Source organism: Coturnix japonica, chromosome 1 (genome assembly GCF_001577835.2).
Source record: "Coturnix japonica isolate 7356 chromosome 1, Coturnix japonica 2.1, whole genome shotgun sequence".
NCBI classification, from domain to species: domain Eukaryota; kingdom Metazoa; phylum Chordata; class Aves; order Galliformes; family Phasianidae; genus Coturnix; species Coturnix japonica.
The window spans coordinates 70010608-70076836 of NC_029516.1; the positions used below are offsets into that span (position 1 = coordinate 70010608).

The following is a 66229-nucleotide window of genomic DNA, read 5'->3' on the forward strand; positions in this document are numbered from 1 at the left end:
TCCCCTCTGCAGCAGCGGATAGGATTTCCCACAGTCTCACCACAAATGACACGGGATCCTCTGAAAACTTCGAGGAGCAAGCACCGATCGCACCGCAGCGCCCGGGATCCCTCTGCAGGGGCGGCATCCCCAGTCTCACCCCGCCATGCACGGGATCCCTCTCTGAAAACTGCGAGTGGCAAAAGCGATCGCACCGCACGCACAGGGGTCCCTCTCTGAGGCGAGGGGCATCCACAGTCTCACCCACATGCACGGCGATCCCTCTGAAACTTCGGGCAAAGCCGATCTCACGCACGCCGCCTGTCCCCTTGGCAGGCCGGAGGGCATCCCAGTCTCACCCACATGCACGGGATCCCTCTTGAAACTTCCGAGGGGCAAGCCCGATCGAACCGCAGCGCACGGGGTCCCCTCTGCAAGCAGTGAGGGGCATCCCCGTCTCACCCACATGCACGGGATCCCTCTTGAAAACTGCAGAGGGCAAAGCCCGGATCGCACCGCAGCGACGGGCGTTCCCCTCTGCAGCGTCGAGGGGCATCTCCGTCTCCCCACATGCACGGGATCCTCTGAAAACTTCGAGAGGCAAAGCCCGAATCGCACGCACGCGGGGTCCCCTCTGCAGCCGCGGAGGGGCATCCCCCAGTCTCACCCCAATTTGCACGGGGGATCCCTCTGAAAACTTCGGGCAAAAGGCCGATGCGCACCGCACGACGGGGTCCCCTCTGGGCAGCCGGAGGGCATCCCCCAGTCTCACCACATGCACGATCCCTCTGAAAATTCGAGCGGCAAAGCCCCGATTCGCACGCACGCACGGGTTCCCGCTTGCAGCCGGAGGGCTCCCCAGCTCTCACCCCACATGCACGGGATTCCTCTGAAAACTTCGAGGCAAGCCGATGCCACGCACGGCACGGGGTCCTTCTGCAGGCGGGGAGGGCATCCAGTCTCACCCACATGCACGGGAATCCTCTGAAAATTCGAGGGCAAAGCCGAATCGCACGCACGCACGGGGTCCCCTCTTGCAGGCGGGAGGGCTCCCCAGTCTTCACCCACCATGCCGGGCATCCCTCTGAAAAACGTTCGAGAGGGCACAGCACCGATCGCACGCACGCACGGGGTCCCTCTGCAGACGGAGGGCATCCCCAGTCTCACCACAATGCAAAGGGATTCCCTCTGAAACTTGAGGCGCAAAGGCCGATTCGACACGCGTACGCACGGGTCCCTTCTGCGGCGGAGGGCTCCCCCAGTTCGCTCACCCACATGACGGGGGAATTCCTCTGAAAACTTCGAGGGCAAAGGCCGATCGACGGCAAAACGACGGGGTCCTCTGCAGGCGGAGGGATCCCAGTCTCCACCCCATGCACGGGATTCCCTCTTATTGAAACTTCGAGGGCAAAGCCCGATCGCACCGCACGCACGGGGTCCCCTCTGCAAGGCGGAGGGCATCCCGTTTCCTCACCCACATGCACGGGATCCCTCTGAAAACTTCAGAGGCAAAGCCCGGATCGCCACCGCACGCACGGGGCTCCCCTCTGCAGGCGGAGGGCATCCCAGTTCTCACACCACATGACCGGGATCCTCTGAAAAACTTCGAGGGCAAAGCCCGATGCGCACCGCCGCACGGGTCCCCTCTGCAGCGGAGGGCTATCCCCAAGTCTCACCACGATGCACGGGATTCCCTCTGAAAACTTTCGAGGGCAAAGCACACGATCCGCACGCACGCACGGTCCCCTCTGCAGGCGGAGGGGCATCCCCAGTCTTCACCCACCTCGCACGAGGATCTCCCTCTGAAACTTCAGGTGGCAAAGCCCGATCGCACCGCACGCACGGGGTCCCTCTGCAGCGGAGGGCATCCCCGTCTCACCCACATGACGGGGATCCTCTTAGAAACTTCGCAGGCAAAGGCCATCGCCCGCACGCACGGGGGTCCCCTCTGCAGCCGGAGGGCATCCCCAGTCTCACACATGCACCGGGTCTCTGAAACTTCGAGGCAGAGCCGATCGGCACGCAACGACGGGTCCCCTCTTGCAGGCGGAGGGCATCCCGTTTACCACATGCCCGGGATCCCTTCTGAAAACTTCGAGGCAAAGCCGATCGCCCGCACGCCGGGTCCCCTCTTGCAGGCGGAGGGCATCCCCAGTCTCAACCCAATGCACGGGATCTTCCTCTGGAAAACTTCCGAGGGCAATCCGATCGGCACCGCACGCACGGGGTCCCTCTGTCAGCCGGAGGGCATCCAGTTCCCACATGACACGGGATTCCCTCTGAAACTTCAGAGGGGCAAGCCGATCGCACCGCACGCAACGGGTCCTTGCAGGCGGAGGGGCATCCCAGTCTCACCCACATGACGGGATGCTCTGAAAACTCGAGGGCAAAGCCGCTGCACGCACGCACGGGGTCCCCTCTGCGGCGGAGGGCATCCCCGTCACTCACCAACATGCACGGGCTCCCTCTGAAAACTTCGAGGGCCAAGCCCGATCGCACCGCACGACGGGGTCCATTCTGCAGGCGGAGGGCTCCCCAGTCGCACCCACATGCACGTCGGATCCGTCTTGAAAACTTCGAGGGCAAGCCCGATTCGCACCGCTACGCACGGGGTCCCCTGCTTGCAGGCGGAGGCATCCCCAGTCTCACCACATGCACGGGATCCCTCTGACAAACTTCGCGGGAAAGGCCGATCGCACCGACGGCACGGGGTCCCCTCTGCAGCGGAGGGCATCCCCGTCTACCCACATGCACGGGGATCCTCTGGAAAACGTCAGAGCGGCAAAGCCGATCGCACCGCAGACGGGGTTCCCCTCTGCAGGCGGAGCGGCATCCCAGTCTTCACCCATTTTGCCGGGCATCCCTCTGAAAACTTCAGGGTCAAACCGATCGCACCGCACGCACGGGGGTCCCTCTGCAAGCCGGAGTGGCATCCCAGTCTCACCCACCATGCACGGATCCCTCGTGAACTTCGAGGGGCAAGCCGATCGGCACCCGCACGCACGGAGGTCCCTCTGCAGCCGCGAGGAGCTCCCACAGTCTCACCACTGCACGGGTCCTTCTGAAACTTCCGAGGGGCAAAGCCCGGATCGCACCGCCCACGGGGTTCCCTCTGCAGCCGGAGGGCATCCCAGTCTCACCCACGATGCACGGGATCCTCTGAAACTTCGAGGGGCAAGCCGATCGCACCGCCGCACGGGGTCCCTCTGCAGCCGGAGGGCATCCAGGGTCTCCCACCCACCATGCGGGATCCCTTCGGTTGAAAACTTCAGAGGGCAAAGCCCCGATCGCCCGCACGCACAGGGCGGGGCCCTCTGCAAAGCCGGGGGCATCAAGTTCTCCCCACATTGCACGGATCGCCTCTTGAAAAACTTCGAGGGGCAAGCCCGATCGCAACCGCACGCAGGGGCTCCTCTGGCGCGGAGGGATCCCGTCTCACCACATGCACGCGGAATCCTCTGAAAAACTTCGAGGGCAAAGCCCGCGATCGCACGCACGCACGGGGTTCCTCTGCAGCGGAGGGCATCCCCAGTCTCACCACTGCACGGGATCCCTCTTGAAAACTTCGGAGGGCAAAGCCGATCGCACGCAGCCGGGGTTCCCCGCTGCAGCCGCGAGGGCATCCCCAGGTATCACCACATGCGGGATCCCTCTGGAAAAACTTCGAGGCAAGCCGATGCGCACCGCACGCAACGGGGTCCCCCTCTGCAGGCGGAGGGCATCCCAGGTCTCCCAATGTGCCTGGGATTCCTCTGAAAACTCGGGGCAAAGCCCCCCGATCCGCACCGCAACGCACGGGTTCCCCCTGCAGGCGGGGGATCCCCAGTCTCTACCACATGCACGGGATCCCTCTGCAAACTTTTTCGCGGGCAAAGCACCGATCCGCACGCCGACGGGTTCCCCTCTGCAGGCGGAGGGCATCCCCAGTCTCACCACTTGCCGGGTCCCTCTGAAACTTCAGAGGGCAAAGCCCGATCGGGGGCACCGCACGCACGGGGGTCCACTCTGCAGCGGGAGGGCATCCCCGTCTCACCCACTATGCAACGGATTCCTCTAAACTTCGAGGTGCAAGCCGATCGCACCGCACGCACGGAGGTCCCTCTGGCATGGCGGGAGGGCTCCCAGTTCTCACACATGCACTGGGATCCCTCTTGAAACCTTCGAGGGCAAAGCCGTGCACGCACGCACGGTCCCCTCTGCAGGCGGGGGCTCCCAGTCTCACCACGAATGGCCGGTCCCTCTGAACTTGAGGGCAAAGCCCGATCGCACCCAACGGACGGGGTCCCTCTGCAGCCGGAGGGCTCCCCAGTCTCACCAGATGCACGGGGAATCCCTCTGGAAACTTCATGGAGCGGCAAGCCCCGATCGCACCGCACGACGGGGTCCTCTGCGAGAGAACAGAAAAAAAAAAGAGCTGAAAAAAAAAAAAACATATCAACACAACAAAAGAATACATCACACAACAAAACAAATAAGACACGGAGAATCCCTCTGAAAATTCGAGGGCCAAGCCGATCGCCCGCAGGCACGGGTCCCCTCTTCAGCCGGGAGGGCATCCCCAGTCTTGTCACCACATGCACGGAATCCTCTTGGTGAAAATTCTGAGGGCAAAGCCGATCGCACCTCACGCACGGGGTCCCCTCTGCAGCCGTGAGGGCATCCCCAGTTCACCACATGCACACGGGATCCCTCTGAAACTTCGAGGGCAAAAGCCCGATCGGCACCGCACGCGCACGGGGTCCTCCTGCAGCGGGGGGCTCCCCAAAGTCTCACCCACATTGCACGGGGATCCTCTTGAAATATCGAGGCAAAGCCCGATGCCCGCACGACGGGGTCCCCTCTGCAGGCGGAGGGCATTCCCAGTCTCACCACATGCACGGGATCTCTGAAACTTCAGGGCAAAGCCCGATCGCACCGCACGCACGGGTCCCTTGGCCAGCCGATGAGGGCCATCCCAGTCTCACCCACATGCACGGGATCCTCGAAATTCGAGGAGCAAAGCCCGATCGCAGCACGCACCTGGGGTCCCCTTGAGCCGGATCGGGAATCCCAGGTCTCACCACATGACGGTTCCCTCTGAAAACTTCGGGCAAAGCCCCAGATCGCACCGCACGCACGGGTCCCCTTGCAGGCGGGGGCATCCCCAAGTTACCACTGGCACGGGATCCCTCTGAAAACTTCGAGGGCAAGCCCGATCGCACCGCACGCACGCGGTTCCTCTGCAGGCGGAGGGCATTCCCAGTCTCACCCACATGCCGGATCCTCTTGAAAACTTCGGAGGGCAAGCGCATTCCGCACCGCACGCACGGGGTCCTCTGCAGGCGGAGGGCATCCCCGTACTCCACCCACATGCACGGGATCTCTGAACTTCGAGTGGCAAAGGCCGGATCGCACCGCAGCACGGGGTTCCCTCTGCAGGACGGAGGGCATCCAGTCTTCACCCACTGCACGGGATCGCCTCTTTGAAAAGCTTCGAGGTCAAGGCCCGATCGCACCGCCTTACGCACGGGGTCCCTCTTGCAGGCGGAGGGCATTACCCCAGTCTACCCATGCACGGGATCCCTCTGAAAACTTCGAGGGCAAAGCCGCCTGATCGCACCGCCACGGCACGGGGTGCCCTCTGCGGCGGAGGGATTCCCCAGGGTTCTTCACCCACATGCAACGGATCCCCTCTCGAAACTTCGAGGGCAAAGCCCGATCGCACCGCACGCACGGGTCCCTCTGCAGGGCGGAGGGCATCCCCAGTCTCACCAACAGTGTGAGCTGGTGGATCGCCTGCTTGTAGGAAGACTTGAGGGCAAAGTGGGCGGGGAGCCGTGGATTCTGCAGACGGCAACGCACGGGGTCCCTCTGCAGAGCGGGAGGGGCATCCCACAGTCTCACCACATGACACGGGATCCCTCTGAAAACTTCGAGGGCAAAGGGCCCGATCCGCACCGCACGACGGGTTCCCTCTGCAGGCGGAGGGCGCCCCAGTCAAATGATACCCACATGCACGGGGTCCACTCTGAAACTTCGAGGGCAACGCCGATGCCCGCCGCACTGGGGTTTCCCCTCTTGCAGGCGGAGGGCATCCCAGTCTCACCCACTTGCACGGGATCCTCTTGAAAACTTTTCGAGGGCAAAGCCCGATCGCCACGCACGGCACGGGGGTCCATCTGCAGCCGGAGGGCCTTCCCCCAGTTCTCACCCACATGCACGGAATCCTCTGAAACTTCGAGGGCAAAAAGCCCGCATCGCCACGCACGCCCGGGGTCCCTCTTGCAGGCGGAGGCATCCCCAGTCTCACCCACTGCCGGGATCCTCTAAAACTTCGAGGCAAAGCCGATCGCACCGCACGCACAGGGGTCCTTGCAGGGGGCTCCCCAGTTCACCCACATGCACGGGGATCCTCTTTGAAATTCGAGGGCAAAGCGGGCGATCGCACCGGCGCCGCCAGGGGGTCCCTTCTGCGCGGAGGGCATCCGTCTCACCCACTGCACGGGATCCTCGAAAAACTTTCGAGGGCAAAAGGGCCGACGCACCGCAGCACGGGGTCCCCCTCTGGCAGGCGGAGGATCCAGTTCTCACCCACATGCACGGGATCCCTCTGAAAACTTCGAGGGCAAAGCCCGATTCGCACCGCACGCACGGGGTCCCCTCTGGCAGCCGGAGGGTGCATCCCAGTTCTCACCACGATCGCACGCGGTCCCTCTGACAAACCTTCGAGAGCAAAGCCCAGATCGCACCGTCCACGCACGGGGTCCCCTCCTGCAGGCGGAGGGCTCCCAGTCTCCACCACATGCACGGGAGCCCTCTGAAAACTTCGGAGGGGCAAAGCACCGATCGGCCCGCACGCACTGGAGGTCCCTCTGCAGCCGGGAGGGCATGCCCAGGATCTCACCCCATGACGGGATCCCTCTGAAAAACTTCGAGGACAGCCGGATCGCCCGCACGCACGGAGGTCCCCTCTGCAGGCGGAGGGCATCCCCAGTCTCACACATGCACGGGATTCCCTCTGAAATTTACCGAGGCAAAGCCCGATCGCTACGCACGCACGGCGGTGTCCCCTCTGCAGCCGGAGGGCATACCCCAGTCTCCAAATGCACGGGGACCCTCTTGTAACACTTCGGGACAGCCCGATCGGCCCGCACGCACGGGGTCCCCTCCTGCAGCGCGGAGGGCATCCCCGTTCCCACATGCACAGGGATCTTCTGAAAACTTCCGAGGCAAGCCCGATCGCACGCACGCAGCGGGGTCCCCTTCTGCAGAGCAGGAGGGCATCCCCAGTCTTCACCACATGCACGGATCCCTGAAACTTCGGGGCCAATAGCCCGGATCGACCGCAGCACGGGGTCCCCCTCTGCAGCGCGGAGGGCATCCCCGTCTCCCCACATGCACGGAGATGCCCTCTGGAAAACTTCGAGGGCAAGCCGATGGCACCGCACGCACGGGTCCCCTCTGCTAGGCGGAGGGCATCCACCACAGTCTTCACCACATGCAGGGGATCCTCTGAACTTCGGAGGGCAAGCGATCGCACCGCACGCACCGGGGTTCCACTCTGCAGCGGAGGGCATTCCCAGGCTCACACATAGCACGGGATCCCTCTGAAACTTCGTGGCAAAGGGCCGATCGCACGCAACGCACGGGGTCCCTCTGAGGCGACGAGGCATTCCCAGTCTCACCACATGCCCGGGATACCTCTGAAACTTCGAGGGCAAAGCACGATCGACCGCCGCACGGGTCGCCTCTGCAGGCGGAGGGGCATCCCAGTCTCACCACATGCACGGGATCCCTCTGAAAACTTCGAGGGCAAAGCACGATCGCACCGGCACGCACGGCGGTCCCTATAAAGAAAGGCGAGAGAGGCATCCCACAGTTCACCACATGCACGGGTCCTCTGAAACTGCGAGGGCAAGCCGATCGCACCCACGCCGGGGTCCCTCTGCAGGCGGGGCGGCTCCCCCGTCTCACCCACATGCACGGATCCTCTGAAAACTTCGAGGCAACAGCCCAGATCGACCGCACGCACGGCGCGGTCCCTCTGCAGGCCGAGGGCGATCCCCAGTCTACCCACCAGGACGAGAAGCGGAAGAAGGACGAAAAGGAATGACGCGTAGAGAAGAGAGGATACGAGCTAGCGCAAAAGCTCCTGTGTGTGACAGATGACGGAGATCCCTCTTTTGACAAACTTCAGAGGGCAAAGGCCCGATTCGCACCGCACGCACGGGTGGTCCCTCTGCAAGCGGAGGGCAATCCCCAGTCTCACCCACATTGCACGGGATCCGTCTTGAAAACTATCGAGGGCAAAGCACCGATCGCACGCACGCACGGGGTCCCTCTAGCAGGCGGAGGGCATACCCAGTCTCACCACATGCACGTTCCCTCTGAAAACTTCGCAGGGCAAAGCCGATCGCGACCGGCACGCACGGGGTCCCTCTGAGCCGGAGGGCATCCCGCCAGTCTCACCCACACTGCCGGGATCCCTTCTGAAAATTCGAGGGGCAAAGCCCGATCGCACCGCACGGCACTGGGGTCCCCTCTGCAGCGGAGGGCATCCCAGTCACCCACATCGCCACGGGATCCCTCTTGAAAACTTCGAGGGCAAAGCCCGGATCGCACCGCACGCCGGGGTACCTCTGCAGCGAGAGGGCATCCCAGTCTCAACCCAATGCACGGGATCCTCTGAAAACTTCGAGGGCAAAAGCCGATTCGCACGCACGCACGGAGGTCCCTCTGCAGCCGGAGGGGCATCCCCAGTCTCACACCACATGCGGGATCCTCTGAAAACTTCGAGGGCAAAGGCCCGTCGCACGCACGCCGGGTCCCCTCTGAGTCCGGAGGGATCGTCCTCAGTCTCACCCACGATGCACGGATCCTCTGAAACTTCTGGAGAGGCCAAACCGTCGCACCGCACGCAGGGGTCCCTCATGCAGGCGGAAGGGCATCCCGGTTCTCACCACATTGCACGGAGATCCCTCTGAAAACTTCGAGGGCAAAAGCCGATCGCACCGCCCGCACGGGGTTCCCTCTGCAGGGGGGGCTCCCCAGTCTGCACCACTTTGCACAGGCTCCTCTGAAATTCGAGGGCAAAGGCCTCCGATCGACCGCACGCACGGGGCCCCTTCCTGCAGGCGGAGGGCATCCCCAGTCTCACACATGCCACGGGATCCTCTGAAACTTCGATGGGCAAAAGCCCATCGCACCGCACGCAGGGTTCCTCTTGCAGCGGAGGGCATCAGTCTCCACCACAGGTGCACGGATCTTCCCTCTGGAAAACTTCGCAGGGCAAAGCACGTCGCACCGCACGCCGGGGGTCCTCTTGCAGCGGAGCGGCATCCCCAGTCTCCCACATATGCACGGATCCTCTCGAAAACTTCGGAGGCAAGCCGGATTCGCACCGCACGCACGGTCCCTCGGCAGGCGGAGGGCATACCCGTCCAAGTTTTCCACCACGATGCACGGATCCCTTCTGAAACTTTGAGGGCAAAGCCGATCGCACCGCCGCACGGCAGTCCTCTGCAGGCGGAGGGCTTCCCCTCTTCACCCACATGCACGAGGATCCTCTTGAAAACTTCGCAGGGAAGCCGATCGCACACGCGACGCACACGGGGTATCCCTCTGCAGCCGGAGGGCATCCCAGGTCTCACCCACATGCACGGGATCCTCTGAAAACTTCGAGGGCAAGCCCGATCGCACCGCACAGCACGGGTCCCTCTGCGGCGGAAGGGCATCCCCAGTCTCACTCCCACATCGCACGGGATCCGCTGCGTAGGAAACACCTTCGCGTGGGGGTGTGGTGGTGCAGGTGCGGGTCCCGGTAGTGGTGGGCACGCACGGGGTTCCCATTCTTGGCAGGCGGAGGCATCCCCAGTCTCACCTCACATGCAACGGGATCCTCTTGAAAACTTCGAGGGCAAAGCCCGATCGACACCGCACGCACGGGGGTCCCCTTCTGCAGGCGGAGGGCATCCCCAGTCTCCACCCACTTGACGTGGGATCGCTCTGAAAATTCGAGGGGCAAGCCGATGCACCGCACGCACGGGGTCCCCTCTGCGCAGAGCGGAGGATCCTTCAGTCTCACCACATGCACGGGATCCCTCTGAAAACTTCGAGGGCAAAGGCCGATCGGCCACCGCCACGCACGGGGGGCCCCTCTGCCAGCGGGGGCATTCACCAGTCTCACCCACATTGCACGGGATTCCCTCTTGAAAACTTCGAGCGGCAAGGCCGATCGCACCGCACGCACGGGGTTCCCCTCTGCAGCGAGCAGAGGAATCCCCGTCTCACCCCATGCAGGGATCCCTCTGAAAAATTCTTGAGGGCCAAAGCACGATTCGCACCGCACGCACGCGGGTCCCCTGCGGCAGCGCGGAGGGACATCCCAGTCTACACCACATCGCACGGGATCACCTCTGAAAAACTTCGAGGGCAAAGCCCGATCGCCATCCGCACGCACGGCGTCCTCTGCAGGCGAGAGGGCATCCCCAGTCTCACCCACAATGCACGGGATCCCTCTGAAAACTTCGAGGGCAAGCCGATCGCACGCACGGCCGGGCTCCCTCTGCAGGGCGGAGGGCACTCCCGTCTCACCCAAGAATTGCACGGGATCCCTCTGAACTTCGAGGGGCAAAGCACAGCCGGATCGCACCGCACGCGGGAGGTCCCTATCACAGCGGAGGGCATCCCAGGGAGTGAGCACCCCACTTCCCCACCGCCTCTTCTTTTTTTCTTTTGCAGGTACCACTGTTTTAAGATTCTCGCGTTGCTGTTTTCCTTCAATGGCTTCCTTTTTATGAACTTGTTTATGAAAGACCAACCATTACAAAGCTGCGGCCCTATCTTCAGTTACTTCTGGAAATACACAACTTTCTGTTCATCTGAGTTATATTGCTCCTCTATTGACCATGGATGCCAGGTCTGGAGGTGGGATTGCACTGGTGGTGGGTACCCATTCCGGCTCAGAAATTCTGTGCACTCCCAACGGCAGCCCACGCCAAGGCAGCATTCCATTCTTCCATGCCTCAGATTCGTCCGGTACATCGTGGAACAAAATGCTGCATGTTTCTGAGAAGCACCCACCGAGGGAACAGAGAGTGGAGGGTGTTGGAAGGGGAGGAGGAGAAGCGAGAGAGAGGGAGAGGAGAGGAGAGGGAGAGAGAAGAAGGAGAGGAGAGTAGAGGAAGGAGGGAGAGGAGGAGCAGAGAAGGATGAGGAGGGGGAGGGGAGAGGAGAGGAGAGGAGAGGAGAGGAGAGGAGAGGAGAGGAGAGGAGAGGCTTGGAGGGGAGGGGAGGGGAGGAGAGTACAGTGGAGCAGCCAAGGCAAACAAGGAAGGAATCTGGAAGCTGAGAATCATAGAGGCAGGCAAGAAGTAATGGCCTTGCCAGCAAGGGCTTCAAATCCCCTGTACAGGAATGTGGAGGGTAAAGTAGGTGTGGTGGTAGGAGCCTGGGGGAACCAAGAGTCAAGACCATCAGGCAAGTCTGTTGAACCAAGTCTGTAGGTCAGGGTGCAAATCATGGCATGTGTAAAGCCATAGATGTTGCTTCAGTGCTGCTGCAGCATAGCTCAGAGGGAGATCATGCATGAAAACAATAGAAGGCTGCTCCCATTCTGGGCACTCAGTGGTACTGTGTGAGCAAGATTTCTTCTAGCTTTTTCTCAAACGGCTCCAAGGCATATCAAGATTTCTCAGACAGCTTTATTTCACCAGAGAGCCAGGCTCAAGTACAGGGAGCTGAGTGAGGGCTGGAATGGGGTAGTGCAAGCCATCCCCTACCACTGGCATAGGAGAATCTCAAACTGACAATTCCCTCAGCATTTAGACTACTCGATTTACTCCTTGTACGCTACTTGACTCTAGTCAGAAGTATTTTTTTAGGAGCGTAGGGAGAAGGCATGGTGTATGAGCAGTGCTAAATGTATCGAGTTGTCCTTTCTTCATTTCTTTCTGTAAGTCTCCTTTTTTTGTTCTCTTCAGACCAGTGACCAGGAGCTGGGGACAGGTACGAAGAAAGAACGATGTCTTCAGGAGAAAAGCCTACTTCTGTGTGCACTTCTTCTCAGTACACTCCTTGGTTTTGCATTACTCATCACCTACATAATGATGACTTGTGCTCTAGGTATAGTGTGGAATATCCTTTTCCCTGGTTCCTTGCCCGCCCTATTTGTAAGATCTGTTCCTCAATCTGCCTCCGTTGATTATTATGCTCAGTATCTGTGTGAGGGTAAGACTTTCAGAAAGACAAAGAAGCATAAAAAAGTACCAGCTGTAAAGCGGGTAGACTGTTCTGCCTCCTCCTGTTGCGATAATAGGGAGATATCCCCATGCTTGTCCTTCTCTGACTGCCATTTGATAAGCTTGGGCCCAGCTATGTGAAAGAGGAGCATTCTATTGTCAAACAGATCTTGAATTTCATTGTCCTGGTTTCCAACTTCTCTGACCCTGCTCCATCTGTAGTCAGCTCCAGGAAAATGGGTCTGAATATGAGATTTAGAGCTTGTCTTCTGCTTTTCCATCCCTGATTTAATAAGCCTAGTTCTAGTTTTCTAGTACCAAACACTGCATTTATGTAGAGAAAACTCCTATCCAGTGGGGAAGCTGTGAGGAGAGGCCAGGAATAGTCAGTTATCTTTCCAGTTCGCTAAAAAGCTATCTGCAGAATAGTCCACACAAATGCTTATGTGTATAGATGGCTAAATATTGCAGCTGTGTTTTTTATTGGTGGATACTCGTATCTCCTACTCCAAAATGAGCACTCCTGACACTTCATCTGGCATTTTTCTTCAACTTCCCCATGTATATTTCACTACAGAAATGAAGGAAATAATTGTTAGTTTTGATCGTGTCTATTTCCACTCCACGTACCTCCTTCCATGTTAACAGTTGAAACGATAGTATGAAAATCTTGCTTTGATTTGTAAGTGGTTTATTTAATGATGGAGCTGATCTTATGTTGATACAAGACAGTCTGACACAAAATGAGAACGTACAGCCAGGGATTAACGGTATTTTAGATAAAGGAGGTTTTTAATCAAAGCAAGATACACCAGCAAGGTTTTGTCCTGTTTTATCAGAGGTCATTACCAAGAAACGTATGTTTCCCATGCTTGAACGTCTCCCTGAGTGTATTGACCTTTTCTCCTTACCTGCTCTGTGCTATGTCCTCCTTTTGCTCTGTGTGTTAACAACACCAGTAGTTTCTTGTTTATCATTTGGTCAGACCAGTGCATGCTGTTTCAGAGAAACCAGAGGAAAGGTTGAGGAATCCAACCTGTGGCTGCCGAGATAGAACGTCTAGAGGGCACCACCTCTAGACTGACTACCTGTCTCTTATCTAAAGAATCTCCCTTGCAAAGTGCAAAGGCAGCCTTGGTGTGAAGTCAAAGAGTCAAAGACAGGTTTATGCTACTGCATCTTCAGCAGAATCTTACAAGATATGAAACAGTTGTCAGTGTGCAATGGAGCTTGTATCAAAAATAAATGTTATTGTAAGATTCCTCTTTCTTTTCTTTTTCTTTTTTTCTTTTTTCTTTTTTTCTTTTTTTAGTTGTTGAATGTGTTGCCCTCAATTTTCAGTGTCACTGCTCAGTTCTCTTGTTTACCTTCCTACCCAGGATCATGTGATGTTGAACCGAGCCTTGCACTCTTGGCCAGACTCCTGAATTCTAGGAATGACACTGTAGAGCCCTGTGAGGATTTCTACCAATACGCTTGTGGCAGCTGGGAAGGCAAGCACTCAAGCACAGAAGTATCACAAAACAGCTTTGATGTGTTGTTGGAAGAAAACCAACTGATACTGAAAAGGCTTTTAGGTAGGAAGAAGTGGTTGGTGTGGTACTTTCAGTATCTTCCTCAGTCAGAGATGAAAATACCAGTAACTGAATTCACAGTCATTCCTATCAGGAACTGAGTCCAGTTTTTTGTTTGTTTGTTTTTTCATTCTTCTATTGTAGCATGTGCAGATTTACACATGAGAAGTAGCACTAAAATACTTACATTTCAAACATTTTAGTTTTTCTCTCCAAGTGTAATAGATGGAAGTCACACCTTAAAACTCAGGAAAACCAATTATCTTACTGCCTTCTAAAAGTAGATGCTTTTTGCTGTGCATGTCTGAATGTGCTCTCTGGCTATGTCCTGATTTTGTATGAGACCAAAGCCTAGATATGCACCATCTTGATGTTGCCATCAGGTTCCATGCAAATAAACTCATGTATTTGGTCTCAGGAAGAGTCTCGGCAAACACTAGGTCTCTTGCTTTGGGTTACTCGAAGAAGTATGGATGTGTTTACTAAGTTGGTCTGAATCAAAGTGAAACATGATATTCTCTTAAAAATTTCCTTCGGTCTAATACTGCCCATCTTTATTACCTCTTTTGTAATTTTTTGTCTTTTTTTTTTTTTTTTTTTTTTTTTTTTTTTCCCCCTCAGAGGCCCCACACATTGAAACCAGAGGCTCAGCTAAGGAAAAAGCAATCTGGTTCTATCGTTCGTGCATGGACACCAAAAGGATAGAATCCCAAGGAAATCAACTATTGAAGGACCTCATAAATCAGGTGAATGTTTGTGCTACTTCCTCTCTTTACAGAAGATGATTCTTGTAAGGGATAGGAAAGGGTGATGCTCAGGCTATATGATCCTATATGACATAATTTTGCTAGCATCTGAAATAAACTCAAGGTAGACAGACCAACTTCTGGGAGAGAAATCTTTCTTTGAATGTTGTTTAAGGATTTGGCTTCCTGCTCCTCAGGCACATAAATCTGCCCTCATGACTGTACAGGACTGCCAAGTGGGATCATTTTTAATCTCAGAAGCTCAGTTCCATAGGTTTCAACGGACAGATCCAGGGGCATCTGGCAAAATGGGAGGAATGCTTGTGTCTGAGATACAATGACCATCTGCTACTCCAGGTTTCAGAACAACTTGCTTGGAGTGGAAAATGCTTCTCTTGTCATTCTGGGAGATTCCTCCCAGAGCCAGAGGAGGTTGTCCATCCTTCTGTTAGCAAATCACATTTATGCCCTGACGCAGATCCCTTTCCAGCTGGAGGAAAATGACTTCAGTCCAACCAGTGTATCTGCTTGTCAGAGAGGAGGGATGACCCTACATCCCTGACGATTTTTGTTGAAATGAATAACTTCAGAGAAATGTGCCCCCTTTCCTCTCTCCTTCACAATTTTGCTTTCTTTCTTTTTTTTTTTTTTTTAATTATTTAATTTTTTTTCTTTCTTTTTGTTTTTCTTGTACACCATTCTGCTGATAATTATAACACATTTTTTCTGTGTCACAGAATGGCAGTGTGGTTGAGGCTAGAAGGGGCCTCTGGAAATCGTCTTATCCAACTACCTGTTGAAGCAGGGCCATCTAGAGCCATCACCCAAGACCATGTTCAGATGACTTTTGAGTGTATCCATGGAGACAAACCCCACAACCTCTCTGGGCAACATATGCCAGTGGCCAGTAACCCACACAATGCTTCCTGCTGTTCATACAGAATCTCTTGTGTTTTAGAGGCTCATTGCCTCTTGTCCTGTCACTGGGCACAAATGAAGAGCCTGATTCCATCCTTTCCACACCTTCAGATACATCAATATACGTTGATAAGATCTGTTCTGAGCCTTTTCTTTTCCACACTAGACAGTCCCATCTCTCTCAGCCTTTTCTTGTAAGAAGCTAGCAACCCTTAACCATTTTTGTGGCCATTCTTTGGACTCTCTCCATTAGGTCAAGTCTCTCTTGTATTTTAGAGCCCAGACCAGCACACAGTACTTCAGGTGTGGCTTCACTAGTGCTGAGAAGAGGGAAAGAATCAATTATCTTGACCTGCTGGCAGTACTTTTCCTAAATCTGCCTAGGATGTCATTAGCCTTCTTTGCAGTAGAGACACTTTACTAGTTCACGTTCAGCTTGGTGACCACCAGAACTCCCAGGTCATTTTCTGCCAGACAGATTTTCAGCTGGGTGGCCCTTGTGATATACTGGTGCTTACAGCTGTTCTCCACATGCAGAACTTTGCAGTCCCCCTTGCTGAAATTCATAACGTTCCTGTGAGCCCCTTCTCCAGATTGAGCAGGTCCCTCTGGATGACCCTCTGGTGAATCAGCCACTGCTCCCACTTTGGTGTCATCTGCAAATTGGCTGAAGTTACGCTCTCCTCTGTAATGCATACTTTTAATGAAGACATTGAACAGGCTGTACTCAGAAGGAATGACTGGGCTATGTTGCTTCTTACTGGCCTCCAACTAGACTTTGCAACTCTGGATCCAGCTGTTCATCCTGTTTTCATTCAATCCGCTTTGCTTGTCTGCACATCCAGCTCATTCATTCAAATCTTAACTATGAAGTTCATGTAGGAGACAGAGTCAAAAAGCTTTACTGGAGTCCAGGAAGATGATATTCATGACTCTCCCCTCTTTTACTAGGCCAGACATTTCATTAGAAAACCTTATCTTGTTGGTCAAGCATGACTTCCTCTTGGTGAAGCCATGCTAACTATTCCTGATAATTTTCTTCTTCATGTGCCTTGAAATGTTTTCCAGGATTAGCTGCTCCATCACCTTCCCAGAGACTGAGGTGAAGGTGATCAACCTGCAGATCCTTAAGTCTTCTTCCTTACCCTTCCTGAAGACAGTGACATTTGCTTTCCTCCAATACTCTGTAACTTCTCTCAGTCTACACGATCAATCATAGATTATTGAGAATGATCTCATAATAATGTCTGCCAGTTCCCACACACTCGTGGGTTCATCCCATCAGGACCTGTGAACTTCCATACGTCCAGTTTGCCTGAGTATTCCCTGATCTGTTTCTCTTCCACCAACTATACATCTTCCTTGCCTTTCCTCAAAGCCTCTGGGACCTAGATTGCCTGAAGGTCAGTCTTGCTAGTAAAATCTCTGTCAAAGAAAGTTGCATCTCAGCCTTCTTCCTTTCCTGTGTATCCAGGTCCCCCGACTTATTTATCAGTGCTCACACATCTTTCCAAGTCTTCACTTTGTTACTGATATATTTACAGAAGCTATTCACGTTGCCTTTGATATCCCTGGCCAAATTCGACTCCATTAGGGCTTTATTCCTCCATACTTAGACAGTGGCCCCCCAGGCTACCTGTCCTTGCTTCCACCCTCTGTAGGCTTCCTTTTTGTGTTTGAGTTTGGACAGGAGCTCCTTGTTCATCCATACAGGCCTCCTGGCATTTTCTGCCTGACTTGCAATTCATTGAGACAAAGTGTTTTGAGCTTGGGAGAGGTGACCCTTGAATATCAACTAGGTATCGTGGGCCCCTCTCCCCAACCCCCCAGTGTCATCTTGCAGTTTGCTGCATTGCTTAAATGAAAGTTACAGGTAAGGAAGGTATGCAGAAATCTTCATGAGTTTCTTCTCTTGCTATTTGCTTTATTGTTTCTCAGTTGTCATAATGACTGAGCTCGTAGGGGTGAAAAAAGTTTGTAAATATGAATCAAACCACTGTTTTTCTCACCACTGGTCATGCTGTTTCTCTCCTCTCTAGGTTGGTGGATGGAACATCACAGGCATAGGGAAAGCAAAAGATTTTAATGAAACTCTTCAAATTCTCATGGGCAGATACAACACTTTTCCCTTTTTCAGAGTGCTCGTGGGACCTAGTCCTTTTGATCCCAAGACCAATGTAATTCAGGTGAGTGATATAAGAACAGAGAATGATCTGGAAGCGCTGGGAGTGAAGAGGCAGTTACACAGTTCATGAGATCCAGCCCTGCTCAAGTAAAGCCTGTGCTCTTCTCTCAAGAATGTTTTCCTAACGTTTTCTTTAAGTATCTTAGTTCCATTACACACACACACACACACAACCCAACAAACCAACCAACCCACTGTTCTGAAAAATGAGCAGATGAGAAAGAATTCATTATTTTCATCTCCTCTGTTTGGAGATGTGCAAATTTCCACTGCAGAAGGATCCGGTTCTCCTCTTCCTGGATGTGACTGTTAGAATAACATACAGTACATGTGAAGTGTTTCATACTCTTAGAATGCTGTTGATTTTTCAGCTCATGGAGAAATATTTAAGAGTATTTATATTTGAATTCCGGTCACAACGGATTTGTAATGAGATTGCAAATGAGCTGCAGATTGTGATAGATGCACAAAAACTGCTTAGTAAACATTTTTCAACAGGAAAGCAATTTGTTAGCATTTCATATTCTGTAACATGGAGACAAAAAACATTTCTTTAACATCTTATTACATTTCCAGTGTTTCTGGCAATACTGAGATATTTGTCTTTTACTCCTTTTCTGCAGATTGATCATCCTGAGTTTGAGATGCCAGCTGAAAATAAATTCCAAAAGACAAATTATCTTGAGGTAACATATCAGAGGCTGGAGAAAGGTAACAAAAGCTGTTTGGTGTAGGGATCTCCTTGAATTGCTTCCTGATTCAGGGTGCCCTATTTCCTTGGGGTATGCTCAGAGACCTCTGAAAATGTCTCCAAATGGAATTTATTAAGTAACTGTTTAATTTTCTAAAAATTGAGTCGTTTCCAAATTGTAACCAATTTTTAGATGCCAGAATTAAAAATGTTAGTGTAGAAAGAAAAGGTTATGATTTATGTATGTATGTGATTATTCATTTGTTGTTATTTACTGGGCAGTGTGAAACTGGGGTTCCCTCTGTGTTTCACCTTGCAGAATGTTTAAAATACATATATATATATTGATCAAAGTAAAGGCATTATTAAAGTCTGTGTACCTGGGGAGTGATTGGTAGCATTTTAAGGCTATTTTGAAGTATTTTAATGAGGGCTGGGGAAACAGGGTCTTTGACCTTTGGAGTCATTGCAACGAAGTTAATTTCATCACAATTACAGTTTGTCTGAAATGAGCTCATTTTTATGCATACAAACTGAGCTCATTTCAGTTTCTCTGTCGGAATCTTTCAGAAGAGTTCTCAGAAAATAAGGCCGTATGCAAGCATTCGTGTCACAGCTCCTGAACATAGAAGCAATACTACCATTTCCTCTCCAGCCAACATTCTGACTTACCGTGTCACTATCTACTACAGGTCTCTCCTTTGAGTCCAGAGATAGCTCTAAAGCAATTATGCTATCTGAAGAAATAGTCTTCAGATGGAACAAAATTAAGAATATTTCCTTTTGGGATCACACTGCTCTTCGCTAAAAAGGGAGCTATGTTTGGTAAAGTGGATTCCACATGAAAAATGACATGAGGATGTTGTGGTGAAGAGGAAAAATTTTTGGACAGGTCTGTTGTGGTTTAAAAAGACTGAAGCTTATGTAGGCAGGATGGATGGATGAATGCATGGAGTGACTAACTTTTGGTCATGTCTCTCCCTGTGGTCACATGCTCACCTGTATTGCAGGTTCTCCGTGTGTATCTCTCATATTTGGAGAAACTGGGAGACCTACTTGGAGGTCCACAGGATGGTCCTCCTCATTCCCTTTCCCTTACCTTGTCCTTCATCTCCAATCTCCAGCGTGTTGTCACCCCACTGCAGGAAAGACAGCAGAGGGGAATGCTGTTCTTTCGCACAACTATTAGGGATTTACAGGTATTTGTCTGTGCTTTAGAACTTGAGAAACACAATTACATATGACATTCACATTCTGAAAGTCCAGATCAAAACAGATGCAAGAAACATTGTTTAGATACCGTTTCCTTGCAAATTACTCTTGGAGTCTACTGAAGTTTGAATAACCTATTAATTTGCTGTCTCTTTTTTGATAGCAGTTGGACTTTTCAGGCCACAGATTCCACTAATTTATACTGACTTAATAAAATCAAGATGTTATTCTCCTTTTCTACTCTTCTCAGCATCCATAGTATAAAACAACTCAACTCAACAGAGTTCTCACTTAAAAGTATCAAAGAGACAATCTCAGTTTCTCTATTATTTCTTGTCAGGTGATTTAGACTGGTGGTTCACCACATAAGCTTTGTTTTCTTTCAGGAAAAGGCACCTGCTATTGACTGGTTGTCATGTCTCCAGGCTGTCTTCCATCCTATGCCAATGAACCTCTCTCAGCCAATTGCAGTGCATGATATGGACTACTTAAGAGGCATGTCACAGCTCATTGAAGAATGGAACAAGGAAAGGTGAGAATTAATATTTATGTTTAGTCAGGACAGGGCTACAGTAGTGATATACGTATAAGTATACATATGTGCACATACAGTATGGGCCATTCCAATAGCTGATCTTAGACATTCAGTCACTCCAGTAGCTGGCTTCAGGTTGCTTGATCTCCACAGTTACTGGTACCTTCATATATGAGCCACTGAGACTTGCAGCCCTGCTCTGGCTGCAGGTACTCATGTATCTTCTTGCAGCAAACACATATGTATGAACAGATCTCTTCAGTAGGTTGTACATACTGTTGGTCTTTTCATGGGCCAACTCTCAGACCCTTTGTCTCTTCAGCATCCAGTTCCATCCCTGCCGCACTCCCACCCCAAAGGAGAGAGTGTGCTCACTCAGAGAATATTTAAGAATAGCATTAAATGAGATGTGACCACACACAGGGCTCAGTGGGACAAACATCCTGGCAAGCCACAAGTTTACACCCAGCCATTCCTATTTATCAATTTTCCCTTTTACCATGCATGTTCCTCCTAGTCCATCATCTCTCCCTTTTGCTGCCTCTGCTTGTTCTTATAAGCATCTCATAAGAAGTCTCTAGAATCCTCCAGTCCTCTTGAGATATTCCATAATAAGTTTTATCTAGTGCTAAAATTGTCTTTCCCATTCCTCCTATAATTCGTCCTGTACCCTTGAAGTTAATTACCCCTTGAATCTTCAAGGTGTTCTTGAGGGTGTTTCTTTGGTTGACTCACATTAGTGGGTTTCATAGCAAAGTCAGTGGGGAAATCAATCCCCTTTTGATATCCCCAGCAGTAGACCAATCAGGACATTTTGTTGCTATTGTTCAGGCTACCAGGTTTCCTCTGCCTCCAATGATTCCTCTGGCACCTGACATACCTCTTTGTTTATGATGGCCTCATAACATGACAATCTGACTATTGCTGAAAAAAAAAAATTCACTCTGTTGACTTTGTTCTCTTATTCATGGTTTTCTGGCACTTCCAGTGTGTTTTTGCATGGTATTCTGCCTGCCTCAATTCATATTTGAATATTCAGTTCATAAAACTGAATACTTCTTGTTGTTCAGAACCAATTGGCTCCTGCACATTTCTTAATGTTTTTAATGGCAAAAATTTGATTTCATCTAGCCAGGAGGTGACTTCATCTTAATGTGAGTTCAAGTGGTTTTTTGTATTGGTCTTTTAAAATGTCATTTTCCTGCAGGGTCCCACATATCTATATGATTGTTTGTCTGGTTGGGAATCTCTCCCCAGCTCTTGATAGTCGATTCCAAGATGCACGCCAGGAGCTATCTAAGATGCTTCATGGGAAAATGGTGAGTTAATATTTAGCCATCTTCTTCAGCTTCTACAACCACTGAATAAACTAAGACACACATTCTGGATGTTCTCTTGATGTCTCACCTAGATAGAGCTTCTTAGATTTGGTGTGCACCACAGCCTGCAAGATCAAGAGAAGCCTTTTAATGAAGCCTTCTTCCTCTAGCTACAGGAGGTGCTGAGTTCACAGGCTCTCGTCCTGTTGGGGGACTTCAACCACACTGACATCTGCTGGAAAAGTAGCATGGTGAGCTGTAGGCAATCCAGGAGGCTCCTGAAATGTATCAAGAATAACTTTCTGAGCCAAGTAATGGACAACACTATCGGGGAGATGCAGTGCTGGACCTATTGCTCACTAGCACCAGGGAACTTATTGGTGACATCAGGATTGGAGGTTGCCTGGGGAGTAATGACCTTGCAATGCTGGCTATCACACTCTTGAGGGATATCACATAGGCAAAGAGTAAAATCAGCAAGCTTAATTTTAGGAATACCAAATTCCAGCTCTTCAGGCATTTGGTAAACATTTTACCCCCTGGCAAACTCTCCTCAAGGGCAAGGGAGAGGAACAGAACTGGCTGATCTTTAGGGAAGCTTTCCTGAAGGCATAAGAGCTCTCCATCCCCAGATGCATGAAGTCAGGAAAGGAAAGCAAGCAACCAGCATAGCTGAACCAAGGCTTTCTGGTCAAACCGAAGAGCAAGAAGAAGATTCATGGGCAGTGGAAGCAGTGAACCTGGGAGTAGTATAGAGATGCTGCTGGGCTGTGTAGGGATGGGGTCAGGAAGGCCAAGGCCTAACTGGAACTGAACTTGGCAAGGAGTGCAAAGAAGAATAAGAAAGGCTTTTATAGGTATATCAACCTGACAAGGAAAGTCCAAGAGGACACACCCTCCATAGTAAGCTAGTAACAACAAACAAGGAGAGAAGGCTGAGGTACTCAACAAGTCTTGTGCCACAGTCTTCACTACTGGCTTCTGTTCACACAGTCTGTGAGCAGATGGTTTGTAACGTGGGGACAGGTGGAGCAGGGTCCCTCCCACTCTAAGCAAAGGTCATGTCTGTGACAACCTGAGGAACCAGAAAATCTGTAAATCTATGGGTCCTGATGAGATGCATCCCAGAGTCCTGAGGGAACTGGCTGGTGTAGTTGTCAAAGCACTCTTGATGATATTTGAAAAGTCATGTTGGTCAGGCAAAGTTCTTGGTGACTGGAAAAAAGGCAACATCACACCCATTTTTAAGAAGAGTAGAAAGGATGACCCAGAGAACTCTGGACCTGTAAGCTTCAGCCCTGTTCCAGGGAAGATCATGGAGAAGATCTTCCTGAAAATTATGCTAAGGCATGTGGAAGAGAGGGAGGTGATACAGGACAACCAGCATGGCTTTACCAAGGGCAGATCTGCTGTGGTCAACCTATTGACCTTTTATGATGTTGTAACTACATCAGTGGACAAGGAAAATACTATAGATATACTCCATCAGGAATTCAGTAGTGCCTTTGATATTACCTGCCATAACATCCTTCTCTCCAAACTGGAGAATTATGGGTTTGATGAGTGGACTATTTGAAGGATAAGGAACTGGGAAGACCATACCCAGAGAGTGGTGGTGGTGGTTCAATGATCGGATGGAGATCAGTGACAATGGTGTCTCTGAGGGGTCAGTACAAGGACACACACTCTAATATCTTCCTCAATGACACTGACAGTGCACCCTCAGCAAGTTTGTAGATGACATATCCAAGAGACAGGATATTATCCAGAGAGATCTTTATGGATTTGATCAGTGGAACCAGGAGAACCTTATAAGGTTCAGCAAATCCAAGTGCAAGCTCTTAGACATATGTTGTAGCAACCCCCACTGCCAATATAAGCTGAGGAATGAAAGGATAGAGCACAACCTGCCAAAAAAAACCTGGGGTTACTGGTGGATGACAAGCTGGACATGAGCCAGCAATGTGCCCTCACAGCCCAGAAAGTCAAATGTATCCTGGGATGCATCAAAAGAATCATGGCCAGCAGGTCAAGGGAGATGATCCTGTCCCTCTACCCTGAGACGGTGAGACCTCACCTGGAGTACTGCATCCAGGTGTGACGTCCTCAGTGTAGGAGAGACATGGGCCTGTTAGAGCAGGTTCAGAGAAAGGCCATGGAAATGAATCCAAGGACGGGGCCCTGGGCAACCTGATCTAGTAAAGGTGTATGTTTGGTGGCCCTGCCAGGCAGGGGGTTGGAACTACATGATCCTTGAGGTCCCTTCCAACCCGGGTAATTCTGTGATTCTGTGATCTGTGATTCTGTGAAATGGAATACCTTCTGTACAAGGAGAGGTTGAAAGAATTGGAGCCATTCAGCCTGGAGACAAGAGGGCTCTGAGGCGACTTGACAGCAACATTTCAGTATTTAAAGAAGAAGGCTGACTCTTTAGCAGTTTTGTTGTGATAGGAGAAGGGGAAATAAGGATAGAATTAGAGAGAGTGACCTAAAGTTATGCCAGGAGAGGTTCAGTTGGGTTATTAGGAAAAAATTATGCTCAAAAAGAGTGATGAGTTATTGAAATGGGCTGCCCAGGAAGGTGGTGGAATAACATTCCTGAAGTTGTTCAAGAAACATAGATGTGGTACTAAGGGACATGGTTTAGTAGGGATATACTAGTGGTAGGTGAATGAATCCCTAGATGATCTTGGAGGTTTTTCCAACCTTGGCGATTCTATGATTCTATGAAATGTTTTCAGACTAGAACAGGAGAGATTTAGACAGGACATAAGAAAGTTTTCTACAATAAGGATGGTGAGGCACTGGAACAAGTTACCCAGAGATGTGGTGGATACTCCAGGCTCTGAGCAATCTGATGTAGCTATAGATGTCTCTGTTCATTGCAGGGGAGTTAGACTAGATGACCTTTAAGGTTCCCTTTCAACTCAAACAATTCTATGATTCTAGGCCAATAACTGTTTCATGCTGGTGGTAGGTGGATGGTCGGACTAGATGATCTTAGAAGTCTTTTCTAACCTTTATATAATTCTATGATTATATGTTTCTCAAAAAGTTGTGACATGATATACAAAATTTTAGAGAGCTAATTGCACTGTCCCACGGAATAGGAAACTATATGTAGCTAACCACCTTCTATGTTTTTGTCACAGCTAGAATATGAGTATTCTTCTTATGTGAGTTTAAGTATTGTAAGTAACACAATGCTTTACTGTGTTGAAGTTTTCTGAAGTAGCTTAAAAGGTATTACCTTACATCCACAGCTGTTATTTTTAAGTAGCATCGTATAAGCTACTGACTGCATGCTCACATATCTTTTTACCATCTTCATCCTCTTGTCTTTTCACTCTCATATGTCTTGATTTCTTTTTCTGTTCTTACAGATCCCAGATGAGCGCTGGAGGAAGTGTTTGACTGATACCAGTTCTTTCTTTGAGCCAGTCCTAGGGCAGATGATTGTGAAAGAAATTTTCCCTCAGCAGAACAAGAAACTTGTAGGTATTCATCATCTTAATCCCCAGTAGAGCTCAGCTTCATCCTATTTATTTATTTATTTATCTGTCTATTTATTTATTTATTTATTAATCCCCTAACAACTAGACAATACAATAAGGCATGAAGATATGAAGATCGTGTATAGGTTTTATACCTTCTCATATATCATGTAGTTGCATATTTCCTCTCCTCCTTAGACAAATGGGTTCAGAGCAAGGGCACTGTCATTGCTAGAATAAACAACATTAAAATACCTGTTATTACCTTTATCTCATCTGTTAACTAAGTCACGTCTCCAGCACAAATATGGAAATCCTACAAATACATGGAGTTTCAGAGTGCTTAACTGGAATGACAGTATCAACGTTATGCATCATAAATCCTGAAACTTTAAAGCAAGATTTTCAGTCATAAAGCCAATAAGCAGATGATAAATGAGCAAAGGCTACATAATGTTTATGACCAGTTGTAACAGAAAAAAAGTAAACATCAGAAGATTCTGAATGGATCCACAGTAAAAGGAAGACTTGCCTGCACTGTTGAAAAAGCTTTTTTTTTTTCTCTTTTCTTTGGTTATCAGATTTCAGGGGTTTTTTTTGGGGGGAGGGGGTGCAGGGGGGGAAAGAGCGAGTTAGTATAGGCACCATGTTTTATAAAGAGTTTGCAGTGAGAAGGATAAACAAGTCCATGAAAGGACACTGGAAACCTAAGACTGTACAAGGCTCAATGAACAAAGCATAATAATTTTTGAAGGAGAGATTTAGACTCTCCAGACTTTTGGAAAGGGAGGCACCAATATGAAATACTTATGGATACTGGATTTTCATGTCTCCGTAGAAACGGGGCAATTATTTGATCCATTCCTGTTGAACAAAAAGGGATTATGAGACTCTTATTTACAGTGACAGGCCAGAGGAAAAGGGGACTGGGAATGAACTGTGAGACCTGTGAGAAACCACTGGATGCCTAAAGAACCCAGATCTAAGTGGATGAGGAAACTACTATTTCCCCTTTCATCAAGAGAACTACTGTATTTTAGTTGAATTGCTGGAACATGGGAAGACAGTAGGTAGGCCTGGACATTGTTTTTCTGCATTTGTGAATGTGCCTTCTATTCTCCATTGCAGGCTGAGCAGATGTTCTCTGAGATCCAAGATGCCCTCTGTGGTCAACTGGATCAGCTGGAGTGGATGGATGAGCGAACTCGCCAAGAAGCTAAAGTCTTGGTGAGTGCACAGGGCAGAATTTACTGAGGCCATTCTTTCCCTCACCTAATCCACACACCAAAAACTACATGGTTTTCTAAGTGCCATCAGGCATGTATGATCATACACTGATACATAGGCAGAGAAAGGCTGCTGAGATTTAAGGATGCTGAGAATTAACTGTAATGAGTTACACTGTGCCTTGAGTTTTGTATGTCTATAGAATTTAAAGCCTATCAACTCAATTTAAGAAAACACTATTATTTAAAAAAAAGAAAAAAAGAAAAAAAAAAGAAAAGAAAAAAGTGCAATAGTAGGTCATAGGTCCCTTAGTGAAGAAAACAGAGTAGCAAGAGGAGATGAAACATCTTCTTGAAACAGAACAGTTGATTTTTTAAAGGTCTGATTAATAAGATCATAGTTTTGTTGCTTAGAAATAGTTCATAAAGAATTACCAGAATTCTCTTCTTGTCCTCTTGTTGGTCATGCTTCTTCTTCTTCTTCTTTTTTTTTTTTTTTTTTTTGGTTGATTTCAGGTGTCCAAACTACAAGTGGAAATTGGCTATCCAACTTATATACTCCAGACTGACAAAGTGAACCTGGAATACCAGAACGTGAGCTATATAATATAACTATCTGCCTTTCACCAGCAGTTTACCTGTACTGGCTGATATTTTGCCTGCTATCAAAAGAGTTTATGACTCCTGAATCAATGCATACATCATATTGCTCTCTTTCTGAGAATGAATCAAACAACCAGTATCTGTTGCTTCTATGTTGTTCACTGTTGCCTGTGTTGTCTCCTCTTGACTGTGATCTGCTTGCATGTTCTGTTTGGCTACAGATAATGTTCCTGTCCCACCTTAAAGTGAAGTATCTTTAGAACCAGGAGATGGAGAACAAACAAACAAACAAACACACAATAAAATAACAGGTGTTCCATTAGTTTGTCTTTTGATGAACAATTTTTTTGTTGCCTATGGAATCTTCCTCTTACTCATACTATACAATTCATTACTCGATCATTCCCTGTGGTGGTGACATTTCCTTACTCTTTCCTTAGCTGGAGATAAATGAAGACACTTTTTTCCTAAATGTGGTGGCTTGCTTGAAGAGGATGAGGGAGAATTCATTCTCAAAGCTCCTTCAGCATCATTCACAAGATGTGTAAGTGTCAGTACTGAAATGAAAAATAATCAGAATAATGTACTTGTGGAATATACTTGTGATCATTTACACCAATCTTCCCATTCAAAGCAGGTTCACTCAGGACTGTGTCTAGCTTTATTTCTGTGTTCTGCTGAGGGTGGAGGGGACATGGGCAGAACTGGACACAGTAGTGACAGATGATGTTTAATCAGTCCTGAACTGAGGGGCATAATCACCTCTCCTGACTTACTGGTGACGCAACTTAATCCTAAGGACAAGATGCTGCTGTTTTATTCTGCAAGACTATGTTCCTACCACATATGCAAAAAATAAGCATTGTCTTGTATTTTCACATATCTTATTCTATCAAAAACACCACTATTGTGGAGGAAGCCCCAGGCTCCTGAGAAAAGGACTTTTTCTGCCCACTGTCATAAACTCTCGATAAAGAGAAATAGTTGGTGTCTTGGGCTCAGCTAACTGACAGCAAAGCACTGACTCGATGTGAGTATTGGTGGACAGATCTCAAAGGGAGGACATAGATGGTTCTGAAGGCAGGCAGTGGAATTCAGTATGCTTGGCATCTGACATTTTCAGTGTTGATCATCACAGGAGGTTAATAATCTTGACTTATTTGACAGAAGAAGTTGTGAAGAGTAATCCCTTAATGCGTGTGAAAGCTACACTCATACCTCCAACTAACTGTAAATAAGTAAAGATTTATATCACATACCTTTAACTCTAGATAATGTGAATTTCATCCTTCTAATCTGCTGTATGAACAGTTGTAATGAACGAACCATTTCTGCAATGGAGGATAAAAGCAATCCACGAGGCAAAGAGTCAATACATTCTCTCATTGATCTTTTTCTGCTTCTAGCTGGCAGGTGGCTCCCTGGGCTGTCCATTCATACTACTCACTAAGGAACCACATGGTGGTCTTTCCTGCTGGAATGTTCCGCAGCCCTTTTTTTGATGTGGATTTTCCCAGGTATGGAGAGTCTGCAAAAGTAAAGCTAAATGTAATCCTTTTACTACACCATATTTTCATAATCTCAGCAGATCTGTCCTTAATTTGTTTTTCTTAGAGCATTCCAGATAAGGGGGAAAAAATGCTGTTTTCTTATTTTTCACCATAATCAGGGTTTACTGATTTCCAAGGCAAGTAGGCAGAAGTCTTCTGTAGGTTAACTGCAAAGAAAACAATTCATCTTTCTTTTTCTAGATTGCAAATGCTTCTTAAATTTAACCCACAGAGATCCAATCCAGAGCAAATAAGAGCCTGCCAGGGCAACATCTTTCAAAAAAATCTTTTCAATGACAAAACACAGTTCTGTTCCTTCTTCTTCTTTTTTTTTTTTTTTTTTTTTAGTATCTTTTTCCTCAAGAAACCTCCTCTAATTAGCAGGCATATTTTTTCATTCTGAGGCTTTCTATGCAACAATGACACTTCTGTAGACTGTAATATTATAGTTGTGTTTTTTCATCGTACTGAACAGCTTTTTAAAGCAATATTTTTACTGGAATTAAAAGCACTTGAATCTGTCAACTGTGAAAATGTTTTCCGATATGCTTTTTTTTGCATGATATTTGATAGAGACTTGTCACAATCCTGTTGTACTCCATAGAGAAACTCAAACTGGAAAAAGACTAAAGTCTGAAAGAAACACATCTCAATTAAAGTGATTAAATCATTTTTACCATGGTAAACTTCTGCCGCTACTTGTATGAGATTTTCTAGTGCTTGTTGAGTTTCATGTATTCATTATAGTATAATGAACAGGACACCTCAAAAGAATAATAGGAAAAGCTCATACCATTGGTATAAGTTCTCACAATATTCTTCCTCTTTGAAAAAGTCTGCAGCTTCTTATTCCTTTTGTATTTGCTGTTAGTAAAATCTTTTTTTCCTGTCATTTCAGCCTTGCAGACTCCTAAGTTGGACTTGTGATGGCACATTTACATTTTGTCAGATATTGCTTCAGAATTTAAATTCAGTGCCAAAAACAATTTGCCAGTTTAGATGACAATGACAATGATTTTTAAAATTAGAAACTGTCAAGATAGTTCAATTGTTGTAAGCTACAGATCTTCTGAAAGAACAGCCCTAAGAGAACATGAATTGTTCTGTTCTTGTTAGTGCCTTAATGACCTTCCAGTGATGTAATAATATTGACGTTTCCCTGGAAGTGTTCGAGGCCAGGCTGGATGGAGCTCTGAGCAATCTGGTCTAGTGGAAAGTGTCCCTGCCCATGGCAGTGGAGTTGGAACTAGATGATCTTTAATGTTGCTCCCCACCCAAACTATTCTATTACTCTGTGATTCTAGACTCATTTCATGCTTCAGAAGCGTTAATCATTGCATGTAAAGAAAGAATGAGATCATCATTTTCTACTATGGAAATTTATTTTGAGAGTACTCCTGCTTGTGTGGCTATTTGTAAATTAATTACATAGAATCATAGTAATTTTTATTGGAAAGAACTTCTGGAGATGTCCAGTGAAACACTTTGCTTGTAGTGAATAGAACTACCAGTCCTAGAGAAGAGTAATTGTAATCAAGCCTTCCTGATCTTAATCCATCTTGTCAGTTTTATGTATCATTTTTTCAAAAGATGACTGTTGCTAGGTTGCTTCTCCATCCTAGTTTTGTATGACTGCTGTTGGAGTTACTGCTTATGTAGTGGTTCTGTTGGTACTGGGTAACTAAGGACATATCTCAACAAAAGGGGATGCCATTACAGTTTACACAGATAGAATTTCATTCAAACTTTTTATTATTATGTTGGCTTATCGCCTAAGACTGCTTTAATTCAGACTTGTGGTAAAATTTAAAGAACTGGTAATTTACAGTAGTATCTGTGTTTTTACAGAGTACCACATCTGGAAGACAATAAGTAGAAAATGCTTCTGAGTGCTTTCAAAGCAGAATGGGTTATAAAGAGTACTCAACTGTCTTCCTTTTCTTTTCAAGACCACTCTTTTTATGTTTATTTTTCAGTGCTGTGAACTTTGGAGCCATTGGGGTCTTCATGGCACATGAACTTCTTCATGCACTTTATGGTTATAGTGAGTACCAGCTGTTGGGTGAAGCTTATCCTCTTTGTTTACTCTTCTGGGCCCCAGTGGTAGTTTACCTCAGGAGATCTTAAATCCTATTCCCTATATTCATGTATGCATACATTATTAAAGCAAGTGAATTATTAAAGCAAGTGAAGTACCAAGTGGACTGTTAAGAAAACTCAGTGTGAGGGATATAGGTGAGCATCAGAAATACCTTAACTGGATTCTTTTTTCCCCCACAGTGCTTCCTGATGGCTGTCCTACATGCAATAGCAGTGTGCTACAGAAATCTATAAATTGCTTGGTAGAACAGTATGAAAGTTTTGGCTTGAAGGTCAATGGTACTTCCACACTGTTGGAGAATACAGCAGACACCGGAGGGCTTACCATTGCTTACCAGGTATTCTAGTCTACTTCTCTAATTTCACTTCTATGACCACTAAGTCCACCAGATGGATCAACTAACAAGTCAGAAGGCTGCTTTGCCATATCCCTGACCCTTGTACTGCTCCATTCTGGGATTTTTTGCAAGCCTGTGCCAGAAAAGCAGTGCTTTGCATTTCCTCTGCTGTTCAAACTGTAGGTTTTCCACAGAATTGTGCTTATAACCTCACTACCACCATATAAAACCACTTCTCCCATTCACCTATTCTGGGGTTGGCCTTTTTTCTTTTTACTTCCCCAGTTAGATCATGCTTACAAAAGCAAGTTATTATTTTATATTGGATTACTATATGCTTATGTTGTACCTAAGCTGAGACATGAACTAGAGTATAGTGTAATGTGATAATAATAAAAATAATATTCATAGTAATGTTTTCAGCAATACTTCTGTCTAGAACTCCTTCATGTAGGAGTTGAGAGGTTTAATTAATTATTGAGTGTGGGGTGCTCTGAGTTCTCTAGGTGTCAGATGGTACTTATTGCAATGTTACATGAAGAATTTTGAGAGAGTCAAGGATTTTTTGATGGTGTCCACAGCAACAGCATATACATTATAAATTTTTTTATTCAAATAAGTGTTTCTTTCTTTGAAAATAGTTTTCTTTTTTGTTTTTCACAGCAAAGTCATTAATCTCCTTTTCTGACCAGCTGTGTGTAGTAGTGTCTGAAATGGGAAGCAGAGGATTTAATGTTGCTCTTCTCCCTTCTTACAGCTATTAGGGCTTTGCCAAGCAGCAAGGCACCTCAGGGTGAGCAGAAAGAGATACAAACATGCTAAATGTATTAAATATATATTAGATTGATGTGTATAATGGAAAACATGTTTCTGGGTCACTGACTGAAAGGAAGTTTATTAATTTTCTCTCTCCACAGGCCTATAAGAACTGGCTGAAAAAGCATAAACAAGAAGTGTATTTACCGAAGATCGGACTTTCACATGACCAGCTTTTCTACCTCAGTTTTGCACATGTAATGAATTCTAGGCTAGTCATGTATTTCTCTCACTCTTCATTGTCTTCTGCATTACTACACCTTTTCTTTCTCAATATTCAGTCATTTCTTCCCACTCTTTGAAGAACTGAATATGATGGATGTTGTTGGAAGATTCAGAATCATATTTTCAAAGCCAAAATTCACTTGCAGGGCCCCTAATTTGTTGAGGATCTCAAAGCAAACAATTTTCTTTCTATGAATATGCTGTCATAAATCTCTGAAATCTACCAAAGTTAAGATGTTGCAAACCAGTTGTGTCAGGGAAAGCTGACTTCATTGTCAGACACTGAGTATTTATTGATTGATTGATTGATTTCCCTACTGTGAGCAATCATATGAATGGGAAGAGGAACTTCAGTGGAAAAGTCACATATTCTTCTGTACCTTGTTCCATCCACCTCTTTGCCGTGGTATACAGTAATTCTGAGTGACTGATAGGGAAAAAAATATCAGAATGCTACTTAAGGAACTAGAAACACATGTACACCTAGCTGAAGATTTCTGTAGGAATATAGTTTAAGGATTTGTGCCATCGTACATAGTTGTGAGACTATGTCTCAACGCTGGCTTTTGGATTTTTGCACTAAGAAAAGTTTCACCCTTATTAGTCACTGTAACCATGTAAAGAGAAAAGTTCTGTGCATGTATTAGCATCAGGTCAGGGCAGTATATAGAAAAGCAGTAATGCAGTTCTGAAATTACAAATAATTGGGTCTCAGAACCAAGAATTGTATTTCAGAGGCGATCTCACAAATGACCGTATCATTTCTCAGTGAATAAGGACAGGAATCACAAGAATGAAGAACTTCATCTGTAACACCATTAAAGCCACACAACCTTCTTCCGAGTCTCTCTCACAGTAATGTGATGATAAGTACTCCCCTTTCTTACTGATCATTAATTTATTTTCGTTAATAAGCTAAACCTGAACACTGAGGGCCACATCTGTACTGCCACAGTACATGGAATCCAAGGTTGCATAAGCCTGAAGTCCAAGGTGATCTAAATTCCTTGTGTTGTGGACGACATGGCAGAAAGAAAAACACAAGTGCCTGATCTGTTAGGGAAACTGGGACAGAGTATAGGGAAAGGGAGAAGAAACTGCAGTTCAAAAGCAAAGGGTGTTAATATTTTTGGTATCCATGAAAGTGTTTCCTTGTCTACACTGACAGTCCCAGTCATGTGGAATATGCGGAGGCATGAAGAGTTTTATGACTTATTTACATGAGTACTTTTGCACAGACATACTTTTCTGTTTTGCTTCCCTTCAGGCAATGTGTGGACACCAGGACCCTGAAGATTTACAGTCTTCCCTGGATACAGATCCACATAGTCCCTTGCCACTTCGTGTCTACGGACCTGTCAGCAATAACCAGGACTTCGGAAAACACTTCAATTGCCCCCGTAGATCACCAATGAATCCAGACAGCAAGTGTCACATCTGGTAATCTGTATGAAAAAGGAGGAAGAGAGATTTGACCCCAGGGAGATGAAATCTTGAGCTGTGAAAGTATGACTTATGAGCCATACGTAGGTCCAATGGAGTGATGTGGAGCTTTTATTTACTCTTCTACCTTCCTCTTCTTGTTATCCTTTTCTCGGCAGATTATGGTAGGAATTGTCTCAAACTGAGCTCATAAGAGAAAAGCATCTCTTCCTGCTGCTCCCAGCACTGTTTCAGCTGGGACAACTCTGTAGATCAGCAAGCCCTAAGGTAACAAGATGACTAGCCACTCTCTAGAAGGAAGCTTCTGAGGAGTTGCTAACAGAAAGACTGTTGCATCATCAGGCCTGTTGTTCAGTGCATTTCCCTGTCTACTGCAGCAACCTCACTATCATGTTCAATGGCCAGGGCAACATGCTAGAGTCCTAAGGCTTGTTCATAGAAGATCACATCTTAGAAAATTCCTTTGGATTACAATGCAAACCACGCAAATAAGTTATCAGTGAGAGAAGAACCCTCTTCTCTTCTTTGGCAGATAAATGGAGATAAGTTGTAAGGAAAAAAATAGTGGTTCCAGTTTCTAGGCTGAAGATGAGTCATTTAATAATGAAGGTTTATTCATGCATTCCACAGGGAAACAACCTCTTTGAGGGAAGTGGGACTGGGAGTGGAAAATTGTTTCTTTTTCTTCTTTCTTTCTTTTCCAGAAAGATACCTCTTTCTTTCTTACTCTCTCTTTAGGGTTGAGGATGTGGTTAAAGATGAATTATGAGGTAGTCACAAGGGTTTCTAGAGGTATCTGAAGATCATTAACTTGAATATTCCAATTTCTTTGGACCCTGAACCAGGCTTTCACATCTCTACATTTGTAAATATTTACTATCCAAACAGAGGAGTCTATAATTACATATAATTTAACAAGTACTTGAAACTGAACTTTATGTAATAATTTACCTTAGACAAAAAAGTAAAGTACGAAATAATATATTTCTGGATAGCATGAGATGCACATAAAATACATTCTCAAAAGCAACCTAATAATTACATCAATTCAATTTTTCCCAAATCAGGAAGCATTCAAAACTCCTCCACATTTTGCATACACTTAGAACTGTTCTGTTCATTATTCTTATTCGATTGAGTGACTGGGTGTTGTTTGTGGAATAGATGAGGGCAAATGGAAACAGCCCTTACCAATGTAAGCATTACAAACAATGTGAAAATCCTAATAACAGTGTTAATCTTCTCCATGCACTGGAGATATTTTCCAAGAATGAACCGTTCAGAGATATTTTCATTAATTTACAGACTAATATGTTAATAAAACTCTTGCTTTCAAACAAAACAAACAACAACAACAAAGCAAATCCCTCCTTCTCACCCCCAGAAGAATTAAAAAAGAATCCCTTTGATTACAAACTGTTTATGGCCTGGTCTTTATCTTTACTTAGTCTGTTCTCTGCATGAGCACAGTACATATCTGAAATTCACAAGTAGTAGATAATAATACCTTACGATGATAGGATTCATTTAACCATTATAACAAACAAACAAAACAAAACAGAAAATCAGGGTGTTTTTTAAAAAAATCTTTATCTTTAAACATTGCATACTCTCCCTCCACTTGTTTAATCAACTTTGTCCTATCAGCATGTTCAGAACATTTGGTCTTTCTTTCAGTTGTTGCAATAACTGACTGTATGTAACATTATTCTACACATCTTTTGTATTACAGCAGTTATTTCACTGGACTGAGACTACTTGAGTTCTTTGTTTATAATTTATAGAAAAAGAGACAGTCTGCAACTTGATAATTTTTTTATTTTTTATTTTTTTATTTTTGTATCTACCTTGTTAAGGGTGTGTGGGGAACAATTCTCTGGAGTATTCATTGTTTTCCTTCTTTCTACCATGTATGATGCATTTATGGGTCTTCTGTTTCAAAGATGGGTCACTGTTGAAGCTGATGAGTTCAATCCTTATTTATTCTGAGTAGGATAGGATAGGATAGGATATAACACTTCAGTTGGAAAGGACCTTGAAAGATCATCTTGCTCAACTTCCTGACCACCTCATATCTAGCCAAAAGCTAAAGGATATTAACAAGGGCATTGTCCAAATATCTCTTGAACACTGACAGGCATGGAGCATGACTCAGCTGACTAGGAAGCCCATTCCATTGCTTTGACCAACCTCATGTTAAATAATTTATTCCAACTATCCAGTCTGAACCTTCCCTGTTAAATTATTATGCTATTCCTTTGTGTACAACCATCTGTTTCCAGGAAGAAAAGCTGGCCACCTTCCTCTCTGCTTCCACTGCAGAAGAGATTATAGAGTGTCACATGGAGTTTGCCTCTTGGCCTCCTCATCACCAGACTGATCAACCAAAGCATACTCACAGGACATGCCTTCAAGACCTTTTACCAGCTTTAATGCCCTCCTTTGCTCTGATATCAAGTATTTTAACATTCTATTGTGGAGCACAGAACTGCACACAGTATTCAAGAGGTTGCACTAGCACTGAATATAGTAAGAGAATCGCCTCTTTTAACCAGCTAACTGTGCTGTGTTTAACATACCCCAAAATATGGTTTGACATCTGAGGCATGCTGTTGGCTCATGTTGAGCTTGATGGTGATCAGCACCCCTGATCCCTTTCTGCTGAGCTGCTATCCAACCACTCATCTCCTAGTCTGTACCTGTATCTGGCATTACTCTTGACATATTTCTTTATTGAACTTTATGCTATTAGTGAGTGCCCAGTGCTCCAATCTATCTAGATCACTATATAAGACTCCTTGTTCCTCAACAGCAGCAGCCCTCAGTCTACTATCATCAGCAAACATGCAGTCCTTCATCCAGATCACTTATAGAAATGCTGAACAGGAGTGGAAATAGAACTGGGTCCCCCTGGAAAACACTGCTGCTTACTGTCTGCGAGACAGATGTAGCCCCATGCACTATAATCGTGTTGTGTTAAAGGCAAATATGTTATTTGGTGTGCAATAAGCTGGTCTCACACACATAGACAAGATATTCATTTAATGCAAAGCTGTGCAACTTTTGGTGCTAGATGGTGATTAAGAGATCCTCTACTTAATCACTTTAGCAGTTTCAAGGATGGTCATCCTGACCTAGATAAAAGTACATATTTGCTATATCTAAGGATACACATATATATATGGGCTTCTCTAAGGACTTATTCTCACAGCCTGTATACATACCTAAGGTTGCCTGGATGCAACTTGCACTTGGCTTTGTTGAACCTCATTAGGTTAATGTGTGCCCACTTTTTGAGCCTGTCCAGATTCCTTTGGATGACAACCCTTCCTTCTATAGTGTCAGATGCACCACTCAGCTGAGTGTCATCTGCCAATTTGTTGAGGATGCATTCAGTCCCATCATCTACATATTACAGATGTTAAAGATGTTAAAGGTGTCAAAGATGTTAAAGAATACCAGTCCCAAGACAGACCCATGGGGGACACCACTCAGCCTTTGCCTAGACATAGAGCTTTTGACAACAGCACTCTGGCTATGACCATCCAACCAATTTTTTATCCACAGAATAGTCTGGCCTTCAAATTCAAAACTTGCCAACTCAAATATAAGGATATGGTGTGGGACAATGTCAGAGGCCTTGCACAAGTTCAGGTAGACAACACTGGTTGCCTTTCTTTTCTCCACTGAAGCCATCTCTCCATTATAGAAAGCCAGCAGATTGGTCAGGCACAATCTGCCCTTGACGAAGCAATACTGGCTGTCTCAGATCACCTCACTGTCTCACATGTGCATTAGGATACACATACAAAGACTTGCACAAAGGCTAGTTCTGACTGACAACATTCCCTTGAGCTCTACCACTGAGACAGTTCATCATCCAGCATAGTGGTGAGCATGTTCATCTCACAGTTGAAAAGCATGAGGGAAATGCAGGAAGGGAGACAAAGATGCATGAGCTGTATGCTGAATTTATTGTACTTTTCAAGGGGAGAAGGAAGAAAAAGCACTTTCAATAAGTGCACAAGATCCTTGTCCTTCTTCTCAGTGTTTGCAGATTCACCAGGACGTGAATGTTGAAAAGAAGCCTTGCTGCCTAGATGTGTTGATGATTGCCATCATCCATGACCACAACAAGGAATTTACCCTTTATGTCACAAATTAAAAAACAGAACCATGATGCTAATGTTCAAGGTAAGGGACAGAAGATTCTTCACTGCTGCATTCTTCCTTCTCTGAGAGTCCTCCTGCTGCACCATACTGATTAATTCCATTCCTTCTCCTGTAGAAGCGGCCACAAAGCTTTCTTCCATATTCTCCCAGCCTGCAGCCAGAGGTGGATGTGATCAACATAAGCTTTGTTTTGAACTCTAAGTCTCTACCTCTTTTCCAGCTTTCTAAACTCTAGAGCAAACATTCATTTCACTCTCACTATGTGTACATTCTCTCCTTTCATACCTGGCAGCTTTTTATTCACAGCCCTTCTCATTCTATTAGCTTTCCTTGTCCTTTTCTTGGATTAACTTCATTCAGTGTGTTCCTCAATGCTCAGCCCAGCCCCTCATACTGCTTTTACGATTTATGTGTGGTTCTTCAATGTGTGCGGATGCAAGTTGTGTAAACCTCACTAAAACTTCTCTTTCTTTGCCCTCTGCAGTGCATGCAATTGCTGCAGAGTAATAGTAAGTGATCATCCAGGAAAGGGAGACCTTTCTTGCTATTTTACCAAGGGAAATTAAGTACAAAGAAGCAAGGCATTAGAAGGACCACTGAGTGGAAACTTTTACATGTTATTCTGTCTCTTGACCTACAGATTGACTTGACTTGTTCTTGGATTAAGTGACTTATCACTATAGATTTGCCTAGTAGTCAGTAGACAAGATGACCCTGGCTACTTTCATCCCTGGCTTTACCTCTGACTCCTTCAAAATCATGGATGCACCTAATGTTCTTTATTCTTGACTGATCCTGAACACCATCCCCAGGCCTGCCTTTCTTGCCTTGCTGAGTAGACACTCATCTGCTGGCTCCTTGTCCCTTTGAAAGCAACTGGAACTTACTGAAAGTTAGTTTGGGCCTTCTAATGCCCTAAGTTGAACAATATGGAAATGGGCCTATGATCCCTAATGAGGGACCAGTGTGGTCCTGGGCACTGATCTCTTCAACCCCTGCCCAGGGTTTTGAGTGAGGCTTCCTGCACCCCCAGGATACTTAGACTCTTGTACTCCACGGAGATGACTTGGACCCTTCTTTTCAAGCCCACTGAGCTTCCAAAAATCATTTTGGGCAGCATGATCCACACACACACACAAACCCATCCATGTCCACTTCACAGATCCTTGTCTCTTTCCTGGATCTTCACTCTTGGATATTGATCTGCGGCATCCTGCAGTAATTAGGACCCTTCCAACCTCTACTGTCCTGTGATTCTGTGATTCTACAGCCTGTCTGTTTTGAATTCTTACTCTGTAAGGTGTGATGGGGGCCTGCTGAGAATAGAGGTTGCAGTCACAGTAATGAGTAAACTAAGAAGCTTTAATGGTCCTGGCTTGCCTAAGCTTCTTCTTCCTCCCACATCTTCTGTCTGGTTTAAGTGTAGGGTGAGGCTGTGTTTGATCTTAGTTACTGTCATTGAGTCTGAACCTGACAATGACTAAGATTTGTGCTTGAACTCAGACCTGCCCCCTCATGATGGACTTGCCTGTTGATCTCTTCCCATGTCTGTACAAATGGCCCTGCTGCTGCTGCTCTGGGGCTGTGGGGACTGGGCCCTGGTGAGTGAGAGCTCTGCTCTATAGGTAATATATGGCTTTTTGTTCCTTATGGAGCAGCTGGTCCCCACTGTCCCTTCTCATCTCTTTTCCTTCCTCTTCTGCTTTTGTCTTTGCAAAACCAAGCTTCTATATGCCCTATCTCATCTGCTTTTCTTGCTGCTGTTTCCTCTTTCTCGTCCTTTCACTTCAACACATCTCACCTGCTGATGGACTGTTTCCCTCTTGTTGTCCCTCCTCGGCTGTGAGAATCATGGCCTGGCTTTTCAGTGGTGTGAAAGCATTAGAGAAGACTAGGCAGGAGGTGACCAGGAATGTAGCCACCAGATAAATGGTAAACCCCAAGGAAACCATCAGTTTTGGATTAGTCCTCACTGAAATCTCTTGTCAAACTCAAGATACTTTTGTTCTTTACTCCTTTCAGCTATACTAGAGTCAGAATTTCTATAGCATCATGGTCTGACATTGTGACATCAGAGTGTTCTTCTGACACAGAAAGTTGTCACACTCTTTTAGGCTGAAACACTGTGGACTTTGCCTCATAGTTAGCTAAAACATCCTGAAGCACAAAAAAGAATGTGAAACCTTTTGGGAATAAGTGAGAGTATGTCTCTGCTCAAAGTCAGAAGGGGAAAATATAAAATGGGTCCAGTTGTTTAAGAAAAGAAGCCTCATCTAATCTAATGTGAAAGATTATACTTCATCCTGATAATTTATGTAGCCATACCTCACAAGTAGTGACCAAAGTAACTCAAAAATTAAAAAAAAAAAATATTTTATAAGGCTGATGCAATTGAAAGGGAAATGAAAATTTAATGTTTTTACCACTTCTGTGCTTAACCAGTGATTCATAATTTGTGCTGCTTGGTACACCGTGTGGAGAATAATAAATAATATACTTTTTAAAAGCAATAGAATTACAAACATGTGTTTTTAAATGTCCTCTAGATGGTGATCTAACAACATCTAATGCAGAAATATATATTGCGAAGTACCTACAGTAATTCTGTTAGCCTACTGAACTCAGTACAGAAGTAAAAACATGCAAGGATATATACACACTGATTTACAGACACTGAGATCTGTTTACAAGGTAGTGGTCTTTGGACATCATCAGCTTGCTGTTCAAAACATTCAACTTGGGGTTGTTTCTTTTCGTTTTGTTTTGTTTTGTTTTTGTGTTGGCAGTTGTAGGTAATATCTTTTTCTGCTAGTCTTGGTGTTAACTGAGGTGTTAACAGATCTCCATATGCTGATTATAGGGCAGAGTAAGAGGAAATGGGACAGGAATGTGGAATTTTCCGTTCTGCAGTAGGACTAGTAATGCAACTTCCAGGGGCATGCTTGGATCTAAGGGAATCTGTACACAATCGAGTATAAGATTGCATATCAAAGGTAGTGTGCATTCCTCACAGAGAACGTGGAACACTTTCAAGTCCTCTCTTGCACCTTTATTTAACCAAAGTGGATAGGTAAATAATCCCAGGTGTGGAAACTCCTACTAATAACAGAGATCGTGGTATTCATTCCGGCATAAATTTAGGTTCTTGCCTCAGCAAGACAGTCTGACATAGGAGGTGTTCTTGCACATCTTCTGTTGCTCTGACATCAGTGTTGGTGAGGCACAGTTAAAGAGGCAGACTAGGTGGCAAGAACTTTTTAAATACAGTCTTTTGTTAGACCATTTTTCTAATAGATGAATTTTAGATCCAGATAATGATGTATGAAGTGAGATAAAGAGTGTGGCCACTTGCTTCAGCCACTCCAGCTCCTCCAGACCAAAGATATCTTGCTTCTGACTCCAGCCTGGACTGGAGACCTGCCATCTCTGCCCAGACTACTGGCTGTGGCTGCTGCTTTCCCCTTTCAGCAGGAAGCAAATCTGAGTATGTATCCAAGAGACACACAGAAAGAGACAGAGGTGGGTCATTGACATGACACAGTGACACACAGACTGATCTGGTTAAGGATGCCTTCAACAACAGTCACACACAGGACTCATAAACCTACAAACAACTGAGACCCCCTTCTTCTTCTTTCCTTATGTTAAAGATGCAATTTCGCAGGTGCAGTCATGCACACAGCACTCACAAGAACATTTGCAGATCCTTTGAGTATCAACACAGTCCTCCCGACCATCCAGCTCCCCTTTACTCACACTTAACATTTGTAAGTCCATGTAGGTGTACCAGCATGGACTTCCCCTGTCCACCTTATACCTCAGCCTGGACCTGAGGTCCCTGCTACTAGCAAATATACTGCCCCACCCCCCCCCTCCCCCAACACATATATGCTCACACATGCATACACACAACCAGGTTAAGGAAAAGGAAGACAACTGACTCCCAACCCAGCAGTCTGCTCCAGTCTCTGAGATCTGCAGTCTCACACCAGCTGTCAGTGCAGAGCCCACACTCATGTCAGTGTCCCCTAGGTAGCTGGTTTGTGAACAGGCATTGTTCTACCTACCCTTTTTGTTCCTCCCGCTCTTCCTCCACTGATTTGAAGAGCTCTACAGATTACCGCACCCTTTTCAATCTAGCCCTCTAGTTCACGATGTTATTTGTTGCAAAGTCTAGGTTTAGCTTTCCAGAAGTGACGCCAGAAGTTTCATAGCTCATCAGCTAGTATGACTGGGAGGTTTGCTTCTTGCCACTGTCTCCATTTTTATTTCATTAGGTGTGTGCCTCATTATTTTGCTTATTGTTTACTCTTCTTATTTTCCCAATCCAGAAATCCTCATTCTCCCAGCCTTGCCTGAAACATATTCCCTCTCTTTCCTTATTAATTAGTACAACTGACAAAGTTTCTGTATGGTCTTTGCTTCCAAACATCAAAGTCTTCAATCAGATAATTCTGCTGGAGTAAACATTCCCATGTGCTCATTCCCATGTGCTCTCCAATTAATGTGATTGACCATCTTTTCTTATTGGCTCTTTTGTACTGGAAAAAGTCCATGACTGAATCCTCTTGGAAGAGCAGACACTCTTCTTCTACTTACCCTTACACTATACAGTCACACAAACACTGCAGTTATGCTGTAGAAAAACAAATGACTGGAGAGGAATCAAGGAGGGCTAGGCTGCCCTTCACTGAATGCCAGACACTACAGATTCAATGGAAAGACATAGCCTTAAAAAGAGAAAGGCTAACCATGCAATCCTCCTCCCCTGAGTTCAAAGAGTTCTCACTCCTGTTCTCTTTCATTTATAGATATGCATACTCACCAGCAAATAATACGTGTAACAAAAATAGGAAAGGGGTGTACTAAGATGAAATGTAAAATGAGGAAGAGTTAAATTAATAGCAGTTCTCCTTAAATACTGGTTGAAGGGATCATGAAATTAAAAATTCCTTTAAGATGAAAAAAGATGAAGGATGGAGCAAGAGGATCTAGAACAATTTTTCATTTTTTGCTCAGTGTGACCAACAGTAGAAGGATATTCATCTGTCTTTCTCTGATCTTCTACATACAAAGGCTGCTCAGAAAGTACTGCCTCTTATTTTATTATGTTGGCCCATGACATCAGAGGTGGCTGTTGGTAAAATGGCAGTAGAGGCTGGCAGAAGAGGTGAACCCTCCCAATAATACTCTGTTACATTTTGTGCCATGCAACAGATGGCAGCAGAGGGCCAACCTGACCTGTGGATGTAAGCACAGTGAGGTGGTGGGTGGTGCAGTGACAGCTGTTACTGATTTTTACAAGTGTGGGCTCTTGTTCATCACTGGCAGAAATGCACAGCTAATGGTACTGACATTAAAAATTAGTGTTCTGTAGCTGAGAATTTGCTTGCTCTATCAAACAGTGTTACTATGTTCTTTGTATCTATGGTAGTTTCCATGAAAATAAAAAAGAAGCATCATTTTTGGAGAGAACTACATATTTCCTTGTTATGGAGTACTTTGCATCACATGGTGAAGCTATATATGAAAATTACAATCTTTATGAAGTCAGCACAAGAAAGAACAAAAAGAAAATTTAAAGCATTAAAGTAAAACTGACCTTTTAAAAATATTTCATGTCTGTTCCCAGAATTAAATCGCACTTTGTCAGCACTGCCACCCTTTGTGAACATAGATATTCCTTTACATTATAACGCACATCTATCTTCAATTTAATTGAATCAATAACAAGAAAACCATCTAGCTCAATAAGTATGTCAATAATAATAACAGTTAAGAAGATCAATGTATCATTGTTAAAGGTAAATATATCTAGGAGAAAAATAAAGTTATAAATAAGAAACAGATAGTAGTGTTTATGAAATGAAGCAGAAGTCATCAGACTCATCTGAAACTCCTCCAGTTAAAGAAACTCTTCTGGAATTGGGGAAGGAACAGAAAATGGCAATTTAAAGTTGTTGGATATTACATCTAAATTTGAAATATTTTGAACCAAATTATTTTTCTGCTTGGGTCTCCTGGCCTGCATGTTGTTACATTAACATAATTTCCTGCCACAGAAGAGAATTAGCTTACGATTAAAATCTTGCTCCTGGTCTTGGCCATTTCTAGAATGCTCTTGGTTGTTCCATGCTTATTGTCACAGTGACTGCACTAAACAACTGATCCTTACTTAAAGTTGTGCTTTTCTAATGAGACCAAGATGTAAAGGTGCATTTCTGTAGCTAATGGAATTGACTCTTTGTGTAGTCCAAAGGACTGCCCTTGGATTCCTCTGAAGTAGTTGTAGAATGGGTGCAAAAGACTATGGATTACCCTGTCCATACAATAGATCCAGAGGGATGTAGTATGAGCAATTTATGAGAGAGGTAATGAAACTGAAACAAATAGATAAACCAGAGTCTGCAATAATTTTAAAAAATTTAACTCAATATTTCATGTTTTCCTGATGTAACTAACTACAACTTGTATTGATGTGATGTGCAAAGACAATCAAAATATGTAATCTAGTACAGCTTACTGACCACTGCCTTCAGATTGATCTTGTGGACAGGGATCAGACAAAGTAGTTAATGTATGCTTTCTCTCTCACCAAACTGAAAGAGCTGGTGCATTAAATCTAGTAAAGCAGCTCTCCGGTCCAGTGAAGCACAGGACCATTAGCAGCACCAGGAAGGTTATCGCTGTCTGCATCAGAAGGCTCCCCTATGTGAGGTCAAAAACCCATTGGATTTGTAATAGAGAGGTGGAGGAGGCTGTAAAGTAATTCCCAAAACTGAGTAGTAAAGGCCTGGAGGCAAGAAGGAGCCAGTGAAGGGAAGAAAGGAAATGGACTGAAAGATCATTATCAGTGAATTTCTGCATCCTACCCTAAGGCCATATTCCTCAGAGGACAGGATAGTGCCAGGCAGTTAATGGCACACCCACTGGCTAATTTTGATGCCATGATCAGAAAACTGATAGAGATGGAGAACACGGGGACACTTTAGACGGTTGTGAGGTACTCCAAGAACATGACTGAAAGCAGATGCCCTTGAGAGTATCCAGAAATACAAGAGCCAACAGGGTAAGGGAAAATGGTACAAGTACAACTGTATGAATGAATATAGCATTATTATTTCAGAGGTTTCATCTATCTTACTATGACATGGTAACAAGAAATAGAAAACATTCTGAACTGATTGATAGTGACAATGTGCAATCATTAATTAAAAAAACTGCAGTTTAGATTTTGACTGAAGCATGGACACATGGATCAGAAGGTTCCTACAGTGTTCTGAAGATAACTTTCTTCTGCAGGCTATGGAGGAGCTGATGAGGAAAGATGTGCTGCTGGACCTTGTTTATACAAACATGGAAGAGATGGTTGGGAATACGAAGACTGGAATCAGCCTGTGAATAGGCAAGGCCCACTTGGAATTAAATCTGGTGAAGAATGACAACAAGAAGGGTTTCTTTAAGTTTGTCAGAGGCAAAAGAAAGACTAGGAAAATGTGGGTCTCTTGCTTAATGAGGGAGGTGCCCTGGTAACAGGGAATGCTGATAAGGTGGAGATACTGAAAACACCCTTAGCTTCAGTTTTTACTGATAAGTCTGGCACTCAGAACTCCTAGACCATGGAGGTAACAAAGAGAGCTACAACCCCACTGTCATGGGCAGGGTTGCCAACCAGGTCAGGCTGCCCATGGGTCACTAGAGATTAGGGGTTGATTTGTTGGAAAGGAGCTCTGAGCAGAAGGGTTCCTGGTGTTGTCCTGGTGACAAGTTGACCAGCAGTGTGTCCTTGTGGCCAAGAAGTCTAATGGTATTTTGGAGTGCATTAAAAAGAGTATGGCTTGTAGGTGATCCTCCCCCTCTACTCTGTCGTGATGAGGTCACATCTGAAGAACTGCGTTGAGTTCTGGGCTCCTCAGTTCAAGAAAGATAGGGAACTACAGTTCAGCTTGAGAGCTACAAAGATGATTAGGGACCAAGGGAATCTCTTTTATGAGGAATGACAGAGATCTGGGACTGTTCAGCCTGGATAAGAGAATACTGAGAGGGAATCTTATCAACACTTACAAATATCTAAATAGCAGGAGTCAAATAGATGGAACCAGGTTCAGTTCAGTGATGTGATATGACAGGACAAGAGGTAATGGGTTAAAACTGCAAGACAGGAAATTCCATCTGAACATGTTTTTTATTGAGTGTTCCAGAATGTTGGAACAAGCTGCTTAGACAGGTTGTGGAGTCTCCTCTGGAGATATTCAAAACTCACCTGGATGCTTTCCTGTGCAACCTACTATAGGGAGATAGATTTAGCAGGATTTGGACTTGATGAACCCCAGAGGTCCCTTCCAACCTTACATTCTTGTGACTGTGTGACTATAAATGCCACTCTCTTATTCTCTGCTTATTCCATTTCTGTTTTAAACTGCACTTGTCTTGATTACTGTTATTCATAATAATAACAGTGGAATCATATGCAAGCTACCTCCAATGAATTTTGGAAAAGAATATGGGACTGTCCACATTACTTCAGAGCTGGTTCTGCCTTTAATGTTGGAAGAAGCCTGGAAAGTTATATAACATTTATAATTTGTGCCTAAGTAAAGCAGCTCAGTGATTACATTAGAATCTATCATTTAATTGTTAGATGTTAATTAAATTGAGAAATTAGAGATATGTTTAAAAGGTTGCCAAACAATTAGACTTTGGATTTTATGTGCTTAAGGTAAATGTTAGTCTGTAGTGCCCTAAGCTGTCTTAGCAAAATTTAGATGCTTAATTATTAGTTGTTCAAATCTGTATTAAACGTAGTCTCCCTTATTAGCAATTGAAGACATGTCACTTCCAGAGAGCAGTCTTTCCCAATCAGTTCAATCAACTATCAGTGCAGGGTATGGTTTTTTATAGACTAATTCAGACTTAACCATTTTTTAAATATCTACATTTTAGAGAGATGAACAACCATTCTAATTTTTGGGGGGAAAAAAAATAAAGAGAGAGAGAGAATTATGATCAAGGTGGAAGTCCTAGTCTAGAATCTCCTGAAGCAGACTGCACCACTTGCAAGTGAGTCCTCTTCTCTTAAACAGATGAAGAAGCTGGTGTCTTTTTCAGCAGCAGAGGAGGCAAAATAGCCTGTGGAAAAGTACTCTCCCACACAACAGCTTAGACTATTGAAGCACTTTTCTCTCTGGCTTCTCAATACTCACATTCACTTATTCAAGTATCTTTCTGACAATCGTCAACCACCTCCTTGTGGTATTGACAAATGTTAGAATCTTCATCACTGTGGTCTACTCATGTTTGTTTTAAAGTATTACTATGTTTTTTTTACTTCAGAATACCCTGGCCAAATCTAAACACAAGATAAAGCAAAAAGTTTCATTTCCTTATTAGTTCAGCCACAATTCTTAGTACATTTAACAAAAAAATAATTATTATTTGTAAGAAGTTGTAGGAAAGACAATATGGAAACACAGTAAGGTTTACCTTCCACTCTTTGGACATGTTTAATGTTTTTTAGTGTTCTTAGTAATGAAATCTAAAAAGTAGCTTATTAAAAATCTCATAAAATTCAGTCCTGTACTTACTGTAGGCTTTGAAGGCCTTGCTGCAGAAAGCATTTTAAGTGATAATACAGTGCAAGTCATGTTCATTTTCCTTAGAAACTGCACATATCCCTCCATCTCTCTGTTTTTGCTTAAGCGTCAGTAAATTATGTTTTTCTTAACTGGCAAAGTGATAGAAGGCCTATGCAGAAAAATGTGCAAATTATTTAATTAAAAAATTAACTACTCATTATTATTTAATAAATAAATTAACATGTTTCATTATGGCAATGGAACGGGGCCTCCAAATGGATGATGGATACATATGAGAATGTGAGGCAACTCTCCAAGTGTTTACAGAAATTTCCCAAAGAGGAATGTTATAGCCACCATTGGCATGCAAAAGCATTAGGTGCATTGTCAGGGCCTTGCATTCCTTTCTCCCCACGTGAAACATCAGTGACATTCTTCTGACGTACTTTCTTTATGAATGTTCAATTATACTAGAATCTGTTTTTTTTTTTCTTGAACCTGCTCCTGAGTTGACCAGATGTTGCAACTGTTCATTTGATAGAGTACACTTGATAAGGTACACAAATCACTGATGTAATCTTCCCGACTGTAATTTGGTTTGGGTAAATGAGTGCAGTACAATGACAAAACAGAGAGCCAAGGCAATTTAGCAGTTTGAAAGAAAGACTATAAGATTCACTGCTATTAGAGGTGTTACTTATGAACTGCCCCTGAAGCTGCATGAACTCTACCATGCATTATATATCAGTCACACTTACTTGTAAGGAAGAATATTTAGTGTTCAAATTACTAAACAATCGAATCATTGTTAAAACAATTCAGAAAGATTTCTAAGAAAATTAGTTTTATTTAATTATCTTAATCATATTTATTAAACAGCCACAGAACGCTATATTAACCTCAGTGATGTTCACTTCTGAATTCGCTGTGAGATATATACCACTCCACTTTCAATCAGTTCACTCTTCTCACAGTTGCTGTCTTGGGTATTCACAAGCTTGTGTTTGCAGTCCTGACTTGCTGTAATGGAAGAGGCAGATTTAAGGAATTGCATAGCCCCTTTAAATACAACCATTCTGATTTTGAAAAGATGTCACAAAATAGCAGTATCTTCCTTTGAAGGCATGATTTTCTTTAAGTAGTGCATCTGTGTGTGTACTAGTAAAGCCAGTTAAGTAGGAGTGTCATTATCAACAACTGACCCCTGGCCGGACCCCATCCAGAGAGAGACACAGTCATGGATGCCATGGAGTCTTCTCTCCCCTTTACTGCTGCATAACATGGCTTATATACCATCATGGCTTCAATGCATGTGTGTACTGTACACCCGCTACACAACCCCACGCACACACAACCCTTCCCACTCCCAGAGTCCTCCCTTGCATAAATCATGTCATCATGGGGCATCCTGCAAAGCGCTTCTTCACATCCCTGTTCCATGGTTCCACGTCAGCTGCTTTGGCTGTTGTTATCTTAGCAGTTCTTTACTTAGGCCTATCCCCCAGTCACACCTCCTCAGAATTGTAAAAATGGGCAGAATTTACCAGAATGTACATTATTCTCTTAATACTCTTGATAATGTTATGTCCAATCTGTAACGTGATCTGTACATTTTGGAATGTGAGCCGTGCCCACCACTGTAGCACTAGTTATCAGCTGTATATTGAGTTTCTTCAAGGCCAGCTCTGGGAAACAAATTGCAGAAATTGTTTTGAAGGTTCTTTTTTTTTTCTTTTTCTTTTTTTTCCCCCTCCTTCATTCCAAAGATTGCAGATTCACAAATGTTTTTGTTGAGATAGATTCACCCAAAAGGTGGGGAAGTTCAAATGCCTTCTGTTTAGTACTTTATGTGACCTCTGAGCTCCTTCTCGTGTTAAATCACCATAGGTAAAAGACATATTCTTAGAGCTTACTCTTCATGGCTTGGAAAATTTGCTTTTTCTACACAATACAGTCAATATGTTTGTAATATAAAAATATTTTATATAGTTTCATAGAAAAAAAAACATTACAGAGAGTACAGCAATGTTATACAACTGATGCAAAAGATGAAAATTGTTTTTAAAGTGGCAGAAATTACATATATTTACTTGTAGTGAGAACTATTCTTAAAACTTGTAAAATTACTTTTTTCCTTAGCCAAACTGTAAGTTACTTCTGTTTGTAAAGCCATTTTTTTTTCAGTTGGGTAAGATTACAGCATATATCTCTCACTTTGTGCAGATAAGTGTTTCCCCATCCTCCAAGTTTTCATTTCATTACTTCTGACAAAGAAGCAAGCATCAGAGTTTTATTACCTGATGATGAAAATGAAAATATTTCAAACTGTTGAAAAAAAGAAACTTCCAAATTAGAAATATTATTAGGACAAGAATGTCTAAAGAAAAAAGAAGCAAGAGATGACATTACATTTCTGACACCAAAACACCAAATGAATGATCTGGTCTATAATAGAAATAATCAGTTTTCAAATTAAGTTTGTCTATGACATGATGTGAAAACGAATTATGAGCTAATGTTTACAGCTGAATTCAGAAGGGATTTAAGAGGCAGAGAAAGCCTTAATACTTAACAATTTCCCCTGGCATATCTATATATGGGAGGAGCAAAATGAAGTAGGGGTGTTCAGTTAGCCTTTATTTTTCAGTAAACTTCATGACTCCAAAGAGCAAATTATGGAAAAATGCCGTGGGTGCAAAAGAGATGTTCATGTGGGAAAATAACTTTGTAGTCTTTTCCCCAGGGTCTGGATGAAGGTCACTCAGATACAGTGTTCTTATAGTGGTTCTAAAGAAGTGACCTCTTATCTTACAGGCTTAAAATTGAAAGACAGGCAATCATGTGCCCCTAACACTTGCTACCTTGCTGTGTTAATGGGAAATCAAGTACCCAAGAGCATTAGCTGATGTGATCCAGAATTTGTGAAGGTCCTTCTCAAAGTGGATGGTTTGAATGGATACCACCAGAGGTGTCCTCCCAGGACGTAAAGAAAACATTTTATTTTCAGGAGAATTATGGCTTTGAATTCCCAGCAATTTGACTGTGAAATGGTGAGGAACAAGAAAAATTTCTTCTTCCCAGTGATAATAGAGATCATATGTATTTCACGAGTTATCAGATTAAGAAACAGAATGGGTCATACAGGATTCCAAAGAAAGCTAAAAGAATCTTGGAGGAAGCAGGTTTACACTTTCAGGTCACTCTGAAAGTAAAGCCTCCAATTTATTTCTATGGAAATGTTAACAGATACAAAGAGCACTGATAGAGCAAACTCTCAGCTAAAAAATATTATTTTTCAACAGCACAACAACAAAATGTAATGGAATATTATTGAGAAAATTCAGACACTATTGCGATGCCACCAACATCCACCTCTGATGTTGTAGGCCAATATAATAAAATAGGAGGCATTACTTTTGGAACAGCTTTCATACATGAATTAGCTTAGTTGGTTTTAGTAGCATCATTTTCCACTGGATTCTGTGCAATAATTCTTTTAGCTTATACAAGGAGATACTGTTGTGATTACAACACAGTTTAACCATTATTGTGTGTGTATTCCAGATTGGTCAAGACTAAGATTATTTTGTAGAACTGAAGTTGGATACCTCTTGGGAACAACAGTTTTCCAGGTGCTTTGGAAGACAAATTCTTCATTTTGCAAATCAAAGCCTTGCCAGTTTATTTTAGCAGAATTCAGTGCCCACTTCACCTAGCCTGATACATATCATTGCATAAAGTAATTAAAAATAAATGCTACAAATTGAATTTTTTTTTCTTTTTTCTTTTTTTTATAAGGTCTGTCTTCTAAAATTAGTTTTCAGAGGAAATAAGGGATTTAGCTTTAGCTTTTTGCTACTTCTAAGTCTTTTATTTATTTATTTATTTATTTATTAAATTTAATTCCATTGAATTTTTTAATTTAGACCTAGCTCATTGCTACATCGCAGACAGAATTGCTTGTAAGTACAGTTCAGGCCCTATGTGTTGAAAATACTAATATAAATTGAGATGGTTTACACCCTAAAAATTCTGAAGGACAAGTGAGTCATATTTTTGGATGGTTATTCACCTCCAAATGCTGCTTTGATTAATGCTTGAAGAATGGCTTTATAGAAGTAGCATATATTAACATCAGTAAACAGAAAATGAACAGATACAGGAAGTTCATGTTAATTAGTGAAAGATAATATTTGAAGAGTTAATTTTTTAGTCCTTAAAAGCATTTCAGTATATTCATAGCTTTTAAAGTCTGCACTCTCTCCTTGGTCAAAGCAGCATTAATATCAAAATTCAATCAATTTGCTCAGTGTTGTTCAACTGAGTTTTGAAAAGCTCAAACAATAAAGATTTTACGACCTCCCTCTGGCAACCTATTCCGCTATAGAACCACCCTCATTGCATTATTTAATGTTTTTCTGATTGTCTTTTGTTATTCTGAGTCCTGCTCAGCCCTATCTATAATACTGTTTTAATGCAGTAGAGACTATGATTAGACCTTTTCTGGAGAGATGCTCATTGGGTGATCTTTCCTGTAGCCCTCAGGGTTTTTTCCATCTCAGAAATAGGCTTGGGCATCTCTTTCTTGAACTCCTTGAGTATTTTGTTGGCCTGTAACTTCATCGTATCAAGGATTCTGAGAATGGCAGTCCTGTCCTTCAGTATTTCAGTCACTCCACATAATGCAGTGTCATCTGTAAACTTACTGAAAGTACCCTTTGTACTCTGAATGCATTTCTATGAAAACCTTGAAGTAGAAGGTAGTCAATCTCTCATTAGCATCAACAGTTTACGGGCTAGTTTGTCCCAGCACGATTCTGCTCTGCAACTCTGCAGGTACCAGGAGTGGTGTTTGAACCCACACATACATCCATTGGAAGCATATCAAAGGTTAAATGGTACCCCTATGTCAGCTCTTGTTATGTTTCATGGATATGCAGTTTACAATCGCTGGGACAGCAGGGAATATCTAAAATAAATTGTGTTTTTGTTTGTTACTCAGCTGCTGGACATTACATTGAGTCTTGAGCTTGTACTAGTTTGTGGTCACTAGCAAGACATGCTTCGTAATGCTTCAGGACACTCTTCAAAGTAGAAAAATTCAGTGTCTGAAGTTTTAATTTCTTAGAACTTTTGTTCTGTACTCAGCTTTCAATTACTGCAGGTCTACTTCAGGGAAAAATTCCCCAGGAAAGAGAGAGTAATGTTAAACTGTGATGATTCATCATTATCTTTATTATGCTGTTTAAATGACAACATTTAAACACACGTTTAAATGACTGTAACTGGAGCTGAGTACAGAGGGATGATCACCTCCCTGCTCATGCTGGCTATACTATTTGTTACACAAGCAAGGATGCTATTGGCCTTCTTGCCCACATAGGCACACTGCTGGCTCATGTTCATCTGAGCATCTATCAACACCCCCAGATCTTTTTCCTCTGCACAGCTTGCCAGCCACTCTGCTCCAAGCCCGTAGCTTGCATGGGTTTGTTGTGACCATAGTGCAGTACCTGACACTTGGACTTGTTGAACTTCAACCCACTGGCCTCAGCCCATCAATTCAGATCCCTTTGTAGGGTCTTCCTACTCTCAGGCAGATAAATTCTTCTCCCAGTTAGGTGTCACCTGCAAACGTAATGAAGGTGTACTAAATCCACTTGTCTAGGTCATCAATAAAGATGTTAGCAGGATTGTGTCTGTAAAAAAAAATGTTTTGTTGTCTTTTATTACAGTGGACAGGTTGAGTTCAGTCCAGGAGACATATTCTCAGAATTATACATCATGGCTGCTTGTGTAACGTGTAGTGAATCCCTAAAGGACACCTATGCTCTGGTATAGTTTATAATGCACTGTTAATTCATTTCTATTTCTGTGTTATCTGTGATTTACTGGTAGCAATGTAAGTCATACTTATATTGTAGTTGAAATCTTGTGAAGACAAGAATTTCTCAAGAATAGTGGAGGTAGTAGTCCTGGAATATTTAGTTATTTTCCTCTATTACTTAGCTTTGTTTTACGTGGATAAATGTCACCATTCAGTTGTGTGATATTAAACATAATAGCATGTATTTCCATACAGTCATCTAAACTTTGTTTTGCTTTGCAACTCTAGTAAGATGCTATGACTTGAATAACTGGAAATATCACAATCCATCAGGGTTTCTTAATGGATCTGCAACACACTAAGCAGTTGCTGGCCTGTTGCTAGTACAACCTTTTCAGATGGAATATTATCTATTGAACACATGGAAAAATTGCATTACAATTTATTTCCGGCCTCATGAATTCTTGGATTTGTGTCCTGTGCATACATGGAAACTGTTCTTTTTCACTACTTTTTTTTCTGTATTCATGCTTCTTTCATTCTTTTCTCCCACAACTCACATCTTAGAGCTTTTCTTAAATGCTGCAACTTCAGAAAAATAACTACCTTATAAGCAGTATTGTACAGAGGCAATATTAAAAGACTGAAGTATGGTTGTTGGCTGCACTTCCACTGTTGGTCTTAAGATGGTAGCCTAAACCCTGTTATGCAAATCCACGCACTTTGTTTTCATCTGTGTTGAAATGATAACATTCCTCTTGTAATTTCTAAAGTGGGATTTGTTTTTAAGAACAAACTTTGTGAGAGATAAGATGAAAGATGTTTGTGAACTGAAGCAAAAAATGGAATATGTCATTTAATTCTTAAGGTTTGGGGATGTATATAATTCAAAAGAATATAAGGAAAAAGAGGGAGATAAACACAGTAGAAAAGTAAGAGCTTGTGGAACGGCCTGGCAGCCTGTGACTCTGAAGCTGACCCTGTAAAACAGGCAAATATTAGTGTAGGAAGGTCTGGGACACTGCTTATCAGTGATACAGAAAACATGGCTTGTCTAGACTAGTCAGCTTGGCTTCTCAATATCTGCATGGTGCTGTAGTCATGCTACTTTATTTGCCAGATGTTTAATATTGATTTGTGTAGCAAATGTGGAAGACTAATGAGAAAGAGAATTTCAGGTCATCATAAACAATAAATAAGTTGAGATCTTTCAATTTCTTTTTGACATTTTTGTGCAAGTTTTCCTGATACTATCCTTTTCATTCTTTTTTGTGCCTAATGGAATCCTTTAAAATCTTTCAGAAGTTATAAAGGAAGGACTTTTCAATATGCAGCTAAACCCTTATGTTCAACAACTTTCCTTGCTTTTACAATACCTTTTACAATCTCAGTTTCTTGCTAATTAGAACTCACATTCAGATGTGTTTTGTGAAAGATTAGGATTAGGCATTTCGTGCTGGTAATTTCAAAATATCATCCAGCACTTGTAATGTTCCCTCTCTAAAGCAACTATAAGTGAAAACTAGAGAAAAAAAGAACATGTACTCACATCCTGATTTGTCACCAGGTAAGCATACTGGATTAAATCCTACATACCTTTGGTACTCAGAACTTCCAGGAAACTTAACAGCAGTTTTGCAAAAACATGGAATGTAAGGGGCAGGGTCATTCTGAAGGAAAGGAATCCATGCCATGTACTGTGCAAATCATGTCTATCTCTATATTAGTGCTGAAATTGCTTTATAATAGGTCAGATAATAGCCACTTTGATTTATATTTGAAACAAAGAAAGAACAGAAAATGTGGGCAGAACAGAAGTAAAACCGAGGATTATGTAGAGATTATTCATGTAGTCTTTTTGGGCATGCTAATTTTAGATCTGGGGTCATCAAAAGTCAGCTCATTCAGACTTAGCTACAAAGATATGTGTTATGTTTTTGAAAATCTAGGATGACCTAAAAGAAATATGAAAAAAGAAGTGCAAGGTAGTAGGGTCTGTGGCAAGATGACAAACTCCACTGGTCAAAGTGAAGTGTCTTGTTTCCTTATATTTATAGCATGTATTTGAAAATATGAGATTCCTGGTTGTGGGTAAAGTATTTGCACGTATTAGCTTACCTAATCCATTTCTGTAGTTCTAGAAAGAACAACTCATGCTAACCATGCCATATGTAATACCGATACATCCCCTAAAACCAATTTTTTTCATGTTTACTTTGCTACTCATGGCCCATGGATACAAGAGAAAAACTGTGCATAAGGAGGTGAAATCAAAGCATTCCAATACTCAGAAATTATCAGTTAGAAATAGTCCAAGTCACAATTAAGAGAAATCAAGACACTAAGAAGGGGCATGATTGACGTCTGGGATAAACAATTTGCAGTAAAAGACTAGAACAAGGAACACTTGTAGTGGAATGTGAAACTAGAATACTGTTGGGAGATAAAGGAAGGCCTTGAGAACTAGGGCTAGCATCCAGAGTTAACAATGTGACTCAGAAGCAGTAGAAATAGGTGCTAAGAACTAACACCAGATATAATGTATGTGAGAAAAACTACGTGCATTCTATTACCTTTGCAAGTTAATTCTAGATGAATTATAAAAACATTCTTTTGCAGAATTAAAATTTTATTTTCAAATTGATGGGTAAAGGAAAACCTTTGAGCCAGATCTACAGCAGTCTGAAGAAGGAGAGCTGTAATGAGCCCACCCCTTCCCCCACTGCATTACAATTTAGGGAATCCATCTGAGGTATTGACTTGCAGTTGTTTGAATTGCACTGGCTGTCCAGGAAAATAGAGATTGTGTTTGTCTATCACATCACTTAACTGTATATTCAATATCTAACTTAATATTCAGTATATAAATATCTTACTCATCTTTGAATGAAGTTGCTCCCGCCCTCAAGAATATTAGGAGGAATGTATTACTGATACTGTTCAAGAAACCCACATTTTACTCATAACACCTGGCTGCTACCTCTTGGTGTAGCAAGAAAATAGGACAGTTTAACCTAACACCTCTTCCAAAAATTGTATGCTTCAGTGAATCTAATATTTTAGGATGCGATTCCTCGAGTTTGTCTTGAAGTTTTGTTATTTTTCTTTGTGGTGAATTCTGTTTCCATAAACAAGTTACACCATGAGTATGCCTAAGTCTGGATGTGAAAACTGGCTTGCTAAGCTTTAATATCCTCTAAATAAACCAGTGTTTTTGAGGAGATTACTCTGCTTATTCTCTAGTAAGCGTGGAGAAACAATGAGAGACTGTAAAAAATTAAAAGGAAAATGAAAGATGCAAACTTCATACACTAACTTACAGAAACTCTTCTTCTAGCTCATAAAGTGACATGATTTCGTTTGACGCAGAGAAGGTGGAGTCTATAATGACTGTGTCTTTAATGGAATTTGCGATAGTTGGAGTGGGAGGTGTGTCCTCCTCCATACTGCCTTACCTGAGCACAGGGCACGTTTCCACATGTTCACTCAGCAAGAAGGTGTTTTGCCTGACTTGTTTAGCTGTCTGTTTTCGATATTGGTTGTATGTTGCTCCTCAGAGGAATTCAGAGGTACATAAAGAGGATGATTACTTCTAAATTCCAGACTTGGAAATGAAGTACTAAAAGCCTAAGGCTTCAGTGCTCTACTGACTTCCTCACTGCTGTATAGGGTCTTTGTGAGGAGTACCCTACTAAGGAGCTAGTTCTAAATCAGGCACACCTTTGGGTTGGGCTTATTTTGGAAACTTAAGTACTTGATGAGGGCTGAGGTATGGTCTGCTAGAGAGAAGTGATTTTATTATGTGTTTTTACATGTACTTTTGTCAGCTGATGCAGCTGAAGGACAGTGTCTTCTGCAAGTAACACATCAGGGGGCAGATGATTGGTGCTTTGTAATAAGCCTTCCCTGGTAATTTTTATTTTATTTTATTATTATTTTTCTATAGCAAGGATTACTGGCTTTCAGACAACTAGGAAAGAAAGATAAAGGGACATCCAATGGGGGTACCTTTATTTGGTGATAGCAAACCCTTCTATTTCCGGATCTGGAATGGACTAAGTCAGAAGCTGCAAGGCAAAAAGTCCTGGGATAAACATCTGGATGAAATCTACTTACTCCAGCAGAAAAGGTACAGTGCTCTTTCTTGTCTACCCTTCTGCTGCTCTCTCCTTGTAGCTCTCCTTATTTTCTGCCAGCAAATAAGCTTTGAAAAAACTTTAGAGCACTATTCTCTATCAGGCAACCTCTTTCAGGGTGGAATGTTTCTTGAGTTCCAATGTTATCTGCTTTCACAGATGGGTTTACTAAATCTCAATTGAATTACTCTGAGTGCAGGACTTCAATCACAATAACGTATGTTTTTTTTCTTTCCTGCTTCATTAGTAGAGCTCACAAGGAAGTGCATGTGTTGGGTTTTGTTTTGCTTTAATTAGAAATATATGTGGCATTTAAACTGCAGTCAGCTGTATTTGAAATGACGGCTTTTTAAAGGAATTCTGTTTTTTTTATTTCTCTGAAGGTTGCCCTTAGATTCTCTTATGGAAATATATAATAGATCCTATTACAGAAAGAATGAGCTTAACGTTCTACAGTCTGATGATCATTTGCTTTATCAGTTTGACTGCTATTTCTAACCCCCTTGGATCAGGTGCAATTATCTGTAATTCAAAGAAGGAATTCTCCTAGACCTTACGTAATCAAGAAGATTGCTTGTGTTTTCATGTGTCATACTGCATCAAGACTCTTTGCTACTGTTCTGCAGTGTTGCTCCTTCCACACAGTGTTGCAGGAGTATTCACTGAAATCCATCTGAATATGTTATTCATTGGTCTCATTTCTGCATGCACAAAAACTGCATTAGCCAAGTAAAACAAACAAACAAACAAACAAACAAAACTGCTTCTGGTTCACCGCTCCTTCTTTTTCTTTTTTAAAATTTCCTTACAAAACTGCTAGCATCTCTGGGGAGAAAAATGTGCCTACATGGGACAAAATCTGTCTCTGTGTATGAATACACCCAGCCATGCACAGGAATAAGTAGGATAGTACCTGAATAGGAAAAAAAAAGTCTCTATCTGTATTTAGGGAAAGAACTTCCAAATTATCATTTAACTCCTCACTGAAAAACTAAAGGACTGTGCTACTTTATTTCAAAGCAGTGAAACTTAAATACACATAAAATAGAAGAGATGGTAGGAACAATTGTGTGTCCATAGAACTCTGAATTGTTTACATTTGTGTTCATTCATGAAAATCCTATGTAATTGAAAAATAAGTTCTCAGTAGATTCTGTAATCTCCAACTGAACACGTGCAAGCTAAAAGTCTGAAAGTGTTAATGTTTTTACAGCTGTAACATTATCTTCCCAATTTTAAATTATACAGATGTGGGAGAAAACTTTCTGGTGTAATCAGTAGCTCAAAGCTGAGCTATTTCCAACTCTAAATCATAATGTTTTGGCTCTGTGTAATTGAGTCTTGAAAGCCTCCCAGGAGAGAGATTCTACTACCTCATTAGGAATCTGTTACAGTGTTTGTGTTTCGCTGATAAAGGAAAGGTGTTGTGGTTCCCTCCCCTCCAGATCCCCCCCCCGCCCCCCCGCCCCCCAGTAATATTAATATTCATCCTGAACTTCTGAATTCATCATTTGGTGTTGTAGCTCCTTGTTTTACCATTTACTATTACCAAGGAGCTAACGTATGGCCCCTTCCTCTTTTTTACTCTTCTTCACATAGGCTGCAATTAGAATGCCTCATAATCTTTTCCTGTCAAGCGCAGCTACCTCAACCTTTCTTCATACTGAAAGTCAGTGGTAAATACGTTACCATTTATCTGCTGCGCTCTGTCTTCATGACTTTGTGTGTCATTACTCTGTGCTAGAAAGATGAGATTTGTTTGTTTGTTAGTTTGTTTGGTTTGGTTTGTTGTTGTTTTTTTAGAGCCACAACTGATGATGGTAAGGCTCAGTTCACAACCAGGTTTAAAAAAGTGATAAATATTTACGAAAATGCAGGGCTGATAAGGGTGAAGAAGAATCAGATGCCTTTCACAGCCAGTAGATCTTCCAGAAATGATAAGAGAGCCATTGGTTTGTTGGTTTTGTTGTTGTTGTTGGGTTCTTGTTGGTGGTAGGCACAATGGTTTTGTTTGTTTTTGTCTGGCTTTTAGTGTTAAAAGTTCTAAGGAAACATATATTTTGGAAGGTACTTGTGTGTAAGTTTCCTTAGGGAGAGGTCAACATAAAATTTATGTTCTGCAAAAAACAGGACAAATTAAAAAAAATTTAGACAAAACCAATTAGATATTAGTCTGAGGAACAGAACTTGGAATAGAACAACAGCGATGAAAACACTTTATTGAAAAGGTTTGGATACAGAGTAAATTTGTGTTTAAAAGAACATATTTTTAATTAATAATTCAGTAATAATAAACAATAACTGAACTGTAGTGAACTATTCATCCAGGTCTGGATTTTTTAAAAAGGACATTATTGCTGGGAGGTTACCCTCCTGGAAGTGACAGAATAAGATTTCTGCTAGTTCTTGTAGCAGACAGCTTAAATATATGAAGGAGTAAATCTTCACTATCAGTTTCATGTCTAGTAATGTTGTCAAATAGTAATGACTTGTGGAATCAAACTCTATAATCCAGAGACTGGTAATAAAGCAGGTATGTTTATTTTAACGTTGTGCATTGCCAGGTGCAAAGGGGATAGCTCCACCAAACTTGCTCACCGACTTGTAAAATCGTGACACAGATATACGTGAAACTAATACATAGTCAATGATTTCCCGGAATTCTGATACATATTCAATAGTTCTTTAGCATGCAGACCCCCCTCTTGTTACTGCCCATCTTATCAGGGAGATGCAACTCCTCTTCTGATGTTAAAACTTCTAATCCCCTCCTTGTCAGATGTCTCAGGGAGATCTCACTCCTTATCTGCATTTTTCCTGCTCCCCCAGACCCATTGTCTCCGATCCTTGTTATTCTAACTAACTTCTACATTCCTTTTCCAATCTACAGATTACCCTTAACTATCCCCCTTTATTCTAAATTCCAGCACTCTCTCACTTCACCATTCAGCAACCCATTTTATTGATTTCCAGAGAAGTTGTATTTACTGCTGGCTGAAAGAGTTTCAGCATACAAGGACAAGAGTTTCCGGTTAATTTTGTTGAGTCTTGCTGTCAGTGCTGAAGAAATTTTTTGACCCTGCATTGCTTGTCCAAGTCCCATTCACTTTGTACTATTAGTTCCTATTGCACTCCTTAGCATCTTGCTTGATGATTGTGTTGATCCTCTTGATGGCTGATTTGCTTCTATCTAAGCAGTCCCTGATCTCTTGAAGTGTTGCTTGTATTTACATAAAAATGCTAGTGCAGAAGGAGGAGAGAAGACCAGACTTCTTTGGCAATGTCATGATGAGCATGGATATTCTGAGAACCACAATAAATTTCAATAAAGTTGAAACAATACATTGGTAATGAATTTATAGCCCAATGCAAATAACTACTTCAGACCATCTTCAACCGACTTAACAGATTAAGAGTGAAGCTAGTAGATGCCAATCTTAAACTGCAAGCTAACATTAGGAATCTCCATAGTGGGAATATCTGAAGAAGTAGAATCTGAGAAGGGAGTGAAGGAGGTGAAACAGATTCTCCATTGTATCTCTGGTGAGCCTAGTTTTGAAAAAAAGAGGCTTCAGATAGCTTGTTTTCCAAACAGTTCATATATTTATCACATTTCATTTTTGAATCATAAAATCATAGAATGGCCTGGTTTGGAAGAAGCCCCAAGGATTATCAGGTTTCAACCTGCCTGCCACAAACAGGGCCACAGACTTCTACATTTAATACTAGACCAGGCTATCCAGGGCCCCATTTAACCTGGTCTTGAACACTTCCAAGAATAGGGCATCCACAGCCTCTCTGGGCAGCTTATCCCATCACTTCACCACTTTCTCTGTGAATAACTTCCCCCTGACATCCCATCTAAACCTGGACAGCCTGGGGACCCAGACTTGGACACAGTGCTCCAGATGGGGCATCACGAGGGCAGAGAGTAGAGAGGGACAGTCACCTCCCTGTCCCTGCTGGCCACCCCTCTTCTGATGGAGCCCAGGATACCACTGGCCTTCTGAGCTGCAGGAGCACACTGCTAGCTCATGTTCAGTTTTTCATCCACCAGGACCCCCAGGTCCTTCTGTGCAGGGCTATCCTCAAGGAGTTCTCCCAGTATGTATACGTATTTGGGGTTACTCTGAACGAAGTGCAAATTGTTGCACTTTGCTATGTTGAATCTTATTAGATCCACATGAGCTCACCTTTTGAGTTTGTTGAGGTCCCTCTGGATGGGGCCACTTCCTTCTAACGTGTCAATCATACCACTCAGCTTGGTGTCATCATCAAACTTGCTGATGGCACAGTTGAGCCCCCAATCGATGTTATTTGTGAAGAGCACTGGTCTGAAGACAGACCCTTGGGGGACACCACTTGTCACTGGCCTCCACCTGGACATAGTGCCATTCACCACAACCCTCTGTCTACAGCCTTCCAACCAATTCCTTATCCACCAAATAGTCCATCAGCATCTCTCCAATTTATAGAGAAGGATGTGGTGGGCAAACGTCCTGAGGCCTTGCACAAGTCCAGGTAGATGACATTGGTTGCATTCCCTTTGTCCAACAAAGTTGTTGCTCCAGCATAGAAAGCCACCAAATTGATCAGGCATGACCTTCCATTGGTAAAGGCATGCTGGCTATCTCAGATCATCTGCTCATCCCTGATGTGCCTTGAAGAACCCTGTTAATCATAATTCCTATTTTCATAGCAGAGTTAAGATTTATGGAGTTCTTGCATTCTTTATATCCTCTTAAATGCAATGAGCAGGGTGGACTCAAAAGAAGTGATTAGGAAGCCCTAAATCCAAAAATATATATGTTACTAGCAGAGAGTGTCTGTGAAATCCTTAATCTTGTTTGAAAGTGTTCTACATTACTCTGTCAGTCAGCTTCTGACCTACATTCTACCTTGCAGTTGTTTCACAATGGATTTTTGGGTGTTTCTGATTTTGCCCTTACCTGTATTGAAAAACAGCGTACAGTTTCCTGAGCATACAATGGAATCATCTATAAAGAAAACTGAATTACAGTAATCATAAATCATTTTGGGTCAAAAAGGACCTTTGAAGATCATCTAGTTTCACACACCCTTCCACCTCTCCCACACCTCCAAGGGCCTGGACATCTTTCACTACATTAGGTTGCTCAAAGCTTCATTCTGCCTGACCTTTGTTACCTCCATGGATGGGGCATCCACTCACAACTTCTCTGGACAACCTGTTCCAGTGTTCATCAGAAGTACTTACTGCTTAGCTATGTAGCTGTGCTTATCCTAAACAGTATAAGGCAACATCAGCACTGCTGAGTGTTACATACCTAGGTGTAAATGGGTAAATTAGGAGCTTGGTGTCAGTTGATTTCATAGTTGATGAAGACAATAATTAAGAACAGCAGCTTAATGTGGGTGTTCAAAAACATCTTCTCTGTCCAATGGTGTAATGGCACTTTATGGAGACCAAGCATATGCTGTAGCAATCTCCGTTAATAAACTGCTAAAACTTTTTATTTTGCTGCTGCTTTGAAACACAACATAGAGTTGTAACATGTAAAAATTCATGCTATGCTTAATGGCATAAAGAAAATAGATATGCATAACTATTTAAAAATATCAATATTTTGAAGGTTCTAGATTCGTGTCACTGTTTTTATATATTAGTGAATTTATGTCTTATAGTACTCAATTTATATACTCAGCACATTGTGGTAATGTATTAAAAATGAGTTGACACAATGGTATGTTTTAAATGAAAATAAAAAAGTTTCCCCCAGTTAGAGGCTAGAGGTTTAAATGAGAGTAAAAGTGTATGGTAGAAACATATAAGTCTTTGGGCTATAAGAGGAAGTTTGCTGTGATATTTACCAACAACTCTGGGTTCTTCAGCAGCTTGCTATTTGGCTTGGAAACTCCAACACTCTAAGGCAAGTAGGAGATCTCTACCAAGATTACATACGTTTGACAGTTTTGTCCTCAGTTTCTGCAAGCTGAGTACAGTATTTGTGAGGTGTCTAATTGGCAGGATTCTAACTTAATTAGTTGTCTACATGAACCTTGGAGAGTTTTTTTTCAGAAAGGTATTGTGTTTGTGTTCTCCCACATTATCTCTTGCCCAATCCTTCCTCCTCTCTGAGGTCACTGAAGGGATAAAAGCCTACCCAGTAAAGCATCAACAGATTAATTGCAGCATTGTTTATAGTATTGAAATCCCGCCTCCTTCCCACTTTCTGTCTCAGTAAGTTACATTCACTAGGAAAACAGAGTCTTCCTCAGCCAAAATAATGATAGAGGTGGTAAGCTTGCTTCACTGATGATCAGTGTTAGAACATTTGCTCAGAGTGTCCCTTTATTTTATCTTTGTTTGTCTGATCCTGGATGCAGTATCCACATCAAGTCATGTAAAGAACAACTAATGCAACTGCCAGATGAAAAGTAATATTTCTCAAAGCAGCAAGACCAAGAGTTTGAAGGATGCAAAAAATGTGTCAGAATGGCTCCTTGATTTGTTCAGTTTGGTTTTTATATTATTAATTCTTACTTATCTTCTGTTCTTTAGAGTTTTTCTAGGCTAATTTCTAGTGACTTAGACAAGGGGGTGCTGTTGGTAATAGGAAATGTTCTTTTTACTGAATGATAAATATAACATTCGCTTATGCTTTTATCCTGTGTAGCTGTGTATATTTTTGTTTTGCTTTTTCCCCTTATGTTTTCCCAGATGTATCATTATTCTTCTGATGTAAAACAATGTAGAGCTCACACATTTGGAAATGTGATTTAGCAGAGGGTTGTTAGAGTACTATGGTTAGGCTGTGGTTGGACTTGATGATCTTTGAGGTCTTTTCCAACCTGGGTAATTCTGTGATTCAATGATTTTGTGATTTCAACTGGATTAAATTCAGGTATAACTGCATGTAAAAAGTGTGTGTGGGGGGGATTTATTTATTTATTTTTGTTCTTGTTGCCTCAAGATTCTATAGCAATGCATTTAAAAGAGCAATTTAAAGAAAGAAATATACACGGATCACTCTGAAAGCAATGCTTCTTATTTATTTCTATGAAAACTACCATAGATACAAAAAACGCAATAACATTATTTGATAAAGCAAATTCTCAGCTACAAAACACTATCTTCCAAGAGTCATCACCATTAGCTATGCATTTTCACCAGCAGTGAACAAAAGCCTGCATGCCACTCTCATAAAAATCTGCACCCACAGAGGTGACCCACTCTTACTGCTGTTTGTGTCAGCAGGCATTGCTGGAGTGAAGTGTGGTGACTGGGATTGAAAACTCTTAATCAAATGCAAAGGGTCTACTAAAATAACCAGGAGTCTTGTGGAAGAGCCATTGGTTTTCCCCAAATATATGTGAATGATTTGGTCTGAAACTTGTATAATGGTATGCACCTTCCTAGAACTGGCATATATTTCAGCTCTCATTATTTTCCTCAATTTCCTCAGCATCGCAAGAAAATAGCATAGCTAAACTATTCATTTTTCCTCATAACTTTCTATAAGAAAGTGATGTCTGTCTGGGGAAAAGGAGGCTGAGGGGAGACCTTATCGCTCTCTTCCAGTATCTGAAAGGTGCTTACAGTGAGAGTGGGGAAAGTCTCTTCTCACTGTTGACAGGTGACAGGATGAGGGGAAATGGCCTCAAGTTGTGCCAAGGTATGTTTAGGTTGGATGTTAGGAAACAATTCTTTACAGAAAGGGTAGTTAAACACTGGAATAGGCTCCCCAGGGAGGTGGTTGAGTCATCGTCCATGGATGTGTTTAAGAGCTGTTTGGATGTGGTGCTCAGAGATATGATTTAGCAGAGGGTTGTTAGAGTTAGGGTACTATGGTTAGGCTGTGGTTGGACTTGATAATCTGTGAGGTCTTTTCCAACCTGAGTAATTATATGATTCTGTGATTCTACTGTGTTTCACATCACATCCTTTTACCACACAAAGCCTTGTTAAATTAACACTTTTTTTTTTTTTTTTTTTTTTTGGTGAGGGTATCACATGACTCATTGCTTTCTGAGCCCCAAAATATAGACCATACAAATAAACCACACACATATGTATAAACCTCTTCTCTTCCTTTACCTTTCCTTCCTTCAAAAACACCTCAACTGATAAATGTGCTTTACTGATCTTTAAGAAAAGAATTGATCTTTCATACTGTCTCAAGAAATATTCTGGAAAGAGGCTCCATATATTTGTCTGCTTTCCTTAGAAACCACTTTTACTTCACTGCAGGATCTGCGAGTCCCCACTCCTTCAGGCTGCCAAGGAGAACAACATCCCAGTCATTAGGAAACTTCTCACTGATGGAACATGTGATATTTATCAGAGAGGTAACACTTATTATTTTCTCTGCATTGTTTTTTGGGGGAAAGCAAGAGCCTGAAACAATAAGTACAGTAGTGTGTAAGCTAGTTTACTGCAACATTCTCACTGTCAGGATCAAATGACTTAAATCTAAGTCAGCAGCCTTGCAAGAAAGTGAGTTCTTGAGTCCTAGACAGTTGGTATTGATTGAAGGCTTACATCTTGAACAGGCCATTTTTACAGGGGTACTGAAGGACATTATTTGCAGAGGTAGGTGGGCACTGGAAGGGCTGTGTACTCATTTCATTTCATGGCACTCACAAACACCTGAAGTTTCTGTTCAGCATTCGGGTTTTGATGGAGTGAAAAATAGAGACAGTGTAGTTATGTGACTGTCACTACATTGTATGTTGAAGTGGCACCCAGAAATACTCAAAGGAAGATTGAGCACTCCCATAATATTCCACCCCAATAAATCCATGTCTGATTTTATTCCATATTGCTGAATGTCTAGATGACTCACGTGCTTACTTTACTGTTTCTAGGTGCAGTGGGGGAGACTGCCCTTCATGTAGCTGCCTTGTATGATAATGTGGAGGCTGCCCTGGCTCTGATGGAAGCAGCTCCAGAGCTTGTCAATGAGAGGATGACATCAGAACTCTATGAAGGTAACTCAAAGAATGAGGATGGAAAGGTTTCTTTGCAAGGGGAGAGAGGATGTTGTAACTGTTTCTATTCAGGAACTGTTCCCTGTTCAATATATTAGTAGACTGTTACACTGGAAAAACAATATACACTTAGCTCCTGACCCTTTGTGGAAGATAGGGTTATATTAAAACTAGTTTGTGCAAGTATGCAAACGCATAACTCACAAACCCCTAACTACAGGTGGCAGCGATGTGTGCAGCTTTGCTTTCTGCCATAGACGAACCAAATTGTGTGACAAAGCAATTACCTGACCTTCTTCGAAAAGACAAAAACTGGTTCTTATGCCAGCGAATAATAGACATTGTATACAATCCTGGTTGCTGTTAATGAGTTTTG

General features: G+C 43.4%; 2 protein-coding genes and 2 long non-coding RNA genes across 4 annotated transcripts in view; 3 read left to right on the forward strand and 1 right to left on the reverse strand.

Annotated features, from left to right (window-relative positions):
* The window catches only part of LOC116653979, a 21091-nt gene extending 11466 nt beyond the window's left edge, over positions 1-9625 (forward strand). The window contains exons 2-3 of the long non-coding RNA XR_004308699.1: positions 6923-6951; positions 9602-9625. This is a non-coding gene — a long non-coding RNA (uncharacterized LOC116653979). The remainder of the gene's footprint in view (positions 1-6922; positions 6952-9601) is intronic.
* A 2300-nt stretch (positions 9626-11925) lies between these two features.
* KEL (Kell metallo-endopeptidase (Kell blood group)) lies at positions 11926-34980 on the forward strand. Its single transcript, XM_032447163.1, has 17 exons — positions 11926-12081; positions 13577-13774; positions 14393-14517; positions 17475-17621; positions 18244-18306; positions 19322-19510; positions 19910-20055; positions 21266-21377; positions 24761-24871; positions 26000-26098; positions 26614-26691; positions 27141-27244; positions 28107-28217; positions 30227-30294; positions 30531-30688; positions 31606-31701; positions 32997-34980. The coding sequence occupies exons 1-17, from the start codon at positions 12063-12065 to the stop codon at positions 33171-33173; spliced, it is 2001 nt and encodes a 666-aa protein (XP_032303054.1). The 5' UTR covers positions 11926-12062; the 3' UTR covers positions 33174-34980.
* A 2147-nt stretch (positions 34981-37127) lies between these two features.
* Positions 37128-39235, reverse strand: LOC107319191. Its single transcript, XR_001557658.2, has 2 exons — positions 39147-39235; positions 37128-37496 (listed from the first exon to the last, which is right to left on the reverse strand). It is a non-coding gene; the product is annotated as an uncharacterized LOC107319191 (long non-coding RNA).
* A 16945-nt stretch (positions 39236-56180) lies between these two features.
* The window catches only part of LOC107319195 (transient receptor potential cation channel subfamily V member 6-like), a 29146-nt gene continuing 19097 nt past the window's right edge, over positions 56181-66229 (forward strand). The window contains exons 1-4 of the mRNA XM_015873874.2: positions 56181-56316; positions 56694-56876; positions 65114-65211; positions 65731-65930. Of these exons, the coding sequence (XP_015729360.1) occupies positions 56746-56876; positions 65114-65211; positions 65731-65930 (429 nt within the window). The 5' untranslated portion in view covers positions 56181-56316; positions 56694-56745. The remainder of the gene's footprint in view (positions 56317-56693; positions 56877-65113; positions 65212-65730; positions 65931-66229) is intronic.

What these genes read in the sequence shown, in the direction of transcription:
- KEL (XM_032447163.1), top strand. An exon ending in GAAGAATGGAACAAGGAAAG is followed by an intron (nt 20,056 to 21,265) that starts GTGAGAATTAAT and finishes ATTTTCCTGCAG; the next exon opens with GGTCCCACATATCTATATGA. An exon ending in GGCTTACCATTGCTTACCAG is followed by an intron (nt 30,689 to 31,605) that starts GTATTCTAGTCT and finishes CTCTCTCCACAG; the next exon opens with GCCTATAAGAACTGGCTGAA.